The sequence below is a fragment of the Prunus mume genome, linkage group LG8, assembly GCF_029339155.1.
Source record: "Prunus mume cultivar Tortuosa linkage group LG8, ASM2933915v1, whole genome shotgun sequence".
NCBI lineage: Eukaryota > Viridiplantae > Streptophyta > Magnoliopsida > Rosales > Rosaceae > Prunus > Prunus mume.
Window position 1 is genome coordinate 10595060 of NC_142705.1, and position 56792 is coordinate 10651851.

General features: G+C 36.4%; 4 protein-coding genes, 1 long non-coding RNA gene, 1 other non-coding gene and 5 pseudogenes across 10 annotated transcripts; 5 read left to right on the top strand and 6 right to left on the bottom strand.

The window, feature by feature from the left end:
- Positions 1–1012: 1012 nt before the first annotated feature.
- Positions 1013–3034, bottom strand: LOC103341760 (putative small nuclear ribonucleoprotein G). The gene is made up of 4 exons (XM_008245308.3): positions 2889–3034; positions 2746–2768; positions 1474–1595; positions 1013–1361 (listed from the first exon to the last, which is right to left on the bottom strand). The coding sequence occupies exons 1-4, from the start codon at positions 2921–2923 to the stop codon at positions 1296–1298; spliced, it is 246 nt and encodes an 81-aa protein (XP_008243530.1). The 5' UTR covers positions 2924–3034; the 3' UTR covers positions 1013–1295.
- Positions 3035–3150: 116 nt separating this feature from the next.
- TRNAP-CGG (transfer RNA proline (anticodon CGG)) lies at positions 3151–3222 on the bottom strand. Its single transcript has one exon. It is a non-coding gene; the product is annotated as a tRNA-Pro (tRNA).
- Positions 3223–6202: 2980 nt separating this feature from the next.
- On the top strand, positions 6203–6887 carry LOC103341885 (SAUR-like auxin-responsive protein family). Its single transcript, XM_008245439.2, has one exon. It carries the CDS (start codon positions 6340–6342, stop codon positions 6727–6729), a length of 390 nt encoding a protein of 129 aa, XP_008243661.1. The 5' UTR covers positions 6203–6339; the 3' UTR covers positions 6730–6887.
- Positions 6888–8795: 1908 nt separating this feature from the next.
- Positions 8796–19134, bottom strand: LOC103341759 (uncharacterized). Of its 2 annotated transcripts, XM_089043138.1 has the most exons (4): positions 19050–19134; positions 11286–12075; positions 9736–9904; positions 8796–9556 (listed from the first exon to the last, which is right to left on the bottom strand). In XM_089043138.1, the coding sequence occupies exons 2-4, from the start codon at positions 12042–12044 to the stop codon at positions 9090–9092; spliced, it is 1395 nt and encodes a 464-aa protein (XP_088899264.1). In that variant the 5' UTR covers positions 12045–12075; positions 19050–19134; the 3' UTR covers positions 8796–9089. The 2 variants fall into 2 exon arrangements, with proteins under 2 accessions (XP_088899264.1, XP_008243529.2); XM_008245307.3 differs by lacking the exon at positions 19050–19134 and having other exon boundaries at positions 11286–12208.
- LOC148914707 (uncharacterized) lies at positions 11987–12755 on the top strand. The gene is made up of 2 exons (XR_016122841.1): positions 11987–12123; positions 12219–12755. It is a non-coding gene; the product is annotated as an uncharacterized LOC148914707 (long non-coding RNA).
- An 899-nt stretch (positions 19135–20033) lies between the features above and the next one.
- LOC103341758 (uncharacterized) lies at positions 20034–21949 on the bottom strand (annotated as a pseudogene). The gene is made up of 3 exons (XR_016122461.1): positions 21019–21949; positions 20668–20830; positions 20034–20546 (listed from the first exon to the last, which is right to left on the bottom strand). The product of XR_016122461.1 is annotated as an uncharacterized LOC103341758 (transcript).
- Positions 21950–22303: 354 nt separating this feature from the next.
- LOC103341757 (uncharacterized) lies at positions 22304–28994 on the bottom strand (annotated as a pseudogene). The gene is made up of 3 exons (XR_016122985.1): positions 28146–28994; positions 27882–28041; positions 22304–22854 (listed from the first exon to the last, which is right to left on the bottom strand). The product of XR_016122985.1 is annotated as an uncharacterized LOC103341757 (transcript).
- Positions 24474–26882, bottom strand: LOC148914708 (uncharacterized; annotated as a pseudogene).
- Positions 28995–35207: 6213 nt separating the features above from the next.
- Positions 35208–42119, top strand: LOC103341756 (P-loop containing nucleoside triphosphate hydrolases superfamily protein). The gene is made up of 23 exons (XM_089043139.1): positions 35208–35482; positions 35602–35731; positions 35844–36002; positions 36098–36447; positions 36538–36676; positions 36783–36880; positions 36959–37115; positions 37533–37602; positions 37686–37762; positions 38111–38164; positions 38257–38337; positions 38425–38536; positions 38619–38705; positions 38808–38983; positions 39088–39249; positions 39356–39463; positions 39666–39824; positions 39903–39986; positions 40083–40288; positions 40382–40483; positions 40727–40836; positions 41314–41465; positions 41664–42119. The coding sequence occupies exons 1-23, from the start codon at positions 35424–35426 to the stop codon at positions 41859–41861; spliced, it is 3030 nt and encodes a 1009-aa protein (XP_088899265.1). The 5' UTR covers positions 35208–35423; the 3' UTR covers positions 41862–42119.
- Positions 42120–42308: 189 nt separating this feature from the next.
- LOC103341884 (pentatricopeptide repeat-containing protein At1g11290, chloroplastic pseudogene) lies at positions 42309–44520 on the top strand (annotated as a pseudogene).
- A 6270-nt stretch (positions 44521–50790) lies between these two features.
- On the top strand, positions 50791–54858 carry LOC103341755 (beta-fructofuranosidase, insoluble isoenzyme 1-like; annotated as a pseudogene). Its single transcript, XR_016122843.1, has 6 exons — positions 50791–51108; positions 52622–53475; positions 53630–53788; positions 53904–54151; positions 54234–54327; positions 54442–54858. The product of XR_016122843.1 is annotated as a beta-fructofuranosidase, insoluble isoenzyme 1-like (transcript).
- Positions 54859–56792: the final 1934 nt, after the last annotated feature.

The following is a 56792-nucleotide window of genomic DNA, read 5'->3' on the forward strand; positions in this document are numbered from 1 at the left end:
ATCAAATTTATCTGAACTAACAATCTGGTAAGATAACATTGAGGATGTGCCATTGCCCCAAACTGCAAGCTCTTAGCACATGCTAATAAAAGGAAGATTAACTATTATAATGCTGCTTTCGATCCAAGCCTACTCAGGATTTAGATGTGGTTGTCTTTGTGAAGAATATGCATCTATCAAATAAAAGTTAGAAAACAGAAAAGAGAGGAAAAAGCAGACCTAGTTGTAGCTGAGCTGTTGCTATTTTATCAGACTGCAAAAGAAGCTTCAAACCCCCAGGAGGAAACGCCCGTTAGGACACTCATGGATGTTAGTATGTTACCCTCTTTCAAATTCAAACTAGACATGGCGGGCAAGGCAACCGTTAATGGTTTCCTTCACCCATGCCCCAAAAAGCTTTTCCTTTTCCCATGTAAACGTTGATCCCAACAGAAACAGAGAGGAGAAACTTTCTTCTTTTCTTCTTCTTTTTCTTTTTCCTTTTGTTCTATGTACACCCTTCCTTTCCGTTTTGAGTTGCAAAGAGGGCTTCCCATACTGACCCCCAAAAAAAAAAGAGGGCTTCCCAGGTCATCCGGACCCAATTCTGTATTATCTTTGTCCAACAGTAGCTCTCCTATTGTTACCGTTGAGTTCATAAAGCATTCATTCTATGAGAGGCCGAACGGGGAAAAAGAGAGAATTCGAATTCTGGTCTTGCATCATTTTGTGTTCAGCATTTGTTCTTAACTTAATACAAATGCAATCTCATTTTCAGGAACCACCCTGAAGCCTTCATTTATGCATTTCATCAACCTAAGGTAACATTATTTTGACATACTGTCGAAGGCAGAACAAAGGTAAGGTTTCACCCTAAGCTAACATGGATCCTGTTGCCCAGTTCCGGAGTTCAGTCAAGCATATGATGCCACCATTCAACTAGACAAATAAATATACAAAAAGAACGGGCTGCCTTAGAAGCTCCTGAACAAACAAGAGCTCGTCTGATTCAGCCTGGAAAAAAAACAAGATATCATCCAAATTAACAAAGCATGGACATTAGCAATGGAAACCTTATAATTAGCATTCCGGCTGACCATTACATTGCATATCATACCAAGTCAACGAACTGATATTCCATATGAACCAATACAAGTACATTTTGCTCATAAATCTCCTGAAAAGGGGAATCTAGAAATCACCTAACCACCATAAGGCCCAAACTTTCACAAATTTCCTTTGCATACAAGCAGCTATATGTCCAAACTACAAACCAACACAGAATACATCCAATCCAAAATAGCCCAAGGCCAGAATCACTGCATATTTTTGGCCACTGGCTCAAGTGCTTCAACAGTAACCACACTATTTCCCCGGATCACCTGCAGCAATATAAGTAAGAATTAAGCAAACCAACTTAATTATTGGAGCATCAGGCCAAATGGCAGTAGAACTATAAAAACAATGAGAATAAGTGGAGAAACTGGGACTTACCACCATGCCAATATCATTCTTTTCATTGCCATTCACTTCTACGGTGTTGTCAACCACTAGATTCATGAACTGGTCAAAACCACGAAGTGTTCCAACAACCATCCGATTTGCATTCAGCTTGACTACAATCAAAGACATTAGTTAATTCAACTGTTTAAAGTTTCTGGTAACAATAAAGAGGAAAAATAAAAAAAATGCAGATTCTAATGTCTTAGTATCAAAAAAATAGTTTCTGCGAATGTAAGACATAAATGTTTGACCTTCTACTATTCTTCCCCGTAACTTCAACTAAGAAGAGAATCTACACAAGCTTTAAATATTCATATTTAGGCCCCTCAGTATCAAGTATACAAGCAGTTTCACAAAATTTGGCAGCACATGCCATGCAAGTAAAAATCCCCCATCCACCCAAACACTCCTACATAGGGGGGCAGTTTAGTGAAGATGATTTCAAATTGTAAGAATTAAAAAAGTATAAAAAACGTTAAAGGATCATCTGGAGAAATTGTGGTGGTCGCAATGTAACCTATAAAATACAACTTGAGTTCGCACTACAATCCCCAAGTGCTCAAACATTTACTATCTGAAAAACTCCAAAATGCCTAGTTGACTTAAAAAGGAAAAGAAGCCCAAATAAACTCATTGATCATATTACACAAGGAAAGCAACTAAGAAGCTCATACAACAATTGCCCACAGAATTTTTTGAAGAGAAAGAAAGACAGAAAAAATAAGATCCTTACTAATAGATGACTAATACAAATAAATCTTTGTGTGCTTTACATGGGCTGTGTATTAGAATTCAAAATATAAAACCAACTTTCACATTAAGAAAAAAAAAATATAAACTTGAGAAAGAACTCTCTTTTGCACAGAATTCTAGAAATCTAGATTATTCACACATTTTTTGTACAGGAAACAGAAACCTAGTTGTGCACATCAATTTGGGCTTACATTTTCATTTTCATACATGATCGAGAGGTTGCACTGTTAGCAGGAAAAACATTGAATTCATGATTATAGTTGACAGGATGAAATCATGAACATATCATACATGCTACTGCCAAAGAAACTGCACAATTGTTTCTTTTAAAAATATAGATTTTTTGTGTCTTTCCCACAATATTTTATACCCAGATAATGTAATAATAGTAAGTTGAACTGGTTTTCTTAGCCGAATTTTCTCAGCGACCAAATAGAGCAAAATATAGGGGAGATCATGATGGGAGGAAGTAAAACGATAGAACTTTTTTAGACCGCATAAAGAACTTACTTTGAAGCTTCTTGTCCATGTACCTGTAAAAATGCAATAAATTTCAATTAATTAGCATCTTAATTTATAAAAATAATAATAAACACAATGAAAACAACAAAATCGAAACGGAAAAATAGACCATAGGGGACAGAAGAGCTTACTTTTTGAGATCCGGAGGCTGACCTGACCTGCTCATGGTGAAGAATTAGAGAGAGAGAGAGAGAGAGAGAGAGAGAGAGAGGTTTTGGGAGACGAAGACTTTCAGCAAAACCCTAGGAATGAAATCTCCGGTCTCTGCTGCTTGTTTGAGGAAACACTTTTTGTATGGGCAGGTTGGCCCATCGAGCCTAATGTCGGCTAATTGGGCTTTAAAAAAAGCCCACGAATTCAAAAAAGGCATGAAAAATAAAAAATATATGAAAAGGGGTGTTGCGAGAATCGAACTCGCGACCTCTCGCACCCGAAGCGAGAATCATACCACTAGACCAAACACCCGATGTTGATTAGTGTTCTGAAATAATTTTATTAAAACGTTTTTTAATACTTGCCTATGTGTCTTTTGAATATTAATTTACATTTGGATTTTATTTTTTGCATATATTTTAATCAACTTATCATGCTCTCTATTTTTTAGTTCAAATTTAGCTAAAAATACATAAAAGCTATTTTATGAGCTCTCTATAAAATTTCAAATTCAACCATACTCTCTAGTTTAGAGAGTCAATTCATTTTTAATTCAACACAAATGGTCATCTCTATAAAATATATATATATATAATAGGCTATATTAATTAAAAGTTTAAAATATTCATTAAATTATAGGAAGCCCTTAGTCCATTCTCTATCCTCGAATTTAGGAGTTTCTAAAGGTCTCTCTATTTTAAGATGAATAATGCTACTCTTACCACATTTATATCATTCTCATCTTATGTGGTCTGAGGTGGACATCCACAACAATTAAAATTATGTAATATTTTCTTTTCTTTTATGATTTATTCCAATAGTTTTTCTAATTTTCTTAATTAAAATACACTTCATTGATTTAATTGATGTGGCATATAATATCTCTATTTTAGGATAGGGAGCATAATTAGATATGAGTTTTCTCACTTCCTCCCTAAATTTTATCTAAGGAGATGGTTTAGGGAGTTATTGCGGATGCTCTAAGTTATTTCATATATACTTTTTAATGATCTAACAAATTATTTCAAACTAAACAGAGGGCATCACCAAAGGCAAATCATTTTTCGATTGAGAATTAAATGAAGAATAACCCACCAAGTTGGGAACATTACTTTCAATGTGCATGCAAAAGAAATACAAAGAGAGAAAAGAGAAAACAAGAGCCCATTTTGAGGTCATGGGAGAGACATCGACAGAGCTAGATCTCCCATATGCCTACCTACTTGTACTATAAGGAAACTTGGGTTTGAAAGCAAAGCGGCAACCACCTCCAAAAGACAAAATTTAAATAATTAAAAAATTAAAAACTTTTTACCCCAACAAAAAACTTTTTTATTTTAATTTTCCAACCCAAAAAAAACAAAACATTTTATGTTAATGCAGTACAGATTCAGGGTACAATTGGGTCATGGCCCGTAAACAGCAAGTCTTGACGTACGAGCCTGGTCAAATTGATTTTGTCCAATATGATCCGCCCACCATGAGGCCTAATTCCGTGTCACCTACCCTATTCAACTATGCATTTATTTTCTTAGAGACAAGTGCCATGCCGGCCATGCTTGCTTTCTTTTTTCGCGTTGCATGTTCAAGGCCTTGTTTATTCATCTTAGCTCCTCACACGTTCCAATCATATTTGACTTTTGTAATCGCCAATAATGGTTCAGAGTATCGACCTTCATTTTGTCAAAATGTCAATGCCAACTTTTAAAAGCTTTCTATCTGATTTATTGATCTTCCATAGAGCTAGAGTTCCCTGTCCACCATTAGTAATGCAAGGACTTCTCGTCAACCACTCGTTTTTTTTGTGGACGTATAGGAATTTACGGTTTCAGTGGTAAAGTATTTATCTTCATAATCATTACGAGAGTTTTAACTCATGTCCTTTTAAAGTGAATTTATATCAATCAATGGTTGAAAAGCAGATATAGTAGTTAGTGCGCAATATTTGTATGCAATACTTCTTGTCAACCCTACATGTGTTTTTGAATATGCGTAATAAGAAGTTATAACTTTAGCGATAAATAACCCATCTTTGCATTCATGACAAGAATCTGATTCTTTTTTCGTTACTTTAGAGAGAGTTTCATATCTCGATTAATCATTGAGAATCATCTATAAATAGACAATTGAAAGAAGAAAAACACTTACTATCCAATGGAATGAGACTAGGAGGGCAAGTGTGTATGTCTGGTGGGTGCATAGGATATACGTATATTCTTTATATGAGTTTGATGAGCCAGGCCATTAAACTATGGTGGTTGATTCCTGTATGGAAGGATAATAACAACCCAACTATTTCTTTTTCACTTTCCAGCGAATGAATTTAGATTCCACTCCCCATAAAGTTAATCAAAGCACTACGAATCTGTAATGATAAAATGTGGTTGGCATTTGATTCAAACTGACAAATGATTCAATAGCAGTTAAGCATTTTAAAGTATAGTTAGTGGGATTCCATCATTGTTTATGGACCTCAACATTTACATGCCCAATAATTACACTTTTGTTTTCTCTTTACCATCATTTTATTATCTTTTATTCATTGGAGAACCCTTTGGTTGACTCACATGTATACCAGCAAATATGGAGTTCAAAATTCTAGTATGTATTATGAAATGCTTAAGTGGGTTATTAGATGTTCCCACTCTTTTAGAGCTAAGAAAATGCTTAAGCTCCAACTTATGATGTTACATTCAAAGTAGATTTCGAATGTGAATTGTTAAAAGTTATCAGTAAAATTTATTTCACTTGGAACTTATTTATGATGAAATTCGTGAAAAAGTGTTACATTTAGAAAAATAAAAGTCAGAATTCATATATATATATATATATTATTATTATAAAAGCAGAGAATGGTGAAACATTTAAAATACCAGAAAACACTCTTGGATTAATTCAAATATTAAGAATTAAAATTATTAATTAAATGAGGATGATATGGTAAATTCATATTTTTTTATATTAAAAAAAAAAATAAAAAACAATCGATAATAGGTCCTACTTTTATAGAATAATTAATTCCTAAAAAAAAATTAAAAAATTAAAAAATTAAAAAAAAATCAATTAGCACATACATGAGCATGTGTCAAGCTACTAGTGTATATATATATATATTTTAACAAACTTGAGACTAATTGCTATAAACTGTTAAGAAGTCAGAGACAAATGGGGACAAGAAAAGTCATTACGATCATAGAATAACAATTTAAAAAGTCAAACAAGACCCTTTCTGGGACATTCCCCCCACTCCATATATCACAAATAAAATCCCCTCCCCCACCATCATTTTGCATATCTCCACTAACCAGAATCATGAAGCCACTTCCTCCTTAGCCAATCTCAGCTCCCAACTTCAATCTCACCCACCTTCCCTCTCCTCTCCTCTTCTCTCTCTCTCTCTCTCTCTCTCTCCAAAAAAACCAGACAAAAATGCTGGGAAAGAAGATGGTAAGCTTCAAAAAACTAGCCAAGAAAGTGAAGGTTATGGGTGGCGCTAATGAGCCATCACACCATGAATGTTTGCTAAGAGAGTCGTCAGCAGCAGAGCAAGGAGGGTCTCCTTCAACCAAACCCCCAACTGGGTTTTTGGCCTTGTATGTTGGAGAAGAGCGCCAGAGGTTTCTGGTGAGGACAAGCTTTCTCTCTCATCCACTCTTCAAGATGCTGTTGGAGAAGGCTTACAATGAGTATGGATTTGAGCAGAGAAATGGACTTGTGGTTCCCTGCAGTGTGTCTGCTTTTGAGGAGGTTGTGAATGCTGTGGAATGCAGCAATGGGAAGTTTGATTTTGGAGAGCTTGTTGAAGAGTTTATTTCCTGAGTAAATTAAGATATGTTAGAAGCTTTTTTCTTTTTCTTTTTTCTTTTTTTGATTAGTGGAGATGGTTAGATTAGCAATTCCATGTATGTACTAGAACATGTTCATATACATAGAAAAATACTTCAGCTCTTCAAAAGGGCTGGAGCTACTTTTGGTCATTTTGATTCTCTGGTTTCCAATATTCCCAAGTAGACTCAATACAAATGAACTCCAACTCTGACCCAAGAAAAGAGAGATATAATAACATATACCCTATAGGCTATAAAATATTTGGGTAACTTTCCAAATGCATATATTATATATTATTAGTATTATTATTATGCTCTCCAATCCCTTTCAGTTGCAATAACAATACATGGAACTTCTCAGTTCAACTTCTGCAGATGGACCTTCAAAATCATGCCTCTGAAACTACCTTTGCTTGCCTATGGGGTAACAGAAAACAGCAGCGTGCTTAGAAGTGTTATTGCTATCCCTTCCAGGAGATGTAGATCAATGCAGATGTTATTTGGGAAAATAAGGATGTTTGATTTGAATAGTCAATTTTATATGAAATTCAAGGCATAATGTCTGCAGAAAATAAGGACCTTTAATAGTCTAAATTATTTTTTTTATTTTTTTAGCACAAGCAATAGTCTAAACTACAGAGGGAGGAGGATTTCTCACATACACGCACAACTAAATCTCTTGTCTGCAAATCAAGGCTCTTATTCAGTGGGCTAGACCTGTTGGATAAATTACATATAGAATTCAAGGGATATATATATTTTGGATATTAGAATTCAAGACATAATTGACTCGGCATAAAATAACGCCGTGTTTATAATGCACAAGGAAGTGGCATGGCTCCCAATTTTGCAAAAGGGAACTTCCCTGCTTTGGCACATGGTTTCTATTTTAAACACAATCAGTGGCGGTCCTACACCGAGGTCAAGGTAGGCAATTGCCTACCCAATTGTAACGTAGGCACTAGGTAGGCAAGGCTAACATGAGAGCTTCAGCTCCCAAAAAGCTTCTCAGGTGCCCACATGAACATGACATGCAAATTCAACATGCTTTCACAATTTTCCATGTCGTAAAATAGTAATACCTATCCAATATTAAATGATTATTCATTCCCTATTCCTATTTGGTTTCTTTATTGCAGTCCTAATTCCCAAAAATATTTTCATTTTCAAATATTCCAGACTCCCTCTTGTATTGTATTTGGTTGGAAATTATTATGATAATTTTAATAAAGGGTTACTTATTTTAATTTATATTTATTTGGTTTGTTACATTATATTTCTCTTTTATACTCAAATTTCAAGGTTGATAAATGAAGAAATATGTTATATGTAAATTGCAAAAATTGTTGTCATATGTGGGGTTGAAAAAGTTGTAGTATTAAATATATTTAAATTTATATATGTTTTTTTATGTTCAATGGGCAACACAACATGATATTATTCCTAACAACCTCAATTTTGCACAAACAACTAAAGTTCAAAATTTAAAACAACATCACTCATAAGACAACTGATGCCTATAACTATAAGTAGCATCAACACTATTGCCTTTTGTGATGTTGTAAGTTAGAAAATGCCATTAACTAAGTATAAAATTATGATGCTATAAACCTTATTTAGCATCAGAACTATTAAAACTACCGATGCCGTTGCATGTTTAGGCATCAAGGGTCAACATTTTTTTTACCACACATAAGGAACTATAGCATTAGTGTTTATTATAGAACTGATATTGTAAATACATAAAGTAATGTTATAGGCAAAGGTGAGTAATACCACGGTAGGAAGGGTGATTTGGCAATGGATATTATCCGTTGCTAAGGCAAAATTTGGCATAGTGAATTATTATAAGCTCTTGTCAAGTTATTGACCCCAAAAAAACAAATAAACAAATAAAAACTCTTGTCAAGGTTTGTATGTAAGTTTTTGCCTCCCCAGATTTGGAATCCTGGGTCCACCACTAAACACAATGGTGCTGGAGATAGCCCAATGCTAAAGAAATAGGAACATTCTATATAGCTACTTTGATACTTGCAGAGATTCTGAATAAAGGAGCAATTTATAGAGCTTGGCATCTCTATAGGAAACAAATTTTGTAGTCGAATTTATTGCACATTCTCTCATACTACAACAACGTAAAACCATGAACTTCCTTCCTGGGGAGAAAGAGAACAGTGCATTTAAGGGCCGAGCTTTTACGGAGGTAGATGGGCTTGCCGTCTTTTCGTCCAAAGTTTTGTAGCCCAGGCCCATGAGCATGCATTCATCTGATTATTTGAGTGGAACTAACTTGGTGCTGCATCACAATGAAAGATTGAAATCCATCATTAAGCTCATACAATACAACCATATCTAGCTCTCACTCTCAACATCATCACAAGCTTCTACAAGAATTCTCTTCATACGATCCATCAAGTCCTGCATTTGTTCCCTCGAATGCAATGGCGACGGATAAACACATGCGCAATTCAACGCTCCATCACGTATGGTGTCGAAAATGGCTATAGAGGGGCCAACGCCATGGACTGAAGCGCAGCCCTCGTAGTCCTCCACCCCAAGCTCTTGGTGCACCTCACTAGAATCATCAATCACCGAGTCCTCGAACACTGAGATAAACGCAGTTCTCATCGACGATGACGGGGTCAAGCCAGGGTTTTCGATAGCCTTGCACATGAGGAAGTTGAGGTCTGACATGTCTGTGAAATGCTTGTTTGAGTTCTTGGCATTTGCGAAGGCAATGTAGCATCTCTTTGCCAGCTCCCAGAGTGTGTTTCCTCCATTTATGTCATGCGTATTCATGATGGCAGAATGATAAAACCCTGAATCATTTAGGGATGAATATCAATCTTATTTCATCAGCATTCAAATAATTGCCACTGTATTCTCATTGATGACTACTGACTTTAAATATACTCAACCTTTTCTCCGCCATCGGTATGACTTTTTTTAGAGCTGACTTTCAAATTTTCAATTTGAAAAATCATTTGCAGGGGCTTACCAAGATTATTGGAACTGAGGGGTGGTTCAAGAATGGAGCGGCAGTCAAGGAGAGTTACAACAGCATATTTCTCCCATTGATGATCCGAGAGGTGCTTAGAGGCATGCGCAGCAATCAATCCAGCAGCTGCCAAGGCTCCAGATAATTTTATTTCTCTAGATTTGCAACCCTGAAAAGTTCAATCACCATTAAAGTGACCAAGTCCTGAGGCATGGTCAAACTTAACCAGCTTCATATATGATTGTCTTCATTTAGATAAAAATGAAAATGTCAGCCTGAGCTGGTCAAAAATCAAAACTGTATTATTGATGCACTGCAATGTCTCTCACAAATTGGCCGCCGAAAAAAGAAAGAAGCCTCATAGAGTCATTGACTCATCGCTAGCTAGAGTATTTGTTGGATCCATAACAACCACTTGTAGGCATAGACTCCAAGAACTAAGCTATCAACACCATTAGTGACCAATGCTTGACATCACACGAGAACACAACTTCAAACCAACATGAAATATACAGATTCGGGTTGACCATTGCTTCACATGAACCTAAAAAATGACATGACTTGCTAACACAAATAATAAACATTTCGAGGCATGTCGAGGTATGTCTACCACAAGTAGAGGGTTTTTTCTTTTTCCCCAAGGTCTTGGAACCTCTTATAACGTTGAGATCATAACTAGCATCACTAGACTCCGAGCTAATTGGTCACCTAACAAGTTGTGTTCAAGTCATGTTACTTGATATTTGGTGAAGTACTAATCAATCTTAACCAGACCCATTTCGTTAGTCTGTCCACGCAAAATGACAAATCATCCAGCCCACATGACTCCCATCCCTAGTACTGAAACCCTTTAGAAAAGACAATGGATGATGGGATAGTGGACCAAACCTAACCACCAGACTCAAATTGGTCTTATTCGAAACGCGAAGCCCACAGGGCGCGCCCACATCATCCCCATTCTGCATGCCACAATATGGAGCCCATCTCGGATTATTTTGATTTCATTACTTTATTATGGTAATTATGGTGGTAGTAGAATATGGTCTCGTAGTATACCTAAAAACCAATTTCTTTGTAAATTAAAGTTGTTTAGAGTATCATTTTTATAGAATAAGAAGTGGAAGAAAAATAAGTCATTTTTGGTTCCTATACTATAGTTTGTCGGTTTTACCATTTTCGTCTATGCTGTTTCAATTTTGTCAATTTTATCCATATAATTAAATCTTAGCGATTAAAGTACAAGTTACAAATTGTGTCAAATTCCTTTGAATTAAATTCTTTAGCAAGCGATTTGACAGAATTTAATCTGTCCTTGAATTGCTCGTATTTAAAATTAGAGAGATGAAATTATCAAAATTAAAACTACCATGGCAAAAATGATAAAATTGGCAAACTACATAAACTAAAGGTGATTTTTGCCAAAAATCTAGTAAAACTATTGTGAGGTGGCATTTAAACATTAGAATCACATGCATGCGTACAGTTAAATATTGACAATCTTAAGAAAGAAAAATAATAATAATAATCCAAGACACTGGAAATTAACTTACAGCAAGAAGCCTCTGGCAGTCATGTGGGTTTAACTGTAATTTCACCACCTGAGAACGCCTCGCCGAGCTCGCGTCTTTGAAATCCAGATTCGATAGCCTCAGCGAATTCAAAGAGTACCCAAGCATGTCCACGCCACGCGCCCAAAACGGCTTGTTCGCCTTCCCGTTTGGGATCAAATCCTCAATTCCCAAACTGATCTCCCCATTTCCCTTTAATTCCCTCTCTGCCTCTCCTCCCCCCGTCGACTTCATTTCCGCCAACAGCGCCCTCAGCAGCGCCACGGCCGCAGCGCGGTCGCACGCTGACGTGTGCACGCGGAGCGCCAGGGCCCACCGGGACTCGCTTATAGTGTACACGCTCGCAAATAGCACGTCCGTGTCAGCGTCCGACGAAGGGTTGGGATTGCGCCACGTGTTAATGTTGAGCTCGTGCTCGAGGATTAGATGGAACGCGGGGATGTTGGGCTGGTTTTGGTTTTGGAGAATGAGAACCGTCGATGGGAGATCGAATCGTTGGATTTGGAGGTGGGGAGTTGGGGGTGTGAGGAAGGAAAAGGTGTTTGTGGTGGAATCGAAGAGGTGTTTGGAGCGGAGGACAGGATGGGAATTTTGGATGTTGTGGAGGGCAGTTTGGAGAATTGAGAAGTTTGGGGGTTTGGAGAGGAGGAGGGCTAGGACTGTTATGCCGGTGCCAGAGGGGACGGCTTTGCACCAGCTGTACTCGGTTCCGCCCACGGGTCGGGTCTTGGGCTCCGGCATTGCTTCTGGGTTGAGAGAAAGATAAAGAAGTCTGCTTTGAAAATGTTAGATAACAGGAACTGGAAGAAGACTGATTAAGGTTTGTATATTATTTTTGGCCACACGTGTTTTATTGTTTATAATGGGCCACGCTTTCTGTCAAATTTTAATTTCTGTACATTTTCGTCTTTTTAGGTCATATAATGGCCCCTACGCATATGCTATTCTCCAAAGGCATTCGCGCTTAATTATTCTTGGGTGCTGCTATTCCCATCCTTGTCTTATTTCTCCATTTACCCACCTAATTTTCAAAATTATAAAAGCAAATTTATCAAATTGCAAAATGACTTTTAAGTTAACACCGTTAAGTCAAGAAAATAAAAGTAAAAATAAAAACAGAAAATTAGAATAAATAAATAAAAGAGCCCAGCAAAACAACCCTCAGACCAAACCAACCTCCCCTCCTCACCTCACCTCCAGCCACATCATCAATTGCCACCTAAACCAAATGAGTTGCTCTTGTAAGATTCCCAGTTGCCCTCCTCTCTATTTTTCTTTTTTCATAAATCTAAATTAGCAAAAATAAATTTCTTTTACTCTTTGTTTATTGTTGTCTAGGTAGGCCATAGATCTTCATAAGATTGCAGCTCCTATTAAATGTTAGACTTCGCTGCACTTACGACATTGATTAACAAAATCCCAATGTCGCTTTTATGACAACTTTTTGCATTTTGAATGTGCTTATTGATAATCTGATCTGTGACTGCGATATTATTATCTGATTGAATTCGGTATGTATCAGTCAAAATTCTTTTAATGAATAATATCCGGTGGATCAAATGGATTCGTAAAATAATCTTAAAAAATGAACTAATTCAATATTCAACACTAAAATAAGTGATGCCTAAGTTACAAATTCAAAGATTCAACATATTCAATATCCATCAACATTTTCAATATTCAATATCTATTAACATATTCAATATCCAAATCCTAATCAACTTATTCAATATCCAAATCAACCAAATCAATATTTATCCATCAACATATTCATCAAATCCAAATGGTTAAAACTCATGCATTATGACTTACACAAAAAAAGTTAAACTTATGCCTTATGACTTACAAAAATACAAACACAATCCAAACACAAATGATGTTAAAGGAAATAAAATGAGAAATGCAGGAGAGCGAGCGAGGCGGATGAGATGAAAAAAAAGTATATTTCAATTAGGTACGAGTGCAGTGATTCGACGGTATCAAAATCTTGATAAAGCTATACTTTATCTATACTCGATTGCAGTACAGTCACGGTACCTAATATCTCTCGGTACCAAATGAAACAGTATGAAATCAAGATCGTCATGGTGCGGATGCGGTATTTCGGTTTAAGATGCCCACCTACTTACTCCCCATATTGCCCTTAGCCATGGCAAGAGGAGCTAGAGCGCCACTATTTACGTGAATATGTGGTTGCCCTTAAAATCAAATTTTGTGTTCCCCATTGCTTACTAGCTAAGGCAATTACTATTCATTTTTTGTTTTATTCACAATTTTATTTACCTTAATAATTAATGTGGATAATATTTTCGGATAAGATTTACGGGTTCCTACGTGTCAAGACTATTCATAGTCAGATAAAATTTCGGGATAAGATTTTTTTGTTCAAATTTCGGATGAATTTCAAAATTCAAATTTCGGATGAATTTCAAAAATCAAATTTCAGATACATTTGGGTTCAAATTTGGATGAATTTCAAAATTCAATCAGATAAATTTGGTTCAAATTCGGATGAATTTCAAATTTTCAGATAAGATTTTCATCCAATGAAATGCCAGCCACGTGGCATCTTTATCTTGCCAAATTTTTCTATAAAACCAAAGGCTCACCTCATGCCTCTCACACCACATCTTAGTATTTTCATTTCTTAGGTTTAGCATTCATACTCCATTCATTCTCAAAAGAATATATGATGCTTTGAGGCATGAGAGAGAAAGAAAGGAGAAGTAGATTTCATGAAATGAATGAGTTGCAGAAAGAATGATGAACAAGTTCTCATAGCAAGGGCAATGAAAGAGGAAGAGAACCAGGTCACGCTGTGGTTCACAAGTCGGCCAGTCACGGAATGTGGATAGACATAGGCATTCTCGGTAAGAATCTTGGAAGATTATTTTATCCCAACCGCTTGTACAATGATGTTGATTGGCGATTTAGAATGCAACCTCACTTGTTCAATAAAATCATGCATGATATTTGCAATTATGATGCATATTTTGTCAAAAGTGTGATGCTACGGGTTTTGGGCCTTCACTTAAGAGTTATTCCCATTATACGCATGTTGGCGTATGGAGACCACGATCGTGGATGAGGTTGCCTAATCGAAGTCCACTACGTGGAGGCTTTTGTAAGATTTTGTGATGCAAAAACTGTACACTAGGACTACCCACTGCACCTAATCCCGGGACCTCCAACGGCTTCTACAAAAGCCGACCCGAGAATTTCGCAGAATGATTGGTCGCACGCATTGGCAATGGCACCACCAACCCATGTGCAAGGTGATTACTAATAGAAAGGCACAAAAGTATCATCCACGAAGCCGCTTTGCTTCCACATGGGTTTGCATGCTTTGAGTTGCTTCGAGCCAAAATGACCTCAACGCCCCGGTCAATCTCGTCTTCAACGATGTTTTGAGCGCAAGGCCCCAATTACCACTATGAAGTCAATAACATACCACTGCATTCGGTATTATCTAATCGACGGTATCTACCAGGTGGACACATTTGTCAAATCCATTTCAACCCGATCCTAAGCAAAATTATTTGCTACTTATCAAGAAGGATACGAAAGATGTCGAAGGTGTTTTGGCATCCTTCAAGCTCGATGGTTGATTATCAAGGTGCGTGCTCGTTTGTTTGATCAGGAGATCCTCCGGAGCATTATGATGACTTGCATCATCCTCCATAATATGATTGTGGAGGATGAGTACGATTATGATGCTGGAGAGGTCTATGAACCGGATCCAATAAACACGGCCTTGACCCGGATTTATGAAAGGCCCATGGGGCCAAATGGAGAACCGTTTGAGCTGGAACCGTTGGTGAGAGACGATCGTATGATGACCCGGATGATAGATCGATATACAGAGATGCAATCTTCCTATATTCATGAAAGCCAACTTGACTTGATGAGCATTTATGATGTGAAAGGAATGAAGATGAATGATGGAGCATAGATGCTTTGGTTATGTTTTAGGCCTTATGTTTTGGTTGTGTTGTTTAGTATTGCTATGGTTTGCTGTGTGTTTTTTTATTTATTATTGTGCCTTGTTTCTAGTTTTGTTTTGATTTGAATTATGTTGTGTTTGATGTATGGAATATGTTGAATAAAATTGTCTTTATTAAAAGCTTTGTTTATTAAATAAAGAAACCAATACAAGTCATTAAGAATTACTACTACTAATAAAATAAAAACATGAAGTACACCAACTTATAGAAAACAAGAAAATTAAAAAATATTAAAATGTATGCCAACTAATTTAATGGTTTGATCATTTAACTAACTGTTGCTAGCCCATCATCTCGAAAAGTCTTCTTCATAACATCCCTTCGTTTAGCTTCTAATATTGTTTTGTATCGGGACATATGGCTTGTATCCATTGCCATAGTTTCCCGATCCGTCTTCTCCATATCTTTTTTGCGCAATACTCCTTTTCTCGTACACTCGGCTTGAATTGCCACCCCATTTCTTGGCGCTTGCTCAATCAAGTCTTATGCCGTTTGCCTTGCAATTTCTCCAAAACTTTGAATTATGATTGCTTGAATTACCCGCTTTGTTGCACCCTTTCGCCAATGGGCCTGTTTTGGATGGGTGAGTCTTCACTCATAGGGGAATCGAGAGAATCCGATGTCGCAATTTGATTGAGAGCGCCTCGCTTAACACAACGCCGACCGTTGGAATAATATTGAGCGCTTAAGTTTCACCACCTCCCAACATTCATGATGGGTAATTTTTTACACCCGTTGCACCGAACCACATCTGTGCTTGAATGAGCTATTTAACAAAAAAATGGAAATGCAATAACTATTTAAGATATATTGGATATGCAAGTAACAAAATAAAAATAATGGAAATGCAATTAACCTTACAAATAAATTGAAGTAAGAAATATGAAGAAACAATTGAAATGCAATAAATATTAACAACATATTGAAAATGCAAGAAATATTAACAAAATATTTCAAATGCAATAAATATTAACAACATATTGAAAATGCAAGAAATATTAACAAATATTTGAAATGCAAGAAATATTAACAAAATATTGACAATGCAATAAATATTAACAACATATATATATAAGGACATTAAACTTAATGATTACGAAAATTACAAAATACTTACTTCGTTAGTACGATTTTCCCCACTTCTATACAAATTCATCGCTTTTGCCAAGGCATCTCTCCATTTTGCCATCTCTTTGTTGAGAAGTTTCCACCTACTCGACAATGCCATTTCCGTACGAGTGGAGTCCGGAATTTTTTCACAAAAATCGGCATGAATTTTTTTCCACATATGGAAAAATTTCATCTCATTGCCTGACAAGGGACAATGACAAACTCGGAGCCAAACCTCACACAAAGAAACATCTTCCATGGTGCTCCACGCCCCTCCGGTTTCAATAGAAGAAGCCATAAAAATAATAACTAAAATTACAAGGTGAAAGAGATGAAAATGTTGAGTGAAGAGTGAAGAAAATGTTGAGTGAAGAGTGAAAAATATGTTGAGTAATTGTAGAAGTAGAATAAAATGTATGAGAATTGGTGTTGAAAGTGAAGGGTATTTATAGGTATTTATAGGAAAAAAAATCAGAATTTTTTAGGATTTTTTAGTATTTTTTTAAAAAAAATTTCGATTTTTTTTCATAATTTTATTGTCCAAAAATCGCCAGCCGTTGGATTAAAATTTGGAATCAAATCGAGCGCTAGACTGCCACGTGGCTTCCAATTATTACGCGTTGACCGACGTTGACAAGACGCGCTCAATTTATTGTACGGCATTGCACGCCGCCAACGCAAAAATTGAATAACGCGCGTGGACGACGCCACCGACGTCGCACGACGTACCTCCACCGAAGTTTTGGACGGGCGAGAGTTGGGCCAGCCCGTTGGTGGGTCCCACACCCCCCCCGGGCCTGGGCTGCATGGCTGGAAACGGATTTTTGTTTTTTTCCCCCCTCCCCTCGGGTTGGGCTGTGCGGCTGGACTTGCTCTTTTATGACAACTTTTTGCATTTTAAAAAAATAATTGTTTTGGTTTCGGAAGGGTTGAATCCCTGTAACCTCAAACTGGGCATGTCTAGGAAATAGTTAAGAAGGAAAGAATAAAGATTGGAATGTTCTATCTCTCTCGAATTGGAAACTTGGAGGAATAAAGGGCCATGAAGTTGCTGATATTGATGAAGAAGACTAGGATGAGTGACTTTGGCAGGCAATGCAGTCGAAGAAGTGTCGTCTCAGATCTGGGCCAATAGATGTAATATTTCTCGTGGGTTTGTTTATTCGTGGGTTGATTGAAATGGAGAGAGGAAAAGAATGTTAGATTGGGGTTTGAAGGTGTTGTTCAATACAACTGAAATAATGGTGAAAGATACATGAGGAGGAGGACGGAGGAGGGGAGGCTTGGGTCGAGATGGAAGGTATGGGTGGTTCTTGTTAAGGTTTGATGGAGTGTGCGGTGGGTGGCTGTTGAAAACCTTTATTTATTTAATTAATTAATTTATTTATTTATATTTTTTTGGGACTCAGTCAATAGTGTTAAGTTAGGTTTAAAAGAGTTAAGTGAATGGAATGGTATTTTAGGAATAATAGTGGGTGCAAAGAGAATTGTGGCTTTTTCAAATTTTGTGGGTGTAAGTAGAGTGTACAAAATAGTGCTCTTATTCATATTTTTGTAGAAATGTAGTTATACCTCATTTTCAAGAAAATTTTTAGAGAAATGTGACTTTTTTTTTTTTGTCTTTTCAAAATTCATGATTTGTCATCTAACTTTAACACCATTCAATTTTCCATCTATTTTTTAACAGTATTTTAGTCTTTCCATTTTCAAGGAAAAAAAATAGAGAAAAAAGAGACGTACCTCTCCTCTCCCCCACCTGCCCCCAAAACACATCACATAGGACTCTCTCTCTTTCTCTCTCTCAAAGTTTGCTTGGTCATCATTTGTTATGTAGGCTAGCAAATTGTTGGTTTGGTAGTTGTCATTCCATAAATTTTCATTATTAAAATGGAAAAATACAAAAAGAAAAAAAAATAAGAAGAAAAAGGTAGGATGAGGGAATTTGTGTGCGGAGGGTTGGTGTTCCGTTGTAGAGAGGGAAGGATGAATGGATTTCAAGTTGTGCGGGGTTGGTTGGAGCCTCTAGTGGTGCATAGGGATGGGGAAGCTGAGATTTTTTTTTTTTTTTCAATTTTAATTGTTTAAAAAGATATACAATTTTTTTTTTTATAATGATTTTTTCATTGTTTAAAATACCCTTGAAAATGGAAAGACTAAAATACCCTTAAAATATATGAAAAATTGAATTGTGTTAAAGTCAGATGAAAAATAATGGATTGTGAAAAATTAAAGTCACATTTTCTTAAATTTTTATTTAAGGTAACAAATTGAAATTGATGTATAAGTTCAGGTGACATTTCTACAAAAATCTCTAAACTTAATACGGAGTGACTTTGTATTAAATAGCCGAATCATAATGTTGATGAAAAGCGGGACTCTCTATTTCTCTCATCATGTGTGTGCTAGCTATTACAATATTGAGTTCGCTAAATAGTTTATTTGGGGTCATATTTCTTTTTTTCTTTTCTTTTTTTCCTTTTCGAATTTGGTTCAAAGGGTAAAACTGTTGGTTTTTAGACTTTACAAAAATATGGCATACATTGATTAATTTGGAATCAAGTTTATCATTTTATTTGAATTTGGAATATATTTGTAGTTTTTAAATTGATTTATTTATATCTAACATTTGTACCTTTTCTTTTCGGTTATATGGACCTCTCAAAGCCCAAAATAATTCAGCATGAACCAAACTCCAGCCGGATCTTCCGTGATCAAGCTCACAATCTCATCATGGGGAGTAGAACCCAAAAACTCAAGTTAATATAAATGCGATCCCTAAACACTAAAGAAACAGTTGAATAAAATTAAACTCATAACTGAAAAATGAACTTGAACCCCATAAAGGTGTACCATTGAGCCGCCGCTTTTGCTTTTTTTAGTACGCAAAACCGCAAAGTTTAAAGTTGAACAGTTAGGGTAAAATAAAATATCTCGATTATTTTAAGCGTTGGACAACTGACAAAGAAACTTTAAAAGTAAAAAAAGCTTGCTTTTGAAAGCAAGTAATGAACCCTGAGAGCAGCAATGAATTTTTAATTCCCAATACTATCATTCATTTCTAAAATACACCCTCTCACCCCACATCCAACCTTCCACATCCCTACTATTCATACGCCTCCAACCACGCACACCACAAACCACCACACCTCTCCTCCCACCACCATCACCTCCAGCCCACCACACACACCACCACTAACCCTAACCTTCTCACCTTCACCTCCACCTTCACCACCACCACCACAAACCACTTTTAAAACCTCCAACCAAATCACCATGTGCCACCACCTCCACAAGCCAACACCACCACCACCATGCCACCTCCACCACCATGCATCTACCACCACCTGGCGCCATCCCATGGCAAATCCATCCCTACCACCACCATCCACTCCATCACCACTACTACCACATGATTAGTACATAACACTTAACATCATGTCTATTTTAGTCATCATTCACATTACAACAATTTTATATTAAAACTTACCATGGTTTTGACAACTGCTTTTGTACTAACAAAGACTTTAAAGATATTGTTTACCAAACAGACAACATTGAAATATATTTTCAAAGCACAAAGCACACATGACAAGCTTTTTAAAAATACAGCGCAATCCCAAAGCGGGCCTGAGACCGATCCAAATCATACAAAACTTTTGTTGATCAACTTGGTCACACACTGATCTATACCAAATCCACAAGAATTTTCTTCATGTTATCAACCAGCTCCTGCATTTGCTCTCTCGCGTGCAATGGCGATGGATACACACAAACACAATCCAGCCTTCCATTCCTTATCGTGTCGAAAATCGCAATGGAAGGGCCGATGCCGTGCACCGAGCGCAGCCGATATAGTCATCTACTCCCAGCTCTCGTTGCATGTCATTGTAATCATCAATGATGGTGTCTTCAAACACTGTCATGAATGATGATCGCAAGGAAGACGATGGGGTCAACGCCGGGTTTTCGATCGCCTTGCACATCACGAAGCTCAGGGCAGCCAAGTCTGTGAAGTGTTTGTCGCTGTTCTTAGAGCTTGCAAAGGCCGTGTAGGTTTTCTTGGCAAGCTCCCACAGGTTTTCTCCTCCTTTGATGGTGTGGATGTGGGGGATGACGGAGTGATAATTTCCTGAATGTCAAAGGGTATTTCAATCATTTTGACATGCACAAATATATATGGTTTTGATTTATTGTATAGAAAAATTTGTACTGTATGGGATTAGAATGACCAAGGGGGGATGTGAATTTACCAAAATGGTGAATTGAAAGAGCTGGATCAAAATTGGAGCGGCAATCAATGAGTGTTAGTACCCCATACTTCTTCTTTTGATGATGTTTAGAGCACTTATCTGCAGCCATCAATCCAGCAGCTACCAATGCTCCACATAATTTAATCCCTTTAGCCTTGCAACCCTACAAATTTTGATTTCATTGATCACAAGCAAGATTGCTCAATAAGTGCCGTAATATCCAAATGAAAAAAGTTTGGTTATCTTCTGTATTCGACAATGTATCAGGTACTGTAGATTGATACTCGAATTATTAACTATTATATATATATATATATATATATTAAAGGTGTATGCATATATTAAACTTACATCGAGAATCCTTTGAGTTTCCTCTTGATTCATCTGAAACCTTACCACCTGAGAAGATCTAGCTGACTTGGTGTCTTTGAATTTCAAATTTGTGAGCCTCAGGGAGTTGAGAGAGTAACTAAGCATGTCCACCCCACGAGCCCAAAAGGGCTTCTTAGCAATCCTAGAAGGAACAAGGTCCTCAATTCCCGAATTGACCTCTCCTTTACTCCCAATTTCCTTCTCTATCCCTCTCCCCTCTCCATCATTAGTACCACCAATCAAGTACCCCAGCAACTCTCTCAGCATAGTCTCAGCCGTGGTGTGGTCACAAGCTGACACGTGTAGCCTCATCACGGCCACCCACTTCGCATTGGGGAGGGTGTAGATTGTTCCAAAGAACATGTCTTGATCATTTGTGCTAGCACTTGATGAAGAAGAAGAAGTAGTAGTTGTAGTTTTAGTCCAAGTGTTTTTGTTTAGCTCGTGTTCAAGGATCAGGTGGAAGGGAGAGACTGAATTATTACTTGGGTTTGATAGGGTTTCAAGGATTTCCGGAAGTTGATGAGAGGTCGAATGTTTTGATTTGGACAAAAGGGGTGGGGGATGTGACAAAGGAGAATGTGTTCATTTTGGTGTTGGTATGGAGCCTGGAGTTTAGGATTGGATGGGCGTTTTGCAGCTTGTGAAGTGCAGTTTGGTATTTGAGCATATCCGGAGCGCGGGAGATGTCAAAACCCAGCACCGTTATGCCAGTGCCGCCCGGCACGGCTCGGCACCAGCTGTTCTCCATGGCACCAACTGCTCGACCTCTTGGCTGATCAGCCATTTTCAAAGCCTTACTGAAATAGTAGAAGTATAGCTAGGTTTTTTTGTTTGTTTTGCTTTTGGTAGCTAATAGCTAGAGTTGCAATATAATGGTAAGTTGTGGTGAGATTTATATACAAATTGATGGAGAGTCACATCACATGGCCATTCTGTGTATAAATTTTGAAGACTTGCGATGGTAAGATTTTAAGACAAATGGTTGAATTTCGCATTAAGTTTTCATCTGCCCTGCCCTCTGTTTTGGTAGGTGATCAGTTGCCTTATTAACTGCGTCTACCGATGTGCATTAAAGAAATCTTCAAGCCTCTCTCTCTCTCTCTCTCTCTCTCTCTCCAACAAAAACAAAAAATTTCTCTTTTTACCTGCAAAAACAAAACAAAACAAAACAATTTTGGAAGTAAAAACTTATTTGAACAAGAAAATTTTGGAATTAAAAACTTGTTTTTCTTTTGGCATAAGTTAATTAATTGATCATGCGTGACACAATAACGCAAATTATAAATATGTAAGCATAAAAGTGATACATGATCCATACATATTATTACTCAAATTTCGTAACAACTTTTTAGATCTTCCATTCTACATTAATTGCCATCACAACCCACAAGAATTGTCTTCATGTCATCAACCAACCCCTGCATTTGCTCTCTAGAGTGCAATGGTGCTGGGTACACACAAACACAATCCAGCCGTCCATCTCTGATCGTGTCGAAGATTGCAATGGAAGGGCCAATGCCATGCACTGAAGCACACCCCATGTATTCCTCAGCATGACTCTGCTTGTCGTTTGAATCATCAATCACTGGGTCCTCAAACACGACATGAACGATGTTCTTAAGGAAGACGACGAGGTGAAGGTAGGGTTGTCGATGGCCTTGCACATCAGGAAGTTGAGGTCAGCCATGTCGGAGAAGTGCTTGTTGTTGCTCTTAGAGCTTGCAAAGGCCTTGTAGGTTTTGTTGGCCAGCTCCCATAGAGTTTCTCCTCCTTTAGTAGCATGGGTGTTGAGGATGGCAGAGTGGTAAAATCCTGAATGTTGAAGGGTATTTCAGTCATTTCACAAGCATTACTAGTCAGCCATTAGCGTAGTTAGTAATTGTGGGTGAGGGCGTGCATATTCAAATTATGTGACACATCATATTTTAACTTAATGTTATTTGACACGTACAAGGAAACTCCCAATTTATATTCTTTTTTATGTACGTCTTTCATCTATACTAAAATACGTGAATTAATAACACCACATTTGTAATATTCCAATATTCAGTATCTATCAGCCATGTGCAATGACTTAATGAGTGTAACAGAAGAATATGGTGACCTACGATGATACAATGGTTTTGGGAGCTAAGGGGGCCGCATATGATATAATAAACCGTACCATTCTAGGTTGGCTGGGTCCGCAGGACATGTGTCAAAAAAAGATGCCATCTGGTACACTTTAGGATAGTGACTGTTAGCAAAATGGTTGTGTCAATTAATGTTTGTAAATATGTTCCCCACACAGTGGCGGATCCAGATTATGTGGGACGGGGCTTAGTGTAAAAGTTCTAAATTTTTTTATAAAGAAAATAATGCTAAAAAGATAAAAAGATAGTACTTCCATTCATAATTCATAACAAAACCAATAATACAAGTTACAATTGTCACCGACGAAGTTTTATATTCTCCAAAGCGTTGCATTATAGTTTCAAGTTATCAATACAAGCAAAACATCTCTCTCAATATAAACAATCGCTATCATTCAACCATTGATCTCCCCATTCTGCTGAAGTGGATTTTTAATAATATTCATGGCTAAAAATGCTTCTTCCTCTCCAGCTACAACCGGTAAAACCAAAGTCAATGTAAAAGCAAATACACATATAGGAAATATTTCATGCATTCCTTTCTCCACCATTTTTTCCGCAAGACTACTAATCCCTTCCAATTGAGAAAAATCAATATTCGAACACATATGATGAATATAAACACCAAGTTGATCTTCAAGCATCAATAAGTCTCTATCCGAAAAATCATAAGGATAAAATTGAGCAAGACGAACTAGCTTTCGTTTGTCAAAAGCTACAAAGTTATTTTTCGGACTCAAGCATGCCAAACAAGTAAGTAACTCAGTACTTACCTCGTTGAAGCGATCATTTAGTTCCACAAGTTGTCCATCAATTACATGAATAAACATCTCCACACGATAAGGATGATAATTTGTCTTCATTGGAGCATTACACCCGTGACCTCCCTGGAATTACATATTCCTCATCCATGGTAGGAACTATAATATCATGTTTGTAACAAAACAAAGATGCTTGCTCAACCAATTCTTCAAACTCATTATCCCTCATGAACTGCAGGTTTTCCTTGCATGTTGTCACTAAACTCATTGCACTCACAATGTCTTGATCTTTCTTTTGCAATGCTAGAGACAAAGTGTTTGTTATTCCCAATATAGCTTTCATTAAAAATAAATGAAACACAAACTCAAAAGATTGTATTTCTCTCCATAACTTATAGGCTTCACCCGAACTATAATTAGGATTATCATCAACAATCATTTGAAGCACATTCACCCAGATGGGAACATAGAAATGATACTAATCAACGTACCATAATGTGAGTTCCATCGTGTATCATTGCACTGCACGTTTGAGAGTAGTTTCTTGATTTAAGCCCCGCCCCGTTATAAGACAATCTTCTTCAAAAGCTCTCACAAGCTCTTCTTGGTATTGTGCTCTAAGTGCATCCCGACGCTTACAAGATGCTCCAACAACATTGACCAAACTATTAGCCGTTGTGAAAAAAGAGTTGACATCAATGTTTTTCTTTGCTACCGCAACAAGAGCTAGTTGAAGTTGATGAGCAAAACAATGAACATAAAATGCACAAGGTTGTTCTCTCAAAATCTTTGTCTTAAGGCCATTGAACTCACCTCTCATATTACTAGCTCCATCATAACCTTGTCCTCGTAGCTTGGAAAAGCTCAAATTCGCAGAAGAAAAGAATTCATCAATGGCTTCCTTTAGTGCACTTGAAGTAGTATCGGTCACATGTTGAACCCCCACAAACCTTTCAATTATTTGTCCTTTGTCATTCACATAACGCGAAGCACCATCGCCATTTGCTCCTTTATTGAAACATCACGTGCTTCATCCACCATTATGGAAAAATATCTATCTTTTACATCACTCAAGATAAGACCAATGGTTTCTTTAGCACAAGAATTGACAAGATCTTTTTGAATTGAAGGAGCTATTAACTTCAAATTTCCTGGAGCATTTTCCAACACAACGGCCTTAACTTTTTCATCATGATCCGCAAGAAATTGTAAGAGCTCTAAATAATTCCCTCTATTACTTGATTGGGCACTTTCATCATGACCACGAAAAGAAAGACCTTGTCGCAACAAATACCTAGTGCACTTAAGTGATGCATTCAAGCAAGTGCGATAAGCCGTCGTGAGCTTGGATTGTTTGCTTGATGACAATTTTTTCAATGTGTGTAGTTTGATGCATCAAATTGTAAGCAACTTCTCTAACTTGGTTGTGAACACTACCAACCGGTCCAACATGAAGATTAAATCTTTCTTTCGCCTTCTTCCAATTATTGAAGCCTACCCCAGTGAATGCATCACCACCCACTTGATCAAAATTTGATTTGAAGAGATAACAATGAAGACAAAATGCAGCATCTTTAGCAATACTATATTCCAACCAATCATGATCATCAAACCAATTAGCAATGAAGCGTCTATTAATTCCTGATTGATTAGTTTGTGGGAATTTATAACTTCTAGGTTGACAAGGTCCCTTTTGTAGATATGCTCTTTGAATCTCATCTCGAATATTATGACTATAATCCACCATTCGAGTTCTTAGTCCAGGGTCTGCCTGAAGATTAGCTAAGATCTCATCTACTTCAATTGGTCTTGCATTTGAACTACCCGGATTAGACGGAGAAGGACTATCTGTAGATAATTTTCTTTTAAAGAATCGTTCCATAAATTTACAAATCAATTAATTCAATCAATCATTAATTTTTACCCAAATTATCATATGAATATGAAAATGTCAATAACCCACTCTCAAAATTCAATATACTCCATAAACCCATATCAATCAATATTCAATATACTAAATTATCATATCAAATATCAATTAATATTCAATATACTCAATTCACATTTTCAATCAAGCATAAACTCAATCAATCTACATTAATATGATTATCACTATGATTCATATCATATCCATAAATTTCATTACATACAAAAAATATCAATATTATTCATATCCATAAATTTCAAGCATTAACTCAATAAAGCATAAATTCAATAATCATATAGCAATAAATTAAACATTTTCCATAAATTTCATATCAACAACAACAATAAATTTCAATATCAACAACAACAACAATATATATTAAACATTTTCCATAAATTTCATATCAACAACAACAATAAATTTTAATATCAACAACAACAACAATATATATTAAACATTTTCCATAAATTTCATAGCTAAGCTTACTTGTAGTTGAAAACAATGGAGGAGGGAGGAGGACGGCAGAACGGCGGTGATTGGTGGCCCAATGAAGAGTTGATGATGGAGGTTGTTGGAGGTTGGGAGGTTGGGGGAGAGGTTAGGGTTTGAGAGGGTGGGGAGAGGAAGTGTGAAATTGGAAATGAAGGGTTTGGGGCTGCTGTGCATATTCGCAAGGCTGTTGTTTTGTTGTTTTGTTTTTGTTTTTTAAAGCGGCTCAAACGACGACTGCGTCGTTTTGAGGGTGTCATTTAAAAAATTTGGTCAGAGCCTTTGCCAAAGCGACGTCGTTTGGCAAGGCAGTTTTACAAAAAAATTACAGCCAGGTTGACCAGCCCATGACTGTCTTCCTCTTCTCACAGGACTTTCATCGAGCGGATGGCGTGCATCCAAGGGCTTCAGCAGTTGTCCAAGGGGCTTCAATGGAGTCCCAGGCCATTTTTCCAACCTTCCAAGGGTCGTCCGAGGCCTGTTGTCCTTAACGTGGATCCGCCCATGTTCCTGCCCACACCTACGACACATCGTATTCGTATAGATAACAAATAACACATAATAATGTGACTAACTTATATAAGTACAAATGTGAGAATTATGCTTCCTATGAACATGAATAAGAAACAAGTCGCATGGGTGTCACATAAGTAATTTGATTTTAACACGACAAATATATGTTTTACTAACCTACCTTAATTACATGAAGTTATATCATGTTCAATTTGTGAAAATTTATAGAATTGGAGAAATGTTCTCATAATACAATTTATATTGTGAGACATAAAACACATATATAATTAATATTCTAAGACATAGCGAATCTAATCACAGCTTATGCAATCATGTCATATAAGATAATTATGTTGCCAAATAGTCCTAAAATATTTCTAGATGGAAAATGTTAGGAATATTTGTTATTGTACCACATTGTGCACCATATATCTAATAGAAATATAACATATGACCTACATTTATTAGAGAATGTACACAAGTGATACAATAATACATTGTGCATCATATATCTAACAGAAATATGAAATAACTACCCTACATCTATTATGATATGTTTGGATGAGAAAATTTAAAAGTGTAGAAATTAATGACGGAATTAAAAAATGACGGAAATTAATGTTCTAGAATTTGTAAAGTTTCTTGTTTGGATGACAGATTTAAAATATGAAATTTAACCTTTGTTTGTAAAGTTATATTTTTTAAAAACTCAATCTCTCTTGGAATTTTAGATAGAATTTAAAGTTGAGATTTATGACCTCCAAATTTCATTTTTTTTCCCACATAGAATTTTTAAATTTCTATGTTTTTGTATCCAAATACGGGAATTGGTTCGTGTAAATTTAGAAATTCTGACTTTTGTCAAAATCCCAAGTTTATTTCCCTCATCCAAACACACTGTAACATATGTATACACAAGTGATACCATAATGTAATTTCCCTAGCGCGTACAAGATATTTTTACTCCCGAACAGTCATGAATGCAAAAATGGTATTTGAACAGGGTTTGTGAATTACCAAAATGTTTATGTGAAAGAGCTGGATGGAGATTGGATCGACAATCAGTGAGTGTCACTACACCGTACTTCTTCTGATTTTCCAGACGATAATCATCCACAGCCATCAAACCAGCAGCCACCAATGCTGCACATAATTTAATCCCTCTTGTCTTGCATCCCTACAATAATCAAATTAATTAAGCTAATACCACAAATTGAATTAAATTAATCAATCCATTGTATATATATGTGCAAATTAAATGGTTAATGTAATAAAACTTACATTGAGAACCCTCTGAGTGTCATCTTCATTCATCTGCAGCCTCACCACCCGAGAAACCCTAGCCGATTTGGTGTCGGTGAATTTCATATTAGTCAGCCTCAGGGAATTAACAGAGTAACTAAGCATGTCCATTCCACGTATCCACATAGCCTTCTTACCCTTCCCACAAGGAATAAGATCCTCAATTCCCAAATTGACCTCCCCTTTGTTCCCAATTTCCATATTCACCTCTCTCCCTTCGTCTCCACCACCCATCAACCCCACCACCTCTCTCAGAAAAGACACTGACGTGGTACGGTCACACGCTGAGACATGAAGCCTCAGCGCCACGACCCACGTGGCGCTTGGCAGAGCATAGATGCTTGCGAAGAACATGTCTTGGTCAGTTGTGCATGTAGTGTTCTTCAGCTGCCAAGGGTTTTGGTTCAGCTCATGCTCAAGGATCAGGTGAAAAGCAGAGACTGAGGGGTTGCTAATTGGGCTGTAGAGGGTTTCAAGGATTTCCAAAGTTGATGAGAGGCTGAACGATTTGATTTGGACATAGGGAGTGGGGGATGGGACAAAGGAGAGTGTGTTTGTTTTGGGGTTTGTATGGAGCCTTGAGTTGAGGATGGGGTGGGAGTTTTGGACTTTAAGGAGGGCAGTTTGGAGATTGAGCACATCCGGGGTTTCGAGGCATGAAGGGCTAGCACCGTGATGCCGGTGCCGCCAGGCACGGCGTGACACCAGCTGGTCTCTGTGCCTCCAACTGGTCGGCCTTTTGGCTCAGCCATTTTCAAAGTCTTGATGAAATATTTCGTACCAGCAGTGGCTTTTTAGTGCTGTTGTTTTGTGGTGCTAGTACGTGAGTGGTAGTGGGATATTTTATAGGCAAAAAGGGTGGGGTGGAGGGTCGCATCATTGTCTTTCTTTGTATAAAAAACGAACCTTAGGGTAGCATGGCTAATTAATGAATTTTACATTGATTTCTATATGCCCTCGTACTTTGGTAGGTGACTTGGTGCAGAATCTGGTTATGAAACAATTGACCTTTCAATTGAGAAGATTTTGAAAGGCTAAATTTTCCAACATTTTAATGACATTTTTTAAGGGTATTGCCCTATGGATTCAAGCACCTTAAAAGTCTTTAAATTATGCTAATTATAAAGATTTATACATCAAAGTAATAAACAAATAATTTCAAATACTATTTAGTTAATATTATATGATGAGCAATGATGGAAACATGAAATTATTTAGGGCCTGGTTTTTTTGTCTTGGCTTCTTCTATAATATAATATATAATGGTTTAAATTGTCTAGAATTTTTTTTAGTGGGGCTAAAGCACGAAAACAACATAACTAAACTCGAACAAGGCCTATAGTCTAGTTAACTTTAGAAATTCTGCGTGATTGTTAGTGGATGCGCACCAGATTGTCTTAATTTTGATGTTTGACCGCTTCGTTATTGTAATGGCCCTTTGTGACTAGTTTGTATTGGTCCTTTGTGGCTAGTGACTTTTTTGCTGAATTATGAATGCAATCAGTGGAGGTTCAAAGATTTGAAAGTAGGACAGGCAAAACTTACCAAATTTGATAGTACAACTTAATTTAATTAATAAACATAAAAAAATAACACATAGAAAGGAGCAAAAAATGAATGAGAGAATCATAACCAAAGAATCTCGTTGGATAAATGGTAAATTAATCAAGACATATGCACGCCTATCGTTAACATATCATATTTCCTTTTTTTTTTTTTTTTTGTATTTGTATTTGTATTTGTTTGTTCTTCCAAAAAATAAGAGTTATTCTATTTAAATCTCGCACTTCTATTTGTTCACCTCAATTTCTAATTCAAATTTTCACAATTTCTAAGAAAACCTCACTATCTTCCCAAACTACTTCTAAATATAGACCTAGCAGAAAAAAAAAAAAAAAAAAAACTCATCAACCTCATAATCCACACCCCGCTACCTTGCCCCTCACCACTCTAAGTTCACTTCAACCTCACATTACTTAAAGAAACACTGTTGTCAAATATGTAGCAGCATTGAAAATGAACTATGAGGTTTTGTGAAGAGAAAATGAGAGTGTAGTAGGTTTCTTGGATTGAAAGAGAAGTAATTTGGCAATAGGGTGTAGAGGAGTTTGTGCTTTTCTAAAACTTAATATGAAGAGTGGTGGAGTGTGTATATAGATGTACTAGGATTAAGTATTAAGTTGGATGATCTTTTTTGTCTTTTTACACCATAATAAAACTTAAGAGCTTAATAATTGAAGTATTAAGGTGAACAAAAAAAAGTATGGGGTTTAAATAAAAAAACTAAAAAATAATATGATATGACCATCAAATCATTCGTATTAAAAAATAAAATCTCAGGAGAAGAGAAATTAAAATAAAATAAAATTAGAAGTCGTAGTAATGCACAAAGAATAACAATATAAAAGAGGAAACTATAAGAAGACTATTGTATTTTGTCTTCACAAGCAATAATATTTTGTTTTTAGGTTTCTATGTAGATATTTTTCTTCTTTGTACTAAGAATGAGGAAAAGAACATACGCTTAAGGGGTAAAAAAGAAATAATGACATAATCACATGTTGACAGGAAAAAGAAAGGAAAACAATACATGATGATGGGTAAAAATGACAACTAGAAGAGTGAGTAACTATATTATTTAATGAGGGTTGGATTTTAAATTTTCCCAGCATAAAAAAGCTTTGCCCAACCAAAAGAAGAATAGGAGAAGTTGAGCGGTGGGACTCAGGTAGGCAGTTTATGTTTGTGTAGGCTAATATATGTAGCTATTTGTTTATTTGGAAAAATTTGGGCTGGGCAATAGCCTACCCTGCCCTTGGCATAGATCCACTAGTGAATGCAATCCTAGAATTTCTATAATTTTTTTTTTTAAAAAAAAGAAAAAAACCTAAGGTGAAACTCAGCACCAAATTAAAGCCTAGTACAGTCCCTTAAGGCCATGTTTGGTACGCCCCACTGGACTAGATTAGGTTAAATAGCTCTTTCGAACTCTTGTTTTGGTAAAGCTATGATTAACGTGAGTACATGAGATTGTATAGTCCAATAGTGAAAAAATGTCTCACTCGCTCGTCTAATACAGTGAGCTTGAAAAGTTGTCCGCTAAATAGCATGCTCACTAAATAGAACATGTGAGTCCGACGCCTTTCTTTAAAAAATATCAAAATTTTATTTATTTATTTTTAATTATTGTTTTAGATCTTTGAATGGGTTTTTTTGCAGCATTTATTTTTTTTTAAATAAAAATCCGTAATTGAATTTAAATATTACAATAATTATTTTGATATTGCATTTGGAAAATCAAACTATAGTAATTTACAAATGTTTGATATTTTTTATATTGAAACAAGTTTAATAATTCATGATGTCATGCTTTTTTTTATCGAAAGCAATTTTACCTTGTCAAATTATATTTTTCAGTTTGAAGTCAAAAGTCAAATATACAAAAATTATACATATATATTAATCTTGGTGTATATTGTTATAAATCTTTGAATTGGTTTCTTTGTAGCATTTATTTACCTATTAGGTTAAAAACTCCAATTAAATTTAAATATTATAAGATTATTTTTTTAGTAAGACACAACATCAAACATAGGTCTTTACTATTTTTAAAATCCAGCTGTTTCTTAGTTCGACCTATCACCAAAGCGTAAATCAAGTGATTAATCCAAGCGCTTAGGCCAATAGGCCAGCTAATTCTGAGAGAGTCAGTCCCAAGATTTAGTCCAGTCCTATGATAGTTATGCCTATTGATGATGGTCATATTCATCAGCTTGTGTAGATAGGTTAATTTATGTCGTCTCTGTTAGACTTATTGCATGTGGTCGATATGAGAGACGATAAATTAATTAAGTCTCTGTCATATACTTATTGCATGTGGTCGATATGAGTGACAACAAATTAATTAAGTCTCGTTGTCATAGACTTATTACATGTAATTTAACATAGACTTATTGCATGTGGTCGATATTAGTGAACGCCACAACTATAATTTACGCCATTAATCAATGTCGTCTTTGTCGACTCATTAGCTTGTGTAGATAAGAGTGATGGCGGGAGATATGAAGAGCTAGGAGAGAGAACAAAAACTGCGTGAAGATCACGCCACAACATAGAAGATTGTGTTGTCAAGAGAGAGGCTCACTTCGGGTTTTACCCATCAACATGATTAAAGGATTTGTCAAATAGTGGAATTTTTTTTTTTCATCAATGCTGGAAATTGTATGGCAGCTAAGTCATTGGTGAAATAGCAACCATTATGTTAGGAGCAGTCTAGGGCATTCAATATTAGAATGTAACCCCACACCTTTTCTTACGACCCATCACTGAGGCTCATAAATCAAATCCTAGTGCTATTTGATTCAGAAGAGGTTGTGAAAGTCGCAATGTGTAACATCCCACATCGACTAACGGAGAGGGGGTGATGTGCCTTATATGTACATGCCCACCTCCGTCTAGCACAATGCCTTTTGGGATCTCACTGGCCTTTCGGAGTCATGAAATGAGGTTAAGCTTAGTTTGGGCTAGAGCAATCCTAGGATGGGTGACCCATTGGGAAGTTGCTTGTGAGCTCATAGAAACAAAACCGAGCAGAGGAATTGCCCAGCAAACAATGTCGTCTTACAGCGTGTAGGCAATCAAGGATGTGTGATAATATTGCGTATCAGAGCTACCATGCGTGTGTGTAGCAGTGTGCATGAGGACACATCGGGGGCCCTAAGGTGGAAGTGTAACATCCTACATCAACCACCAGGAGAAGGAGTGATGTACTTTATATGTACATACCCACCTCCATCTAGCACGAGGCCTTTTGGGAGCTCATTGGCAGTCATGGGAACTTCGGTTTATTAATTTGGGCTAGAGCAATCCTATGATGGGTGCCCCACTGGGAAGTTGCTTGTGAGCTCCTAGAAACAAAACTGTGAGGGCAGAGAGAGGGGCCCAAAACGGACAATATCGTGCTACGACGGAGCGGATCCAAGATGTGACACAATGTGAAAGCTTATATATGGTGGATTTGGCTTAAATGCAAATCCAGTTGGTTCACCGTACAACTAAATGAACAACGGTCCTATGTTTTGGATGTCCTAGGCGAACATCTTAAATGCGGCCTTTTACTCTATATGTATATAGAGTATGTGAATTTTTTTTGGTAAGTACAAAAAAATATTATATGAAGTCAAATTCACAATTGTAATATAAAAGAAACAATCAATATGTAATGGGCAATGATTTCCCTACTCCTATTTTATCCACTTACACTCCTTTTTTAGTTATAAAAAAGGAGTGTAAGTAGATAAAATAGGAGAAAAAGGAGTGGGGAAATCACCACTCTATGTAATTTACACAATAACTTTATAAAATCCATTAAAACATCACTTGAATATCACTCGTCCTACATTTTTCGATTCAAAAGTATCAATTAACTTTACATAATCAAGTTTTTGTATCATGTATTTTTCAATTTCCTAATTGATTAAACTAGGTTAAATGTTTTAAGCTATAAGTTTAAAAAATAATTGGGTCTTCATTGAGTTTTCTCTTCTTTATTTTGAATTGAATGATTATGTAATTTGGGCCCAACATAATATTTATATAATATTGTTTTATTTTATTTTTAAATATAGGTTTGTACATATAGTTTTTAAGGCCTTCTGCTCTTCCAAAGATATCATCTTGCCTGCTTGTGCCCAGGGCCTCCTTTGACTAAATGGGTAACTTTGTTTATTTCGATGCCCAAATTCAACTACACCCAAACATCTACCCCAATCCAAATTAAAATCTATATATAAAGACAGAAGGCCTTAAAAGTGAAACATTGAGATAAAATTGTAAGATAGCACTGAAGTAAATAGCAATACACGTCTTATTTGAATATAACCCTTGATTATGGCTAGGAGAGAGCAAATATGATAAACAATGATCAATTTATGTCAAAACTTGGTATTAGTTTCTCCCAATATCTCAATTTCATGTAGTTGCAAAATTGTTGAAGCATTTGTTGTTGTCATAAATCATTACTTGTTTAATAAATTCTCAATAGTCATCCGTATTTTAAAATACTTTACTCTTAATTTCATTATAATCGTGTGTTGTTCGTCATGCTAGTCTTACTTATATATGGTCTTCATGTAAGTGTTGCAACAACATCAAGAAAGGGTGCTATAAGATATACAAAAACTTTCTTTTTTGAAAGACTTACTGTAGTTAAATTTTATTATTCTTACTGTAGTTAAATTTTATTATTCACTCACTTGCCTCGGACTTTTGGTGAAAATGCCATTTGTAAATTAGTTGAATTACATGTTTGGCCCATAGTGTTTGATTCATTTTTTACTGTGGTTCATCTTATTTCACTATGATCAATTTTAGTCTTTGTAGCCTTGTTTGACTTGCAAAGAAAGCCAAAATTGTAATTTACGTCATATTAATCAATGGAATTCCACGTCGCGTCGTACCATCACCATTGCGATGTTCTTCTTGTTTATCCAAAACGTTCAGAAACATCCCAAAAGTAAGCATTTCGTTTATTTCCCATAATAATGTTGAAATTGTAATACGACTATATATTAGCTTTTGATTTAGTGGTCGTTATCTTCATTTTGTTGAAAAATGTCTTATGTTCAACTTGTGAGAACGTCACATATGTGTCGTGAATATGATACCTAATTTGCGACTACCATATATATTTCCCTCACTATAGAATTTCGCTTAATATTATTGTGTATATAGTCCGTTGTAAAATTAGCTTTGCGCAAGGAAAGCCAAGCCCAAAGGCCTAAAACTAGCAGTCCAATACCCATATACGACTCACAAGTGACTTCTTTAAATACAACGCGACCAGAGCCTGCAAAACACAATATTCCCTGGTCCGACAAAAAACAAGGGCAATATAGTCTAATCCACGAACCTGAAATTGAAATTGAACATATCCACATCATCCAAACCGTCCGATCTACATTCTTTGAACCTTTGAAGTGGAGCCGTCGATATAATATTTAGAGAGAGAGAGCGCCTCTCAAAATTTCAAATCTCACTCTCATCCCGCTCTCTTCCCATTTCAGACCAAAAGAGGGAGAGAAATCCATTTCGCATTTCACATTCTCTCCACAGAGATACAGAGAGAGAGAGAGAGAGAGAGAGAGGTGTGTGTGTGAGAGAGAAGCACAGAGAAACATTTGGGGGAGTGGATCTAGTACAAGCGAGAACATCATAGGTTCGTGCGGCTCTCCCTCGCCTTCTCGCCATCGCATCAGAATGTCGGGTCGCCACGATAAGGAGAAGGGCGTCAACGTCCAGGTCCTCCTTCGTTGCAGGTACTTCCCTTCTCTATGGTTAGGGTTTTTAAAAATTGTTACAGATTTATGCGGCATCATTTTGAAATCCCCAATTACTTGCCCATATTCTTAATTTGCTAATTTTAATTCTGCTTTAGGCCGTTTAGTGACGATGAGTTGCGGAGCAATGCCCCGCAGGTTATTACTTGCAATGAATACATGAGAGAAGTGGCTGTGTCCCAGAACATTGCAGGCAAGCATATAGATAGGGTTTTCACTTTCGATAAGGTATTTTCCTTCAACCCATACGCTGTTTTCTTGTTTCATGTTTTCTTGTACGAAAACTTTCAATTTGGTAGAGTAATGCTCCAATTTTATTATTTTTGTTGCTTTTTTTTAGGTTTTTGGTCCCAATGCTCAGCAGAGGGATCTTTATGAGCAAGCTGTGATTCCAATAGTGAATGAAGTCTTAGAAGGCTTCAATTGTACCATTTTTGCTTACGGTCAAACTGGCACAGGAAAGACCTACACAATGGAGGGTGAATGCAAAAGGGCAAAGGTACTGTGTGTCCTTTGTCTTGTAATTAGTTTCGTGGTGATGTTTTATACTTTTTCGTTTATAAAAACGGTTGATATCATGGGCCCTTGCAACAGAGTGGGCCAAATGGAGAATTGCCTCCCGAAGCTGGAGTTATTCCGAGGGCTGTCCAGCAGATTTTTGATACCCTTGAGGGCCAGAACGCAGAGTACAGTGTAAAAGTCACTTTCTTAGAGCTTTACAATGAAGAGATTACCGATCTGCTTGCTCCAGAGGAACTTTCCAGAGTTTCTTTGGAGGAGAAGCAGAAAAAGCAGTTGCCTCTCATGGAGGATGGGAAAGGTGGAGTCCTTGTAAGAGGTTTAGAGGAGGAAATTGTGACGAGTGCTAGTGAGATTTTCACTCTACTTGAAAGAGGGTCTTCAAAGCGTCGCACTGCAGAAACTTTATTGAACAAGCAATCAAGGTAATGCAAATGCTTCTTTTACTGTCATTTTTTTTGGGGTGTCGACTTTTCTGCGTGTTACAGAATTTTTTTTTCCTTTTTCGAATTCAGTCGGTCACATTCTCTCTTTTCCATCACGATACACATTAAGGAAGCAACCCCAGAAGGTGAAGAGTTGATCAAATGTGGAAAGTTGAATCTGGTTGATTTGGCAGGCTCAGAAAATATCTCTCGTTCGGGTGCTCGAGAGGTGAAAATATTTTGTTTTACTGTTCTAGTTTTAAATAGTGTGATTGGGAATTGCTTTATTAATTCTATCCTTGAACTGTTCTTATTTTGTGTTATACAATTATTAGGGTCGTGCAAGGGAAGCCGGAGAAATCAACAAAAGTTTACTGACTTTAGGGCGAGTAATCAATGCTCTGGTGGAACATCTTGGACATATCCCTTACAGGTTTGCATGCACTTTTTATCCTTATGCCTATGTTCTTCGTTCTTCTCAATTGTGATAACAGATTGTATTTGGAATCAGGGATAGCAAGCTAACACGATTACTTCGGGATTCACTTGGAGGAAGAACCAAGACGTGCATCATAGCTACAGTTTCGCCAGCTGTGCACTGTCTGGAGGAAACTTTGAGCACACTGGATTATGCACACAGGGCGAAAAATATAAGAAATAAACCTGAGGTTTGTTATTCCATACTGGTACTCACAATTTGTTGATCTAACATGTCCTTTTTGGGTAAGTTTGTATAGTTTTTGGGGAAGTTGATTGTGGGTGCATAGAAAGTTATAAGCTTTTTTGTTACTGGAAGAAATGTAATAATCAAGTCATTTTCTTTGTGAAGTTTGTACATTATTACAAACTTATAGGAATGGTTATTCTGTTTTAGCAAATTGTCTGTGTTCTGTGAAGACTGTAGCTATGATCGCCATATGAGGCTCAATTTTTTGTAATATTCTTTTTTATGTTATTGCACAATGCTATGGTTGTATGTGATCTGTGGGATGTGTCGAATCCTTTAGTATTGTATAGTGTTTCATAAAATTATTAGGAGTTGCATCTATATCTATTGAAATTATTTTTGTTGTGGTTGTTTGTAGGTAAATCAAAAAATGATGAAATCAACTCTTATCAAGGATCTTTATGGTGAAATTGAACGGCTTAAGGCAGGTCAGACACTTTGGATTCCAGTTGTTAAGTAAAGTTGTCTGTGTAACTTGAGGTGATTGTTCTAATATTGTGATTGCGTTCAGAGGTTTATGCTGCACGTGAAAAGAACGGTGTCTATATCCCAAAGGAGCGCTACTATCAGGAGGAAAGTGAAAGGAAGGTATGATTATTACTTCATTGTCCTGCAGTTTCTTAATGATCGTATTTGTATTTGGATCTGTTTGATAGTGTTTTTGAGGTATTGTTAACTCCTGATTCAATTTCTATGAATACAAGAGTTGCTTTCTGCTTTTGAAATTATCTTTTGGCTTTGTGAAATTTAACTTTCCGTTTCTCCCTTCTTTGCTTGTTGCTAGGGTGGTGGTAGTTATTATGCCCTTAGATAAGCACCTCTTGCCATATATGTTGAAATACAAGCTTTTGTTTCCTTTTTCGTTGATTATCCATTTCTGAGGGGTCTTATGGATTCCATTTTCTATATACTTATGCTCTTTCTTCTTGTGTCTAGTCCATGGCTGATCAGATTGAGCATATGGGGGTTATGCTAGAGACCCATCAAAAGGTTTGTTTGTATGATACTTGTGAGTCACTGAACTCTACTGGTTTTATGTTATATCTAACTTCAATTTTACATATATGGGATGTTACACACAGCAATTTGAGGAGTTGCAGGAGAAATATAATGTCCAGGTTCGACAATGTCATGATTTGAGTGGCAAACTCGATTCAACCGAGGTGAGATATTTCCATATACTGTATTCTTGGCTATGGATTTTTGTTTGCTTGTAGATTCTGAAACTAAGTGCAAAAACAATTTTGCAGAAAACTTTGAATCATACCACTAAGTTGCTTTCTACGGCTGATGAAGAATTGATGAAATGTCAATATGCTCTGAAAGAGAGGGATTTTATTATCTCTGAGCAGAAGAAAGCGGGTATATCTGAATCCTTAACTTCTTGAATTTGATTGTCTTCTGCGTTTATGTTGTTTGTTTTGATATATTGAATGCATGGCAGAAAGCGCCCTGGCTCATCAAGCATGCATGTTGCAATCTGACTTGGAGAAAGCACTTCGTGATAATGCTTCCTTGTTCTTAAAAATTGGTTTGTGTCGTACATTAAGAAATTAGTTTTCAACTTATTTTAATTGTCTACCAAATTGACTAAATTTTTCTAATTTTTGGTTTATGATGTGATATTGCGCAGGTAGAGAGGACAAGCTGAGTGCTGATAATAGGTTGGTAGTGAATAATTACCAGGCAGATCTTGCCCAACAAATTGGTTCTCTTTGCCAGATGGTGGCAACATCAATGTCTCGTCAGAATGAACACCTTCAGTGTGTTGAGAACCTCTGTCATTCTTTTTTAAGTGCACACGTTAAGGTATTGTTTGAATGTTTTCAACAGTTTTCTCTTTCTTTATATTTGTTTACGTTTTGGTTTGTGTTTTAATGATGTTTTCATGGTTTTGGACTTCCTGCTTTTAGGCGATTATGGATATGAAGCACAAATTGACATCTTCAAGGACTTTGTATCTGTCTCATATTGAGGCAGTGCAGAACGTTGTGCGTTTGCACAAGGCGAGCTCTAATGCTGCTCTAGAGGAAATTTCATCTTTGGCTTCTTCTAATGCAAATTCTGTTGAAGAAGTAGGTTGCAACAAAGGAGTTCCCCTGTTGCACTATTTTAATTTTCTTATTTTTGCGACTTCTGTTGATTGATAACGAGCTTATTTATTTATTTTTTCGTAACCAGTTTCTAGCTTCAGATGCTGGTGAAGCAGCTTCAATATTTGAGGATCTTCAGAGTGGTCTCTCGACACAGCAGGGTGAAATGGTAGCCTTTGCTAAGGAATTGAAACAGGTACGTGATCTGACATGTACCGTATTGCATTTTCAAGTTTTGGTAGCTTTGGAGGTTCTTATAAAGTTCATGTATGAAAATGTATGTTGTGCATCAACTATTTTGCATCGCATGGAAAAATAACTTTGCTTCTCACCTATATTTCTCTGAATTGCTTTTCATAAAAGTTTCTTATTTAGTTGCTGCAAATTTTGTATAACAGAGGTTCCATTCTAGTATTAAGCAAACAAAGGACATTTCTGAGTACTCTCAAGGATTCCTACACAAGCTTTTGGAAGAATCAAAGAGGCTTGAAGATCATGTGGCACAGACGAGCGATATTAAAATGAATAGTATTGCTGAATTTCAGAAGGCTTATGAGGTATGTATACACAATCATTGTACATATGTAGCGTCTTCTTGGAATTTTGCTGACATGCTAAGTGTTTGTGCCACACAGGAGCAGTCGAAATCTGATGCTGAGAAGCTTATTGCTGATATCTCTAGCTTAGTCTCTATTCACATTTGTCGCCAAAAAGAGATGGTTTGTTTGTGTTGATTTTTTATTTTTGTTATTAGTTTTTCAAACTAAGGCATGTATTCAATCTCATTCCAAAATGATTGCTGGTTGAACTGCCAGGTGGATTCCAAGCTTGTTGGTTTCAGAGAAGGTGCTATTGCAGACAAGTCTTTCATGGATGGTCATGTTTCCTCCATGGAGGGTATTGCCACAGATGCAAAAAGAAAATGGATGGAATTTTCAATGCAAGCAGAGAATGACGCTAAGGATGGTGCTGATTATTCTGCTGCAAAGCATTGTCGCATGGAGGTTCTTTTACAGAAAAGGTAAGTTAATGCTTTATGTTATATATCGAGTCTTGATCCATATACTTTGTTTTCTTGAATGTTGATGTTTGTTCTGTCCTTTTATTTGTTTAGTGTAAGTACTGTTGATTCAGCTTTGGAGCACTGGAAAATGACGCAGGAGTCTGTGAATGATATGGGAAATAAACATGTTTCAGCCATGGTGTCACTTATCAGGTGGGGAAACCCTTTTCACATCTTGTTCATTAGGATTTTTGTTGCCTTTGCCTAAATTTTGTGTGGGCAACCCACTTTAATGTTCTTTTAAAAAAAGTATATACAGGAGAAAGGACATTGCTTGTTAACCTTAACAGAAAAAAGGGCACTTCTTGTTAAACAATATAGGGACATGTTTTCAGTTCTATGCAAAGTGTAGATTTTGTTTGTCGATTGTTCTAAATCTATTATATTTTGGTGCAGGAATGCTTCTGATTGTAATGAGCAACATGATGTTGAGATCAATTCAGTGAGGGCTGCAGTTGAGCAAGATGTGGCAAAGAATAGTGAGGATGTCATTCAGCATGTTGATTGTGAGTTTTGTTTTTCTTATTCTAATATATCAACTGGTGATTGCACAAATACTCTGAATCTCAGTCCAGCTTAGATGATTTGTCCTTATGTGTTTGTGATCAATGTTCTTTCATAAATGTTTTAATTGTGTAAATGAAATGTTAGTGTGATCCAATTGGTAATCAAGTGCCTGTTAGTTGGACACATTCCAAAATGTTTGCGGTTTGAAAAGTGGCCGAGAGAGTGGATGACATACAAATAATTGTTTCGTTTCGTACTCTGGGGGTTGTATCTCCTACAATCTACCATGCTTCTTTGCTATATATATTTTTCTTTTTTAGAAATAATGCAGTTATAATAATTGTAGAATTTGGTTGTTTTCTTTTGGGATTTATGCATTTCGATTTGAACAATGATGAAATTGGAATGTTGTCATGAAATGTAGATAAAGATTCATATAAGTTTTCTAAGCATACGATTTATGAAACCTCCTACAGGTGTGCATGAGCAGGAGCGTGAATCTATTTCTGAAATCTTGGAGAATATCAAGGCTCATTCAAATACCCTTGAGACTTTTCAGGAGGATCACTCTGGCCAAGCTGCATCAATTGAAGAGAGGGCACGGGATACCTTCCAGAACCAGTATGCGGTAAGCTGTTTTTCCTCACAACTTGTCATTATGATGATGAGGATTAATGAACTTATCACTCATGATTATCTTCATGAAGTGGGCATACTTTGTGCCTGATATGTAAGAAAAGTAACTGAGGTTGGCAATTTATCCCTACTGGTTTAGTATATGTGCGCATTTGCAATTCAGTTCATGACTTTGGTGTTTAATATGTAGGATTATGAACCTAGTGGATCTACACCCGAAAAGACTGAGCCAGAAGTTCCAAGCAAGGGCACGATTGAGTCACTTCGAGCCATGCCTATGGAAGCTCTTGTTGAGGAATTCCGGGAAAACCATTCATACGAATCATTCGATGTGAAGGAGTTGAAACCGTCACTTATACCCCGGTCACCGCTTACACAACTAAACTAGTAGTGGTGTGATTTTAGCTCAATCACTTGCATTAAATTGGTATTTGTATTTGTATCATTATCCTACAATTTTTCTTGCTTTTGAGAAAAAGGATGTAAGAGAAGGGTGTATTGCTTGTTCCTAGCACAAGTCAGTGTATCAATAAATCCAGTCTTTGGATTTAGCAGTGTAGCTCGATATAGGAATGTATATTGAAGGCAGAAACCTACCTACATGTGTTTTAAGTTTTATTCCATATATGCTATTTTGTTAAGCCAATTGTGTACGTGATAATTGTTTGGTTTCCTTTAGTTTTAGGAAAGCGCTTTTTTCAAACACATCGTAAGTTCTTTGGATTACAGTACTTTTGTATGTGTAATTTGCTAATTTCTGAATAAAAATGTTTGTTTTTTTAAATATTTTTTATTATAAAAATACTAATTTCTTTAAAACGGATGACCAAAAAAGTAGCAGTCAAGGTTTCGTTTTCCCGCTCATTTTCCTTCTCATTCTTAAACTATAAAGCTCATGGCAGTTTGAAAAATTTCGACTCCCTCAACCACTATTATGCTCAAACTGAAAAACCAGATCGACCTAGTTGCAAACCATGGCATCCTTAGGCTCTACTTGTTTTCTACAGCTGCTATTATGGCAGATACCCGAATTGCCCGTACACATATACATAAAGAACCGCTGCCTCTCTTGTCACGCTCTCGGCCGAAATTCTATGTCACTGCCCTGCTCAGCTCTAGAAACATCTTCCACATTAGAGAAGTCCATGCCCAAGTGGTTGTCAATGGGATGCTCCAAAATCTCACTGTTGCAAACAAGCTGCTTTACATGTATGCCCAGCGTAGGGTTTTGGGTGATGCTTATACTCTGTTTGGTGGGATGGGGGGGAGAGATTCAGTGACTTGGAGTGTAATGGTTGGTGGGTTTGTAAATGTTGGTGATTTTACTAATGGTTTTGCAACATTTAGGGAGCTAATTAGAAGTGGGGTGACCCCTGATATTTATACATTGCCTTTTGTGATTAGGGTTTGTAGGGATATGAAGGACCTGAAAATGGGCAGATTGGTTCATGCCATTGTTTTGAAACATGGGTTGGTTGCAGATAACTTTGCTTGTGCTTCGCTCGTGGACATGTATGCAAAATGCAAGGTTGTAGACGATGCTCGTCAACTGTTTGATAAAATGCAGAACAGGGATCTTGTAACGTGGACGGTGATGATTGGTGCATTTGCTGAGTGCAGGAATGCTGATGAGTCCTTGGTTTTGTTTGATTGGATGATAGAAGAAGGTGTTGTGCCGGATAAGGTTGCTATGGTGACTATTGTTAATGCTTGTGCAAAATTGGGTGCTATGCATAGGGCTAGACTTGTTCATTATTATATATGCAGGAATAAGTTTTCCTTGGATGTGATCTTAGGAACGGCAATGATTGACATGTATGCTAAGTGTGGATGCATTGATTCTGCGAGGGAAATTTTTGATAGGATGCAAGTGAAGAATGTTATAACATGGAGTGCCATGATTGCAGCTTATGGTTATCATGGACATGGCCGAAAAGCTATTGATATTTTTCATATGATGTCAAATAGTGGAGTATCACCAAATGTTATCACATTTGTTTCACTACTGTATGCTTGTAGTCATTCAGGCTTGATTGAAGAGGGTCTTCGGTTTTTCTCTTTGATGTGGGATGAATTTGCTGTCAGAGCAGACGTCAAACACTATACTTGTATGGTCGATCTCTTGGGCCGTGCTGGGAGACTTGATGAGGCCTTAGAATTGGTAGAGAGTATGGCAGTTGAGAAAGATGAGAGACTCTGGGGCGCTTTGCTTGGGGCATGTAGAATCCATGGGAATATAGACCTAGCAGAAAAGGCAGTGAATTCGCTTCTTGAACTACAGCCCGAAAATGCAGGACATTATGTATTGCTTTCAAATATTTATGCAAGAGCAGGTAGGTGGAAAGATGTAGCAAAGATGAGAGATCTGATGAGCCAGAGGAGACTAAAGAAAGTACCTGGTTTGACATGGATTGAGGTGGATAATAAAACTTACCAATTTAGCACTGGAGATAGGACTCATCCACGCTCAGAAAAGATTTATGCTATGCTCGAGAGTTTGGGTAAGAAGTTGGAGCTGGCTGGTTATGTTCCTGATACAAATTTTGTGCTACATGATGTTGATGAGGAAGTGAAGCTGGGTATGTTGTATTCACATAGTGAGAAGTTGGCAATTGCATTTGGCCTTATTGCCACTGCTGATGGAACTCCTATCAGAATTACAAAGAATCTGAGGGTTTGCGGTGACTGCCATACATTTACTAAGTTTGTATCAGCTATCACACAGAGGGTGATCATTGTCCGAGACGTAAACCGGTTTCACCACTTCAGGGAAGGGACCTGTTCATGTGGAGATTATTGGTAGTTCATTTATTTGATGGTGATTTTGGTTAGTTACCAAAAGCCTAAAGGAAAAGGTGAGACTTCCTCTCTTGCTTTATCTTGACATCTTTGTCAAACCCATTAGAGTTTACAAAAGAAAGAGATGGAAGAGGAAGTCATTTAATTTGGTCTTTAAATCTGGCATTTTTTTATTCCTGCGATTAATTTCTAACTTGTTCTCTGAGTTTTCCAGATTTTAGTAAGATTTTTAAGTTTTCCTGATTTTAGTAAGGTTTATAAGTTTCCTATTTTATTTAGGTTAGAATTTATGTTTTAGCAAGGGATTTTTTTTAATCCTATTGTCTCTAGGTTTTATTTTGCTATAAATACCCCTCTCATGTAATTCATTATGGAGTGGAGTTGTTGAGATATTCCAGAGATTGGAGACTATACTTGGTGTGAAGCCAAACCCCTGGAGTGATTCCAGACCTATCCCTTTTGTTCTATTTTCTTTTTTCCATTGTTTTTCACTTCCGCTAAACTACCTAAATATTCAATTCACCCATATCCTACATCAGGGACTTTAGTCGGTTGTTGTTAATACCGGATATCGTATATTCTTATACTGATGAACCTGAACAATATAGAAGAAATATGATAACCTGGCCTCAGATTTTCTTTTTTTGTTGAAAAAAAAGTCGCTGAAAAGCGAATTTAGAAAGAGGAAGAGGAAAAATCAGTATATTAAATTGCTTATCGAGAGAATACATGGATGATTATATACGTTTCCAGTAGAGCCGGTCCATTGATTTTGGAGGCCCTGTGCAAATATGGATGTCGAGGCCCCATATATACAAGTAGGAAAAAAAAAATCCATATAGAAACAAAATTTTCTAACATGGTAAAAACACATTCGGAAAGAGCTTTCCAGAAAAATTTCTTTAGTCACCCTTTCAAATCACAGAGCTGGTAAATTGATTTCCCAATTTCAATGCTTGGTGAATTCTCATGTGAATAAGGGAGGGAGAAAAGAACTGTGATTTTTGGAAAAGGGCTAAAGCTTGGGTTTTTACAATCCAAAATTTGATGGAAGATGGTGGTACTGGTACTGAAGAGAAATGGCTTTATTTTGATGGAGGAGAGTGAGAAAGACTTACTGAAAGAGAAAAGAATATTAGAATGGTTTTGCAGCTTGAGAGTTGGGAAGAGGAAAACACAGGTTTCAAACCATAATAAATAAATAAAAAGAAGAGCTGCAGCGTGAGAGTTGGGAAGAGGAAAATGAATTAAATTAGGGCCTCTACTCTCTAGGTCGTAAAATTTGTTGATAATTAATATTCAATTCAATTTTAGTTTTGGTGCTTTGCATGTGGTGTTGTGGGGTGATATTTAATATTTCATTTTTATTTTCATGTTTTAGTTAATTTAATGGGTTGACTTGGAAAAATTTGGAGGTCCCTGAATTTTGGGGGTCCTGTGCGGTCGCACATCTCGCACCATAATACGTTTTAAGAAATAATTTTAAAAAATAATAAGTATCAAAAAGATATTTTTTTTAAAGGATGATATAAATAAATATGTAAATGTTTGGTGATGTGTTCAAGAAAAACATGATTATATTTGGTGGTAGTAGTACGATTATGTTTCGTGATATGATTATATTTAGTGATATGAAATTGTTGTATATATATATATATATATATATATATATATATCCCCTTCTATTGAGGATCCTCAAATAATTTTATTTGAGGGACGCCCATTAGGGTACCCTATAATTTTTTTTTTCTAATGATCCAAACCATCTATTTTTTAGGTCTTCATTCATAGATCATCCTTACAAAAAATTAGACAAATCGGAAACCGTTTCAGCATCTAATTGGGTCATACAAAATCAATGAACACGGTGCTTCAAGAAAGTACTAAAATTTCAATAACTCAATTAAATGGTCAAATTATATCAGATTCAAGTGATTTTTTGTAGAGATGATCTTTGAATGTGTATCTACAAAATAGACGGCTTGGATTAGTGAAATACAATCCGGAGTGGGCCCTATAAGAGGTGTCCCTCAAATAAGGTTATTTGAGGGATCCCTCAATGGAAGCTCTCTGTATATATATAAAATTGTTGTATTAATAATTGACACAAATTAATGTGCTAATCATCCAATTGTAAACTAGGAATGAGTAAAGAAAAGTAAATGAAATGAAACAAATTATATATGTGATTTAAGTGATATAATCATAATCCTAAACTCTTATTTATACATAATTATATATGTATGCGGGCCTAACGGGCCGGCCTTTCTTGAGCTTAATCGGGCCAGGTCTATGGGTGGGCCGGACTTCGACACCAAGCCCAGCCGCTTGCCCAAAACGGCTGGCCATCTCAAAGCCCATAACAGACCAGGCGGGCCCCATCGCCCACGAGCCTGCAGGCCAAATGATGAGGCCGCACACCTCATGGGCCGCCTCTGGTTTCCAGTACATACATATTAGCTTTGAACTTGCACAGACATATAAGTCGACTGTAACTAGGACTAAACAAAGAAACAGAACCAAGTTTAGATCCCTTTCTCAAACATATTTAGTGATTAAACCCATAGGTCCAAGATTCAACAGTCTTGAAAAACAAAATGGACAAACTGATGCTAACTTGTCCAATACTCTGAGTGTCCTTCAAACAAATCAGACAGTGATCTATTTGTACAAAGCCTCCTTAAATTGTTCTCGACCGTCTTCATGCTCACTCTGCCAATTGTCCATGATCCTTCCCCATGTCAACTCCAGACCCTGCTTCTTGGATTTCCCATACCCTAAGTCCTTCACTGCCTTGTTTATCTCCTCATTTCTATGAAATCAAGTTTGTACTTACCCTAATTATTAGTGCAGTTTATATGTCACAAAACAGAATATTGAGATGTTTTTATTATGGATTTCATTCTTTTGAGCCGTTTTATGAAATCAAATTGTTCGGGACTGTATGTATATAGTCACCTTCAGTTGAAGGATCTCAAATAGTGTTATTTGAGGAGGAGAATATAGCCATTAGCGTATTTGTATGATTTGGAAAATTCTGTTCACTTCTTTCCGCACCAATTCCCGTGATGAAGACAATATACAGTCTAATCACTTCACTTGAGCTAAACTCTCACTTCACATTACCTTTTAGAGTTAAAAGCCTTGCCAACACCTTGTGAAGGGCCCAAATGAAATGTTTGTCTTTTCATCTGCTAAGCACATTTGATTGAAAACCAATCTATTGTCTCTGCTCTCCCGAGGCCTATCTTTTTGTTATTCAAGTTACCAAACATATACATACGAATAAAACGTTCTCTTGTTTACACTCTCGGTCAATATAAGATGCTCATGTTGCTAGTGAATTTGTCTGGCAAGAGAACGCTTTACTCTACACACGTGTCGGTGTATGTAATTTTTGCAAGCACATTAAGAGAATGACATGCACCCACCCACTAGCAAATGCAGTGTTCGGTGACCATGTATTCTTTACCATCTTGGTTTTGCATTTGGAGATGGGACGTAAAGTTCAAAAAGAATATCTATCATCTCGTTTGCAAATAATTTGGAGATAAAGACATAATCTCCTAAACCACCGTTTGTGCAAAGAAGGAGATCTTAAACGATAAATGCAAAATCATGTTTGGGGACATAGAAGAATTGATAGAAGAGACTTCATAGATGTGGTGAATTGGAGAAGTTGTCCCATGCGGTATCCGACATAAAAGTCTTCTTGTCCCAAGCAAGCATGGGTTTGGAGTGGAAGATAAGTAATGAGCATGAAGGTACAGAACACAATAAATATGAAAGCATATGCAGATTTTAGTTAAAAGTATCTTTGCAAGGTGGAGATTAGATGAGAATTGTCAAGAACCCTAAACTGGAAAACAAAGACAGTATCCATCACATATCAATTAGTCCCACCAAACATTATCACAGGTAGAAGAAAACAAACCAGTTCGATGACAAATTCTTGTGTATAACCTTTTTTACCAGACATTTTGTAGACAGGCTTAAGGTTTCAATTTTGAAGAGAAAATAATGTTGCAGTTGTTTTTAGGCCCCGTTTGGTTCACGGAATGGATTTGAGGGGAAATCATTTCCCATGTCATTTCCCAAGGAATGAGAATGAAAGATTCTTTTCTCACGTTTGGTAATGTCGGGAAAGTAACCAGGAGATTTCACTTTGTTTTCTTTCCCATGTTTGTTTTGAGTAGGAATGGAAAACCAAGTTTGTATAATTTTTCAATTATACACATATTAAATCAAATAAAAAAATGTGTTTAATGATACGTTGTAATTATAAATTGTTCATAGGGACAAAATAGTCATGAAATTTGTGCATTAAATGTTGGCTCATTTTCTCAAACTTTTCCATGATGAGGGAAAACAAAACCCAAGTTAAGAGGAATGCTTCACTTTCCCCCCTACTTTCCTATGTGCCAGGCAACTATTTCTCATGTCTGGACTTACCAAACATGAGAAATCAATTGAATTCCAATTCTCAAGCCTCCTTTCCCATGAACCAAACGGGGCCTTAAGGTTTCGTTCATCCGCAGTTAAAACATTTTAAAAAAATAGGTTTTGATCTTCTAGATTCTTTCTCTGTGCTTCCATCAACACTAATCCTGCTTCTGGTTATGGTTCAGCAATTCCAGTTTCAATCTTTGGATCTCAGAAAATTTTCCATTAACATGCTCCAATTATCATAATGAAGATGCCATGAGTCCTTTGGGGCTCTCATTTCAAAATGAACTGCACTTAATAACTATTCTGCCCTACATAATCTCTTAAAAGTGGGTTGGAAATCTCACTAACTAAAATCACTACTCTTTGGATCTCGAGTTTGAACATGAACCACCTTAATGTCCTATAAGTGGAGAGAGTATTCCTATACCCACATAAATATGAAAACACCACAAATCAAAGGAGAGCTGGGACAAAAATAGAAAGAAGAAAGGCAGCTACGGCTTTATTTCTTTGGAAAACTCTTCAATCTGATCTAATGCCGACCCAAAAATGCCCATGAGAATGGACAATATCCAGAACTTGTTACAATTTGATTCTGTATTATATTCCACCACATCATCATCGAATAGGGTTCTTTGGATCCACCTTTATCGTTTGATGAAATGATTTAAACCATTCAAATCGATTTAGAGTCACTTCAATTTGGGCTTTGTAACCAAAATTAAAAATCATCAGTTGTGTAGGAGGATTCAAATTTGGGATATCTTCTAACTTTAGTAAGAGAGGTACCACTAGATAAAGTCTATTGATATTTTACCAACTGTAGCTCTTTTAGTTTAGTGATATTTTACTTTCCAACATTTTTTTTGATAAAAAAAGTGATAGAATTTTATTAGATCAATAAGAATAAAGAGTACGAAGGACATAGACTATAAAGGAAGCCATCCCAATATCAATTTGGCAACCATGGATAAAACTTCATAGTGACCTGAGTTAGCCGAAAAGTTGAAACAATCTGGAGAGAATAACACTTGAAAAAAACTTTTCTAAAACCACTTTCAACAACCATAATTTCCGTGAATCTAGTCTAATGACATCAAAGACAAAAACTAGTCGCTAACCAATATGACTTTCTTAAAGAGACTAAGAACACCCAACGAATTCAACTAATAAGTTTCTGGAATCATGAGATAAAAAATACATAAAACTCATAGAGTTTCTGAACTTTATTGAACAAACTAAACCAAATTAATACAAAAAACTAAAACAATATTGGCAAAAGGAAAACCAACCGCGCCACTAATCTTCCTTCGGTGATGACATAGAAAACAATAGATATGCCAAAAGAAGAGTAGATCGACATAGGTCCACAAAAAGTTAAAGAACACCTAAGATCCGATGAGATCCTAAAGCATTCTCTCTCTTTTTCTTTCTCTCTCTCTTAGTGGCTAGGGTTTTCACAACATATTTTATTTTTCAATGTTGAAAATACTTTTCAAGTGTATTGATATTTTACCAACTGTAGCTCTTTTAGTTTAGTTGATGATTTATTTTGGATAAAAATTCATATATTTACTTACCATCAATCAGTATAGGAAAAGATGGAATATCATAAATGAAGAATGAGAATCACATCCCATTCCTTGGGGTATTTTGATTAAAGATTTTTAGATGAACTTACATATTGAATAATTTTGTATGTGAAATAAACGCAAGAGAAGATATGAATGAACACCATCGATTATTTATTTGAGAACTCTGAAGATTGAAATAATCTGGCAACATTTGAGTGTGCTAATTAACACTTTATCAACTTAAGGACTTGGACCCATGAACACATGGCCTCTTTGGAGTGTAAACTTTTACCCACGAAGTCCTTTTAACTTTTATTTGTCTTTTAAATTCCCATAACTAACCGCTCAGATTAATAACAATACAAAGTTATCCTTAATCCAATCCTTATTATTCTCGACATCTTGCAGCATCACGTTCTTTATTAAACTTCCTTCCACCTCTCTCTCTCTCTCTCTCTCTCTCTCTCTCTCACTGAGCCTCACACTATATATAAACACGATAAGCCAAGCCAACCCTTGATTTGATATCACTAAACTCTCCCCCACTATCCTTTCCTTCTCTCTATGTTATTATATCAAGCCCTTCTTCCCCTCTCTGCTATAATTAATCTGCCACTTGTGTTTTAATGGATACTTTAAAAAAGTTCCTTCAAGTTCTTTTACTTGCTTGTTGTTGTGTTTTTGTGATAAAAAACGACGCCGTCGAAGCATCACACAACGTTTACCCCGAGTTTCAGTCTCTTGCCGCCGTCAAGGTCAACCAAGTCCACAGAACTGCGTTTCACTTTCGACCTCCAAGCAACTGGATTAATGGTTGGTACTACTTTGTTTAATCAATTCTACAAACTTTCTAAGATGATGATGATCTTCAAGTTTGGTTTTTGTTTCTTTCATCTGCACAATATTGCATGTTGTATAACTTCCTTAATTATACGGTTACTTATGAACATCGAGCCAAGCAAGCACTTTCCAAAAAAGAAGAAACCAAGCAAGCATGCGATTATGAAGAGACGTTTACAGGCATTAATCTTTTGCCATAGTGTTTAAGCTCTCTAGGCTTTTATCTTTCCTTTCTTTTTCGGTAGCTAGTGGGAATTGCCTAATTGAAGAATAATAAAAGGGTTTGTATTGTTTTGCTCAATATGGATGCCATTATCAGATTATGTGAATTTAAGTGCTTTTAACCCTTTTTACCAAGAGCACTAGTTCGACACTTTAACCATCCACTGGATCGGGGATTTTATTTACTTTGATTTTAAATTTCTTTCTTTCGGAATTTTAATAGTTGTTATTCGCATTCTGAAAAAGTCATTATATATGTATTTAGTGAAATGTAATTTTTTCATACATAATGACTTTTTCGGAGTGTCGTTCATAATTAGGTATTAGACATTGGTACCTGTATTTCTATTTTAGTTGGGTTAATCTTTTAGGCGTTCATTGCATTTTTGATGTGTTGCTACCAACTTATTTGCACTTTGCAGACATACATATCTAATTAGTAAATATGGATGGATATCAATGATTCAATTTAAATATTGCGGTGCATGGACCACCATCTTGGCATGCCTAGCTATCCTATTGGTTCTTGAATGGTCCTCAGAAAATCAACATCCTAGTCATTTATCTGTGAGACCATGTCACATTTTCATTATAGCTCTACTTTTTAGTAACCTACAGCAGAAATAAAAATAAAAATAAATGGGTGCGGTGGTGTTTTTTTTTCTTTCGGCCATTGATTACTGTGTCCTGGAAAATAGCTAGTTTTGGTCAGTTTTGATCACAGGCTTCAGGTTTTGGTGTCATATCATTCTGTAAATTTCACCTGATATATGTTCCAGATCTGCCTCTGTCAAAACTCATTATGGTTATTCTTTCTGAAGTTCCGAAAATCAACAGTTAAATCATCACAGCATAGTAAAATATTATATCCTAAATATAAAATTATATTACGGATCTTTTTATATTTATATTTATATTAGTAATATTGAGGAAGAGGGGTTTCCTACACACACTGTCACAGTGGTCAAGGCCCTTTCGACTAGGTTAGACCCGTTGGCAAATAATGAATGACCTTTCTATGTTTACAGAACAAGTGTTATATTCATTCCTAAATCCTCTTCTAGTTAGTAGAGTGACTGACTTTTTTTTTTATTGTACTTTGTCCTTTCAATGGTGGCCCATGAACCAATCAACCACAGACCCTAATGGTGAGTCTCTCTTTCCCAACGTTCAAATTTTGCAACCCTTTGTTTCAATTACCAATTATAGTCTAAATTAATTCCTTAATCACTCTCTTAATTTACTATTTTCTGAATGCAAATAGGACCCATGTACTTTGGCGGTCTGTACCACTTGTTCTATCAGTACAATCCCAAAGGTGCGGTTTGGGGCAACATTGTTTGGGCCCATTCAGTGTCCATGGATATGATCAATTGGGAAGCCCTTGAGCCTGCAATATACCCATCCAAGCCCTTTGACATAAATGGATGTTGGTCCGGGTCAGCCACTATTCTCCCTGGCAACAAGCCCATTATCCTCTACACTGGAATCGACCCCCAAAACCGTCAGGTCCAAAACTACGCCATCCCGGCAAACTCATCCGACCAGTACCTCCGCGAATGGATCAAGCCCGATAACAACCCTCTAGTGGTCCCAGATGCTGGTATGAACGCAACCGCATTCCGTGACCCGACAACAGCTTGGTGGATCGATGGGCACTGGAAGATGTTGGTGGGTGGCAAAAGGAAGCATAGAGGAGTGGCCCATTTGTATAGGAGCAAGGACTTCATGCATTGGGTCAAGGCCCATCACGCTTTTCACTCGGCTCCCCATACGGGTATGTGGGAATGCCCGGATTTTTAACCGGTTCCATTGGTTGGCAAATTCGGGTTGGACACATCAAATTTTGGTGCGGATGTGAAGCATGTTATGAAAGTGAGCCTTGATGAGACTAGGTATGAATATTACACACTTGGAAAATATTTTCCTGAGAAAGATAGGTATGTTCCTGATAAAGCCTTGGTGGATGGTTGGTCTGGGTTGAGATATGACTATGGCAACTTTTATGCATCCAAGAGTTTCTTTGATCCTGCAAAGAGTAGGAGAATTTTGTGGGGGTGGGCCAATGAGTCTGATACATCTCAAGAAGATGTTGCTAAGGGATGGGCCGGAATTCAGGTAATAACCGTATAATAATATTTGTACTCATTACATTGCTGATCCAATTTTTTTAATGTACTGATTGCTAGCGATCAATAATGTGATTAGTAAATATGTTAAGCGTAATATTACTCTCTTGTTGAGCATTTTTTTTTGGGTATTAATTGTACAGACAATACCAAGGGTGGTGTGGCTCAGTCCAGATGGGAAACAATTGTTGCAATGGCCTATTGAAGAACTAGAAACTCTAAGAGGGCAAAAGGTCGAGTTGAACATTCAAAAGCTCAAACTAGGAGATTATGTTGAAGTTAAAGGAATAACTGCGGCTCAGGTTTGACCCTCTCAACATGCATGCATGTTGCAATACAAATTAACTTTTCTGAACTGAATTATTTTGTGAATTATTGATTTGCATTAACTTATGTTGTTGGACTTGGACCACACAGGCCGATGTTGATGTTCTCTTCACAATCCCTAGCTTGGACAAAGCCGAAGATTTTGACCCTAGCTGGACCAGCCTCGATGCCCAAAGACTTTGTGGCCTAAAGGGTTCAAAAATTCAAGGTGGCCTTGGGCCTTTTGGACTTTTGACATTAGCATCACAAAACCTAGAGGAATTCACTCCTGTTTTCTTCAGGATTTTTAAAGCTCAAGGCAGCAGGCACCTAGTTCTCATGTGCTCTGATGCAACAAGGTAAGTACTTTAATTACCTTAATTACTGTAATTACCATGTAATTAACTCTTGCCATTTGTATTTTCCATTTTGTTTGGGCAGTTCGTCTCTGCAGAACAACCTGTACAAACCATCATTTGCTGGCTTTGTGGATGTAGATTTGACTTCTTACAAGAAGCTTTCCCTCAGGAGTTTGGTGCGTTTTTTTTTAACCCTTTTTAAACTCAATTAATATATTTGCAATCATATAAATCCTTAGTAATTAATTACTGATAATTAATTTGCTTTTTCTGGTTTTTCAAAACTACAGATTGATCATTCTGTTGTTGAAAGTTTTGGACCTGGAGCAAAAACATGCATCACATCTAGGGTTTATCCAACTCTAGCAGTTAACAAGGAAGCTCACTTGTTTGTGTTCAACAATGGGACTGAGACTATTACGGTAGAGAGCCTCACTGCATGGAGTATGAATGCTCCTCAACAGATGAACGCATAGGTTTAGGGTCTAGAAGAAGATGATGTAGAATAATGTAGCCTGAGAGCTAGGAAATAAGGATCTGTGTATCATAACACGTGGCGTTGTTGGTGGTTGTAGGCAGCAAAAAATAAATTAATCTATTGTTAAGTTTAATTAGCATCTACATATTCTAATCATATGAAGAGCTGATACTTTTATTTTGTTGAAACCTTGTTTGGAATAACCTAAGAAGAGATTAGTCTGTGTGTCTATGGGGTGAGTTTTTTTAAATTTTTTTAATGGATTAAAACTACAAATTTGGCCTTACATATTTTGTTCCCCTCCCATAAAAAAAATATGAAATGAAGATAATTAAGTTCACAGTTCCGCCATTATAATACATACGTACCAATGATGCTTGGTTCCTTAAAAAAGAGGGAGGTTTAAAATCTTGGACACGGTCAAGTAGGACTCTTGCTTCTTGGTGCTACTTTTTAAGTTTTTGTTTATAGGGGTCTTTCGATATAGGTTCAATTTTGAGCACTATGAATGCAATCCACTCTCTTTTGATGTAGAATTGGGTCCAGCAACTCAACATGCCAGCCAAGTACGCAAAACCTTGGCCACTGTTTTAAAAATATTTACACATGTTGCCATTGTACAGTCAGTCCTCTAAATTTTATTAATTACTGCAATCAATAAATTAATATCACATTTCTACAATTAATCTCAATATGAAACGCTTTCAACTAGTGAATACCTTATGGTGAGGTATATATGTCTTTGGGAGGTTTGATTTACCTAATTTCCATATATCTCCTCCATAGGTAAATAACATTCATATCCATAGATAAATAGCATTCATATGTATACCTCCTCCATAGGTAATTTACCTATCCATACCCGATTAACATTCATGTATATTCCTAGTCCATAGATAATTAAACCTCCTCCATAGGATTGTAAGAAGAAAAAAAGAAGGAAGAAGAAAGAAGATGAACAAGATGAAGAAGAAAGATTATAGGAATTTATTTATTTAAATTTTTTTTTTGTATTAGCGCATGTTTATGGGATTTTCTAAATTAAAATGGATAGACAAGAAAATATTTTATAAATTCAAATCATAATTAACTAAAAGGTCAAATATAGTAATTATTGGCCTTAAATTAATTTCTTATCCGTTTATGAATTGCAATAAGAATCAATAGTTGTATTAATTAGCTAATTATTATGATATAAATCAGTCTTTACCGATTTAAATCATAAGGGCATAATTGGAACATGAAAATAAATTTAAAAAGAAAAAATATATATGATTACATCATAAAATTAGAAAATGAATGTAATCCTATGTGGCATTGAACTCAAATGTGGCATTGTAATCCTATGTGGAATGTAATTCTAGAAAAATATAACAAACACGTGTGTGGATTGCACCCAAATTATATCATATAGAATTGGACTTATACTGAATTATTTATTGTTTATATTATTTTTCATTGGTTGGACAACTGTCCATTTTCAATTGGTCACGTATTGATTTCAGACGGAATTCCTCTTCTTTTTTCAAGAGCCAAGACTAGTATTATTCAATACGTATATACATCTAAAAATTGTAAAGAAAGTAAGAGAAGCCACTCAATTATAAACAAAAACATCCAAATTATTCATAATACTAGTGCATTAGAAAAGGCAATCCAAATGGCACCAAAAATTGTACCAAAAGAAAAAAGATAAGCACGGTACGTAGCGGATGTTCTAGCCATTCAATTAATAAACAGAAAATGAAAATAAAAAAAAGTCATTCACACAAGACAAAATGTTAAAATGGTACAGTCCCTCCAAAATTGGACAAATCAATCAGTCACTGTCCGACAATGATGGCATTAAATAACTCTTATCGCGTCATTGTCGGATAGTGACCCGAGTGTTGTTGATCAATGTCACTCTCAATGAGTGACATAAGAGTTATCTCATATCAATGTCGGATAATGACTGGACTGATTTGTTCAATTTTTGAGAGGTTGGACTATTTTATCTTGGTGCCCTTCTATTTGTCTTTATATAGTAAAGCACCGTTAATAAATCATTTTAATAGGTTGTCCAATCATCATTAGAAAAATAAAAAGAGACTACCAAAATGTCCAAATATTCCTAACAAAAAAATAACCCAATTAATAATCCAAATTTCCCTTCTTCTTGAA

Bases quoted from the DNA above. Each gene is read 5' to 3' on its own strand.
- LOC103341760 (XM_008245308.3), bottom strand. From the start codon at position 2,923: ATGAGCAGGTCAGGTCAGCCTCCGGATCTCAAAAA. The intron at 2,769-2,888 runs GTAAGCTCTTCT...GCATTTTTACAG, and splicing joins CAGCCTCCGGATCTCAAAAA to GTACATGGACAAGAAGCTTC. The intron at 1,596-2,745 runs GTAAGTTCTTTA...CTTTGATTGTAG, and splicing joins CATGGACAAGAAGCTTCAAA to TCAAGCTGAATGCAAATCGG.
- LOC103341885 (XM_008245439.2), top strand. From the start codon at position 6,340: ATGCTGGGAAAGAAGATGGTAAGCTTCAAAAAACTAGCCAAGAAAGTG.
- LOC103341759 (XM_089043138.1), bottom strand. From the start codon at position 12,044: ATGCCGGAGCCCAAGACCCGACCCGTGGGCGGAACCGAGTACAGCTGG. The intron at 9,905-11,285 runs GTAAGTTAATTT...TGAACTTTTCAG, and splicing joins ACTGCCAGAGGCTTCTTGCT to GGTTGCAAATCTAGAGAAAT. The intron at 9,557-9,735 runs GTAAGCCCCTGC...TAAATGATTCAG, and splicing joins CCTCAGTTCCAATAATCTTG to GGTTTTATCATTCTGCCATC.
- LOC103341756 (XM_089043139.1), top strand. From the start codon at position 35,424: ATGTCGGGTCGCCACGATAAGGAGAAGGGCGTCAACGTCCAGGTCCTC. The intron at 37,763-38,110 runs GTATGATTATTA...TCTTGTGTCTAG, and splicing joins AGGAGGAAAGTGAAAGGAAG to TCCATGGCTGATCAGATTGA. The intron at 40,484-40,726 runs GTGGGGAAACCC...ATTTTGGTGCAG, and splicing joins GCCATGGTGTCACTTATCAG to GAATGCTTCTGATTGTAATG.